This window comes from Carassius auratus, unplaced genomic scaffold, assembly GCF_003368295.1.
Source record: "Carassius auratus strain Wakin unplaced genomic scaffold, ASM336829v1 scaf_tig00217128, whole genome shotgun sequence".
Classification (NCBI taxonomy): Eukaryota; Metazoa; Chordata; class Actinopteri; order Cypriniformes; family Cyprinidae; genus Carassius; species Carassius auratus.
In genome coordinates, this window is record NW_020528908.1 from 147,610 (window position 1) to 219,698 (window position 72,089).

General features: G+C 39.8%; 3 protein-coding genes across 3 annotated transcripts; 2 read left to right on the plus strand and 1 right to left on the minus strand.

The window, feature by feature from the left end:
- The first annotated feature begins 12,105 nt into the window (after positions 1-12,105).
- LOC113100038 (uncharacterized) lies at positions 12,106-25,615 on the plus strand. Its single transcript, XM_026264908.1, has 5 exons — positions 12,106-12,188; positions 12,818-13,150; positions 13,253-13,552; positions 25,359-25,448; positions 25,529-25,615. Exons 1-5 carry the CDS (start codon positions 12,128-12,130, stop codon positions 25,546-25,548), a joined length of 804 nt encoding a protein of 267 aa, XP_026120693.1. The 5' UTR covers positions 12,106-12,127; the 3' UTR covers positions 25,549-25,615.
- A 728-nt stretch (positions 25,616-26,343) lies between these two features.
- On the minus strand, positions 26,344-40,283 carry LOC113100039 (gastrula zinc finger protein XlCGF7.1-like). Its single transcript, XM_026264910.1, has 2 exons — positions 39,930-40,283; positions 26,344-27,112 (listed from the first exon to the last, which is right to left on the minus strand). Exons 1-2 carry the CDS (start codon positions 39,985-39,987, stop codon positions 26,379-26,381), a joined length of 792 nt encoding a protein of 263 aa, XP_026120695.1. The 5' UTR covers positions 39,988-40,283; the 3' UTR covers positions 26,344-26,378.
- A 20,959-nt stretch (positions 40,284-61,242) lies between these two features.
- On the plus strand, positions 61,243-71,120 carry LOC113100036 (gastrula zinc finger protein XlCGF57.1-like). Its single transcript, XM_026264907.1, has 2 exons — positions 61,243-61,295; positions 68,437-71,120. Exon 2 carries the CDS (start codon positions 68,442-68,444, stop codon positions 69,651-69,653), a length of 1,212 nt encoding a protein of 403 aa, XP_026120692.1. The 5' UTR covers positions 61,243-61,295; positions 68,437-68,441; the 3' UTR covers positions 69,654-71,120.
- Positions 71,121-72,089: the final 969 nt, after the last annotated feature.

Genomic DNA, 72,089 nt, shown 5'->3' on the forward strand with positions numbered 1-72,089 from the left:
CACAGCAAACACTGTCCCAGCTAACCAATCACAGCACACACTGGCCCAGCTTACCAATCACAACACACACTGACTCAGCTAATCAATCACAGCACACACTGGCCCAGCTAACCAATCACAGCACACACTGTCCCAGCTAACCAATCAACAGCACACACTGTCCCAGCTAACCAATCACAGCACACACTGTCCCAGCTAACCAATCAACAGCACACACTGGCCCAGCTAACCAATCAACAGCACACACTGGCCCAGCTGACCTATCAAAGCACATGCTGGCCCTGCTAACCAGTCACAGCTCAAACTGGCCCAGCTAACCAGTCACAGCACACACTGGCCCAGCTAACCAATTACAACACACACTGGCCCAGCTAACCAATCACATCACACACTAAACCTGCTAATCAATCACATCACACACTGACCCAGCTTACCAATCACAACACACACTAGCCCTGCTAATCAATCACATCACACACTGACCCAGCTTACCAATCACAACACACACTGGCCCAGTTAACAAATCAACAGCACACACTTTCCCAGCTCACCAATCACAGCAAACACTGGCCCAGCTTATCAATCACATCACACATTGGCCCAGCTAACTAATCACAACACACACTGGCCCAGCTAACCAATCAACAGCACACACTGGCCCAGCTTACCAATCACAACACAAACTGTCCAAGTTAACCAATCACAGCATACGGTGGTCCAGCTAACCAATCACAGCACACAGTGGCCCAGTTAACCAATCACAACACACACACTGGCCCAGCTAACCAATCACAGCACACACTGGCCCAGCTAACCAATCAAAGCACACACTGGCCCTGCTAACCAGTCACAGCACACACTGGCCTAGCTAACCAATCACAACACATACTGGCCCAGCTAATCAATCACATCACACACTAGCCCTGCTAACCAATCACAGCACAAATGGCCCAGCAAACCAATCAACAGCACACACTGTCCCAGCTTACCAATCACAACACACACTGGCCCAGCTAATCAATCAACAGCACACACTGTCCCAGCTTACCAATCACAACACACACTGGCCCAGCTAACCAATCAAGGCACACACTGGCCCTGCTAACCAGTCACAGCACACACTGGCCTAGCTAACCAATCACAACACACACTGGCCCAGCTAACCAATCACATCACACACTAGCCCTGCTAACCAATCACAGCACAAATGGCCCAGCAAACCAATCAACAGCACACACTGTCCCAGCTTACCAATCACAACACACACTGGCCCAGTTAACCAATCAACAGCACACACTGTCCCAGCTTAACAATCACAACACACACTGGCCCAGCTAATCAATCACATCACACACTGGCCCAGCTAACCAATAACAACACACACTGGCCCAGCTAACCAATCAACAGCACACACTGGCCCAGCTTACCAATCACAACACACATTGGCCCAGTTAACCAATCACAGTATACACTGGTCCAGCTGACCAATCACAGCAAACACTGGCCCAGCTAACCAATCACAGCACACACTGGCCCAGCTAACCAATCAACAACACACACTGGCCCAGCTAACCAATTACAACACACACTGACTCAGCTAATCAATCACAGCACACACTGGCCCAGCTTACCAATCACAACACACACTGGCCCAGCTAACCAATCAAAGCACACACTGGCCCTGCTAACCAGTCACAGCACACACTGGCCTAGCTAACCAATCACAACACATACTGGCCCAGCTAATCAATCACATCACACACTAGCCCTGCTAACCAATCACAGCACAAATGGCCCAGCAAACCAATCAACAGCACACACTGTCCCAGCTTACCAATCACAACACACACTGGCCCAGCTAATCAATCAACAGCACACACTGTCCCAGCTTACCAATCACAACACACACTGGCCCAGCTAACCAATCAAGGCACACACTGGCCCTGCTAACCAGTCACAGCACACACTGGCCTAGCTAACCAATCACAACACACACTGGCCCAGCTAACCAATCACATCACACACTAGCCCTGCTAACCAATCACAGCACAAATGGCCCAGCAAACCAATCAACAGCACACACTGTCCCAGCTTACCAATCACAACACACACTGGCCCAGTTAACCAATCAACAGCACACACTGTCCCAGCTTAACAATCACAACACACACTGGCCCAGCTAATCAATCACATCACACACTGGCCCAGCTAACCAATAACAACACACACTGGCCCAGCTAACCAATCAACAGCACACACTGGCCCAGCTTACCAATCACAACACACATTGGCCCAGTTAACCAATCACAGTATACACTGCTCCAGCTGACCAATCACAGCAAACACTGGCCCAACTAACCAATCACAGCACACACTGGCCCAGCTAACCAATCAACAACACACACTGGTCCAGCTGACCAATCACAGCAAACACTGTCCCAGCTAACCAATCACAGCACACACTGGCCCAGCTTACCAATCACAACACACACTGACTCAGCTAATCAATCACAGCACACACTGGCCCAGCTAACCAATCACAGCACACACTGTCCCAGCTAACCAATCAACAGCACACACTGTCCCAGCTAACCAATCACAGCACACACTGTCCCAGCTAACCAATCAACAGCACACACTGGCCCAGCTAACCAATCAACAGCACACACTGGCCCAGCTGACCTATCAAAGCACATGCTGGCCCTGCTAACCAGTCACAGCTCAAACTGGCCCAGCTAACCAGTCACAGCACACACTGGCCCAGCTAACCAATTACAACACACACTGGCCCAGCTAACCAATCACATCACACACTAAACCTGCTAATCAATCACATCACACACTGACCCAGCTTACCAATCACAACACACACTAGCCCTGCTAATCAATCACATCACACACTGACCCAGCTTACCAATCACAACACACACTGGCCCAGTTAACAAATCAACAGCACACACTTTCCCAGCTCACCAATCACAGCAAACACTGGCCCAGCTTATCAATCACATCACACATTGGCCCAGCTAACTAATCACAACACACACTGGCCCAGCTAACCAATCAACAGCACACACTGGCCCAGCTTACCAATCACAACACAAACTGTCCAAGTTAACCAATCACAGCATACGGTGGTCCAGCTAACCAATCACAGCACACAGTGGCCCAGTTAACCAATCACAACACACACACTGGCCCAGCTAACCAATCACAGCACACACTGGCCCAGCTAACCAATCAAAGCACACACTGGCCCTGCTAACCAGTCACAGCACACACTGGCCTAGCTAACCAATCACAACACATACTGGCCCAGCTAATCAATCACATCACACACTAGCCCTGCTAACCAATCACAGCACAAATGGCCCAGCAAACCAATCAACAGCACACACTGTCCCAGCTTACCAATCACAACACACACTGGCCCAGCTAATCAATCAACAGCACACACTGTCCCAGCTTACCAATCACAACACACACTGGCCCAGCTAACCAATCAAGGCACACACTGGCCCTGCTAACCAGTCACAGCACACACTGGCCTAGCTAACCAATCACAACACACACTGGCCCAGCTAACCAATCACATCACACACTAGCCCTGCTAACCAATCACAGCACAAATGGCCCAGCAAACCAATCAACAGCACACACTGTCCCAGCTTACCAATCACAACACACACTGGCCCAGTTAACCAATCAACAGCACACACTGTCCCAGCTTAACAATCACAACACACACTGGCCCAGCTAATCAATCACATCACACACTGGCCCAGCTAACCAATAACAACACACACTGGCCCAGCTAACCAATCAACAGCACACACTGGCCCAGCTTACCAATCACAACACACATTGGCCCAGTTAACCAATCACAGTATACACTGGTCCAGCTGACCAATCACAGCAAACACTGGCCCAGCTAACCAATCACAGCACACACTGGCCCAGCTAACCAATCAACAACACACACTGGCCCAGCTAACCAATTACAACACACACTGACTCAGCTAATCAATCACAGCACACACTGGCCCAGCTTACCAATCACAACACACACTGGCCCAGCTAACCAATCAAAGCACACACTGGCCCTGCTAACCAGTCACAGCACACACTGGCCTAGCTAACCAATCACAACACATACTGGCCCAGCTAATCAATCACATCACACACTAGCCCTGCTAACCAATCACAGCACAAATGGCCCAGCAAACCAATCAACAGCACACACTGTCCCAGCTTACCAATCACAACACACACTGGCCCAGCTAATCAATCAACAGCACACACTGTCCCAGCTTACCAATCACAACACACACTGGCCCAGCTAACCAATCAAGGCACACACTGGCCCTGCTAACCAGTCACAGCACACACTGGCCTAGCTAACCAATCACAACACACACTGGCCCAGCTAACCAATCACATCACACACTAGCCCTGCTAACCAATCACAGCACAAATGGCCCAGCAAACCAATCAACAGCACACACTGTCCCAGCTTACCAATCACAACACACACTGGCCCAGTTAACCAATCAACAGCACACACTGTCCCAGCTTAACAATCACAACACACACTGGCCCAGCTAATCAATCACATCACACACTGGCCCAGCTAACCAATAACAACACACACTGGCCCAGCTAACCAATCAACAGCACACACTGGCCCAGCTTACCAATCACAACACACATTGGCCCAGTTAACCAATCACAGTATACACTGGTCCAGCTGACCAATCACAGCAAACACTGGCCCAGCTAACCAATCACAGCACACACTGGCCCAGCTAACCAATCAACAACACACACTGGCCCAGCTAACCAATTACAACACACACTGACTCAGCTAATCAATCACAGCACACACTGGCCCAGCTTACCAATCACAACACACACTGGCCCAGCTAACCAATCAAAGCACACACTGGCCCAGCTAACCAGTCACAGCACACACTGGCCCAGCTAACCAATCACAACACACACTGGCCCAGCTAAACAATCACATAACACACTAAACCTGCTAATCAATCACATCACACACTGACCCAGCTTACCAATCACAACACACACTAGCCCTGCTAATCAATCACATCACACACTGACCCAGCTTACCAATCACAACACACATTGGCCCAGCTAACCAATCAACAGCACACACTGGCCCAGCTAACCAATCACAACACACACTAGCCCTGCTAATCAATCACAGCACACACCGGCCCAGCATACAGATCACAGCACACACTGGCCCAGTTAACAAATCAACAGCACACACTTTCCCAGCTTACCAATCACAGCAAACACTGGCCCAGCTAATCAATCACATCACACATTGGCCCAGCTAACTAATCACAACACACACTGGCCCAGCTAACCAATCGACAGCACACACTGGCCCAGCTTACCAATCACAACACTCACTGGCCCAGTTAACCAATCACAGCATACACTGGTCCAGCTAACCAATCAAAGCACACAGTGGCCCAGTTAACCAATCACAACACACACACTGGCCCAGCTAACCAATCACAGCACACACTGCCCCAGCTAACCAATCACAGCACACACTGGCCCAGGTAACCAATCACAACACACACTAAACCTGCTAATCAATCACATCACACACTGACCCAGCTTACCAATCACAACACACATTAGCCCTGCTAATCAATCACATCACACACTGACCCAGCTTACCAATCACAACACACATTGGCCCAGCTAACCAATCAACAGCACACACTGGCCCAGCTAACCAATCACCTCACACACTAGCCCTGCTAATCAATCACAGCACACACCGGCTCAGCATACAGATCACAGCACACACTGGCCCAGTTAACTAATCAACAGCACACACTTTCCCAGCTTACCAATCACAGCAAACACTGGCCCAGCTAATCAATCACATCACACATTGGCCCAGCTAACTAATCACAACACACACTGGCCCAGCTAACCAACCGACAGCACACACTGACCCAGCTTACCAATCACAACACACACTGGCCCAGTTAACCAATCACAGCATACACTGGTCCAGCTAACCAATCACAGCACACAGTGGCCCAGTTAACCAATCACAACACACACACTGGCCCAGCTAACCAATCACAGCACACACTGTCCCAGCTAACCAATCACAGCACACACTGGCCCAGGTAACCAATCACAACACACACTGACTCAGCTAACCAATCACATCACACACTAGCCCAGTTAACCAATCAACAGCACACACTGGCCCAGCTTACCAATCACAACACACACTGGCCCAGCTAACCAATTACAACACACACTGGCCCAGCTAACCAATCACAGCACACACTGGCCCAGCTTACTAATCACAACACACACTGGCCCAGCTAACCAATCAAAGCATACACTGGCCCTTTTAACCAGTCACAGCACACACTGGCCCAGCTGACCAATCAAAGCACATGCTGGCCCTGCTAACCAGTCACAGCTCACACTGGCCCAGCTAACCAGTCACAGCACACACTGGCCCAGCTAACCAATCACAACACACACTGGCCCAGCTAACCAATCACATCACACACTAAACCTGCTAATCAATCACATCACACACTGACCCAGCTTACCAATCACAACACACACTAGCCCTGCTAATCAATCACATCACACACTAGCCCTGCTAATCAATCACATCACACACTGACCCAGCTTACCAATCACAACACACATTGGCCCAGCTAACCAATCAACAGCACACACTGGCCCAGCTAACCAATCACCTCACACACTAGCCCTGCTAATCAATCACAGCACACACCGGCCCAGCATACAGATCACAGCACACACTGGCCCAGTTAACAAATCAACAGCACACACTTTCCCAGCTTACCAATCACAGCAAACACTGGCCCAGCTAATCAATCACATCACACATTGGCCCAGCTAACTAATCACAACACACACTGGCCCAGCTAACCAATCGACAGCACACACTGGCCCAGCTTACCAATCACAACACACACTGGCCCAGTTAACCAATCACAGCATACACTGGTCCAGCTAACCAATCACAGCACACAGTGGCCCAGTTAACAAATCACAACACACACACTGGCCCAGCTAACCAATCACAGCACACACTGTCCCAGCTAACCAATCACAGCACACACTGGCCCAGGTAACCAATCACAACACACACTAAACCTGCTAATCAATCACATCACACACTGACCCAGCTTACCAATCACAACACACATTAGCCCTGCTAATCAATCACATCACACACTGACCCAGCTTACCAATCACAACACACATTGGCCCAGCTAACCAATCAACAGCACACACTGGCCCAGCTAACCAATCACCTCACACACTAGCCCTGCTAATCAATCACAGCACACACCGGCCCAGCATACAGATCACAGCACACACTGGCCTAGTTAACAAATCAACAGCACACACTTTCCCAGCTTACCAATCACAGCAAACACTGGCCCAGCTAATCAATCACATCACACATTGGCCCAGCTAACTAATCACAACACACACTGGCCCAGCTAACCAACCGACAGCACACACTGGCCCAGCTTACCAATCACAACACACACTGGCCCAGTTAACCAATCACAGCATACACTGGCCCAGCTAATAATAATAATAATAATAATAATTCATTACATTTATATAGCGCTTTTCTAGACACTCAAAGCGCTTACATAGTCAGGGGTATCTCCTCATCCACCACCAGTGTGCAGCATCCACCTGGATGATGCAACAGCAGCCATAGTGCGCCAGAATGCCCACCACACACCAGCTTACTGGTGGAGAGGAGACGGAGTGATGAAGCCAATCAGCAGATATGGGGTATGTTGGAGGCCATGATGGTCGGAGACCAATGGGCGAATTTAGCCAGAATGCCGAGGTCACACCTCTACTCTTGTCGAAAGACATCCTGGGATTTTTATTGACCACAGAGAGTCAGGACCTCGGTTTAACGTCTCATCCGAAGGACGGTGCTTGTTGACAGTATAGTGTCCCCATCACTACACTGGGGCGCTAGGACCCACACAGACCACAGGGTGAGCACCCCCTGCTGGCCTCACTAGCACCTCTTCCAGCAGCAACCTAGTTTTCTCAGGAGGTCTCCCATCCAGATACTGACCAGGCTCAGCCCTGCTTAGCTTCAGTGGGCAACCGGTCTTGGGCTCCAGGGTGATATGGCTGCCGGCTTTTTAATAATAATAATAATAATAATAATAATAATAATAATAATAATAATAATAATAATAATAATAATAATAATAATAATAATAATAATTTTACACACACACACACATTATCTGAATAAATCTTTGTAAATGATTAATATAAGTAACAAAACCATGGTTAATTTGTGGTTACTATGGCTAAAACAATTATTTTGTATATATATATATATATATATATATATATATATATATATATATATATATATATATATATATATATATATATATAAAGAATTAAAAAAAAAAACTCGAGCTCAGACCAGCTACTATGCTTTAAAACATACCCAGGTTTTTTTTTATATATATATATACCGTAATAAAAGAAAAGATTTGAAAAAAGGACTTGTGGAAGTTAAATGAATCTGCTCACATATAGTATATTGATTTAGTTTAATAGACATTAAAATCGAAATTCAGAGGAATGTCAGATATGGTCATTTGTTTGGTTGATTTTATTAGTTTTAGGGCTAAAACCAGTTTATTAAACAGTCTAAACTCATTCCATTGTTAACTGAAAGGAGTTTAGTGTCATACAGAAGCTCGCAGAAAGAAAGAAGAGAAACTGTCATCAGAATGATTCAGAGTTCACAGTATGTCTAAACTGGGTTCAGAGATGATCTCTGCTCTACTGCGGTCTAACTCGCATGTTTCCAAACCTCAACAGTGAGATCACAGATCTGAAACACTACAGCTGCTATAATTAATACTCTATTTTAGATATGAAAGTAGAACGACTGTCAACCATCTCAAGATTGTAAGTAGATCTTGACTCTGGACTAGATGCAAAATATCTCTGTAAATCTTTATATGGACTATGATGATTCCATAATCACTATTATCATAATCATCTGCAGAAATCCAGCAAATGAATGAGCTGTAGATGTTTACTGATGGAAAGTGTGGAGACGGCAGTGAGCAGATTCTCTTCTGACACTTAAAATCACGAATTCCTCGAGGAGCGTGGGACTGGTTGAGAGAGTCTTGAGTATCATGAGAAGTTTCTCATCCTCATGTCTTCATCAGATGGTCAGTTTGACAGATTTGCAGCAGCTAATTCTGTTCTCCTCCAGTGTGTGCTCAATGTTGTCATGTCATGAAATACAGTACCTCTGTCTTCTGATGATCTCTGTCACTTGGAGAGACACATTTACACCCTTGAATGTGTGGAAACTCTCAAGTTCCTCATTCATGCATCTTGTCTGACAGACAGCAGTGTGGTCAGAATCAGCACTGACTGTCTTTCTTCTGAAGAAACAGGCATAAGGCCTGAAGGGTCATCAACATCTCCACCAAAAGTGGGACGGTCGTGCCCTAATGGTTATAGAGTCAGACTCATAACCCAGGGGTCATCAGTGAGTCCATGAAGATCTGAAGATGACTCTCTGTAATATGTTGTACAGCATCATGGAGTGTAAGACCTAACTCTTGTTTCATACAGTGACTGAGGGTCAGGTTAGGGTTCATCTTCTGCTCCTCTGTATCAGTTCATCAGAGCAGCAACAGTGAGGGCCATGGTGTCTCTCTCTAATCAAACACACCTGATTCAGTCTTCAGCTGGTTAGTAGAGACTCCAGTGGTAGAGACGTTCAGTGTGTGCAGTGTTGGGGAGGCTCCTGAACAGGTCTGGGATCTGCTGGTCGTATGTGTAGATTTGTGCTTTAGCTACATCAGTCTCCTCAGTCCTGCTCCTGGAGGGACACGTTCTGCAGCTTAATTAACCACATCTGAATCAGCTAATCATGGTCTTTGAGTTCACTTGAACATCACAGCCAGGTGTGTGAATGAGGAACCCTGTTTCACATAAACCCTTTTTAGAAACACTGCACCAATGAAAGGAAGAGTAAAGTTCAGCTGTAGAAACCCAGTTAAAAAAAGAAGAGTTACAAAAGAACTGTGATCTGAATGTGTGAGAATTCACATTATGATCTGTCCAAACCGGGTTCAGAGATGATCTCAGATCTGTGTGGTTTAAACCAGTCCAAACCAGATTCAGAGATTATCTCAGATCTGTGTGGGTTAAACCAGTCCAGACTGGGTTCAGAGATGATCTCAGATCTGTTTGGGTTAAACCAGTGCGGTCAAACTAACTGCAGAAACACTCTTCAGAAAACAATAGAACACAAACCACAGTCAAGCAGCTTCACAGAAAACTAAAGGAATGAATGGAAAGGTGATGTTCTGGACTCTTAAAGACATCTCTGAGCAGCACATGTTTGTCTTAATGCTGATGTGTGTCTGTTGAAGCAGCAGGATGTTTTACAGCTTGTGTACTGGCTTGTGTTCTGTTTAGAGCTGTAATCGGGCCTTAAAAGTTAGGCCCTACTGGACCCGACAAGTACATTTTGATTGACAGCTTTTTAAAAGCCTGACCCCCTTTACAGCCTGACAATATTCAAATGTGCACACGCACAGTTCTTTTGAGTTTTGTAAAGAATGAGTCATTTATGCATGTTTTAACAATTTATTCATGACTAACTAAGGCTATAGGCCACATGGAAGTTGCATTTGCATTATGCATTTAATATTTAGTTATCATTTGAAAAACCCTTACCCACAAAGATTAGGCTAGGCCTACATGTTTTTGTGGAGGAAAATGATTGAATCCACTGTTGATTGCTTCAGTGCGTTCCTGTGCTCACTGATTGTGCGTCCAGCATTATAAACCACTGGCTCATTATTCTCATTATAAACATGGTCAAAACTTTTCCACACCTCAGACTTTGCTTAAGTTGCTGGTGCAACCAAAACGTAATCGCCAGAGCCTCTGTATCACTTACTCAGCATCCATTTCACATCTTTCTCGCACTAATCGAAACAGATCACATGACCGCTCGTTTACCGCGCAAACTGGAGCGCAAACCTGAGCGCAAGCCTGAGCCTGCGTAAGATTATATAAATTAAGCCGAAAGTGACCGAACCCGTCGGGTCCCATCGGGCAAAGATTTTCAGCTCTAGTTCTGTTCATGCTCTTTTTTTCTGCCTTGTTCAATAGTCTCTATGTAACTAACTGTTTTTAGTAATTGTGCAAGTGTGGATGTTGGGATGGGTAAAAAGTTTGGTCAAAGGTTTGGTGTCAATATACGAAAGCATAGAAGAGATAAAATCATTTTGACATTGTGCCATCATGATGTTTAACAATAACAGTTTTGTATATCAGCAAGAAATCCATAACTTTGTGCCAGCCAGGTGTGAAGATGATCTGAATAAAGTTGTTTCACAAAAATCTAACAGGAAGTAGCTTGATTTCCTTTTACAAACACAATCAGAATGACTCATGAAAGAAGAGCTTTTGAATAACTGTTTCTATGATTAATACAAAAATATAACATTATGGCAAAGGTGTTTGCAATACAAGACAAATGTTTTCTTCTGAGATGTGTTTGTGGTATTTTGATTTCAGTGTTTCATTTAGCAAGAGATGTGAGGCATTTTGCAGTTTGTGTGTGCAGTTCTTTGATTTGTGTGTAAAAAACAAAAAAAAGAGGCAAAGTTTTGAACGTGCTAATAAAAAGTGAGTCGTGGATAGTGGAAACACTTTCATTAACAACCCGATTTTATCACTAGTTACTAAATGATTGTATTTCTAGAGTTGAATGGCATGCAGGAAACGACTGAAAGAAGTGAAAGCATCAATAATGTACTTCGATTGTGTATAGATCAAATGAAGTTAACAATATTCAGTTCTGACACGTTTCACACAATGTGAAGCAGCTCTTCTCCATCACCCACCGACATTGTGTCATTAATAGCAGCTTTAGCATGATTTAAACAGATCAGAGGAAGTAAACAAACACAGGAAGAGCTGAGAGTATTTATAGAAAGAGTTGAGAGAATATAATGAAGAGGAAGACTGACAGAAAGAGAAGATGGCTGATAAGTGTCACTTGTGTCTGCTGGGACTGATCTTTCTCTCTTCACTTCTCACAGGTAAAGACATCTGTGTTTTCTCTTCAAGACAGTTAGTGAATTAATCTGAGAAAGAGTTCATCTGAACATGATCAGTTTATTATTGTGTTACAAACAGAACATACTGGATTATTCCTGAACGCACTGAAACTAGACGCTTTCACACTCAAACATCTGATGCTGAATTTTCTGTGTTGTTTGCATTAAGTGAGGAAAAGGATTTGAATCTTCTGCTTTTCATTCTGATATATTTTATATCATCATTTATTAATATATCGTATAATAATCACTCATGTGTCAAAACTGTTTATTCTGGAGAGTGTTTGCCCCTTTATCATTTATTTATGTTGTTATTCCTGTACTGCTATAGATTAGAGGATATAAATAGTTTATTCTTGATAGTGTGTTTGCATTAAAGTATAAGTTCACCCAAAAATGAAAATAAGAAAGAAGAAAGTCAAACAAACCTAGGATGCCTGGAGGGTGAGTAAAACACAGGGGCTAGTTTTCACTTTTAGGTGAACTAACCCTCGAATGAGGAAAAATAATTAATGATCTGAGTCTTCAGATTTGTATGCTGGTATGTTTCATATCATCATTTATTAATATTATATACTGTAATAATAATCACTCGTGTTCTTGTGTTTCAGGTCTCAGTGGAGTGGATGATGCTCATGTGTTCATCAGTTCTGGTGAAGATGTCCGTCTGCCCTGTAATAATGCTCTTCCTGGCTGTAAATATACTACATGGAACTATGAAAGATTCAGAGATTCAGCAGCAGTTGAACTGGTTGCTGGAGGGAGAAAGAAGACAGACATAGAGAAACATGAGAGACTGAGTCTGGAGTCTGACTGCTCTCTGAACATCAAGAGCGTCACAAAAGAAGATTGTGGATCTTACATCTGCCAACAATGGACGGGTCCGAAAGGACAACAAAAACAACAAGGAACTAATGCTCATGTTTATCTGAATGTTCTTCATGGTAATTTTATGATTATATGGTCAATTTAAAAAAGTAATTTCTTCATTTAATCTATCAGTATGTTTGTAAAGTGTGTGATGTTTGTGTTATTCTGTGTTACAGTCTCTTCATCTGAGATCAGTGCAGGCCGCTCTGTGACTCTCTATTGTCAGTTGTATTCATATCCCCAAGTCTCTTTTAATGATTTGATCTGTTCTGGGGGAATTGAGTTGTTCTGGGTGAATCAGGCTGGTGATAAACTGAAAAACTCAGACTCCAGATATCAGATATCAGCTCCAGGTCACTGTATCTTCACTCTGAATACAACAATCCAGAATGAAGATGAAAACAGAGAGTGGAGATGTGAAGTTACTCACAGAAATAAAGTCCAGACCTCAACCACATATACTGGCAAGAGTTCAGGTGAGAAAACAAGCTCATGATCAGATGTAGAAGAATCTTAGATGTGATAATATAATGATAATGTTAGTTATCTCACACCAACACCAGCAACTACTACACAAGGTACAGTAAAAAAATACACAGTTCTATTGAATCCTCTATTGTCCATGTTAACAAATGCATGTCATCACTTAAACTTAAACTGAAAGAGATGTTTAAATAAAGTGTCAAAGGAAAGACCTGTTAGTGTTTAAAGTTGAGATATTTTGGTCTTTACACAGAGTTTTGTTCTGAAGAGCCGAGCATGTGGTTAGTTTATGAGAGAGTTGTTCGATGAAAATGGTTTTATTTGGTTTTACATTATCAAACTTTTTACTGATAGAGTTTTTATCTAATTTACTTCAGTTTTTGTAGTACAAACAACTTAACTGTAAATTGTAGAAGCTACTTTAAAGGGGGGGTGAAATGCTGTTTCATGCATAGTTTTTTTCACTGTTAAAGAGTTGGATTCCCATGCTAAACATGGACAAAGTTTCAAAAATTAAGTTGTACGTTTGAAGGAGTATTTCTGTTCCAAAAATACTCCTTCCGGTTTGTCACAAGTTTCGTAAAGTTTTTTTTCGAGTATGGCTCTGTGTGACGTTAGATGGAGCGGAATTTCCTTATATGGGTCCTAAGGGCACTTCTGATCAGAGCGAGAGCGTCGCGAAATGTCACAAAAGGAGTGTGTTTTTGGTTGCCAGGGCAAGACAACCCTGCACAGATTACCAAAAGAAAAACAGTATTAAGGGACCAGTGGATGGAGTTTATTTTTACAGAGCATCAACGGAGTTGTGCCAGTGTTTGTGTTTGCTCCCTGCATTTTGAAGATGCTTGTTTTACAAACAAGGCCCAGTTTGACGCCGGATTTGCACATCGTCTATTTTTTAAGGATAATGCAGTCCCAACGAAAAAGGGTCACGATCGTGTGTTGGAACCGCATGCAGTGAGTAAAACTGCTTCAAATATCTCTGTGTTGTTAACTTAGCTATCGGCGCGTAAGCACATCAAGTAAACAACATGCGATGTTGTCATCAAACTGCACTTTCCACATGTACAGCTTAAAAAAAAACAAAAAAAAAAAGACGACAAAGTGGAACTTAGTCATTTTCCAAAACCACTAAGCAAATATATACAGTTTCAGTACATACCACATAGAGACGTTGTTGCTGATGCTGCTCTTGTTAAATTTCAGCCTCTGGATCTGATTCTGGATCATAAATATACGCTGAATCTGACTGTTGGCCATGGTTTGTTTTGGTTGGTTTTGTCCTCACGGTAAAGTCACAGCTTCCAAACGCTCTCAACGCAAAAGCCTACTGGCGCTCGTGATTCTTTAGCTCCGCCAACACGTCACGCCTCCAGCCGGTCATGTTTTTCCGGGAAAAATCGGTACAGACTATCTTTCTCTTATGAATATAATAAAACTAAAGACTTTTTGGAGTTATGAAGGATGCAGTACTACTCTATAGGTACTCAAGATTAACAGGATATTGAGTGAAAACGAGCATTTCACCCCCCCCTTTAAACACTAGAGTGGAACTATTTGACACAGTTAGTTTTTTAGTCTTGAAATGTAGAAAATGGGGTTCTTCGGTCACTTGTGACTGAAAAGTTTTACAATAAAAATTCAAAAAAATCGTAGCTTCATCAGAATGGTACAAAACTTTGTGACTTTTATGGTACTTGTTATATGAACACAAAAAAAATTGGGCACAGGATTTGACAAGGCTAAGTGGTCTTAAAAAATAGTCACCCTCGGGGCCTTCATGCTCAAAAGTGACTGCCATAGAAAATGAATGGGAAATTGGCAAAAAATACGAAAATACTGAGATTTTTTGTGCGTACAATCTACAAATACTCATGAAGTGAGTCTCAGTGCAGCTCTGGGGAGTTGTTCATGTAATCATGTGTTTACATCCTCTTTTAAAGAGACAACAGATGCTGAAACCACAGCGAGTGTTACGCGCGCTTAAGTGTGTGTAATAAATGAAGTCGAGCTTCTGCGCCATTCATTAACACTAAAACGCATAGCATGCAGGATTCATATTAAAAAAGATGTAAGTGCAATGACCTACTTTTGATTCATTGTGACGGCTGGTGAAAAGACAGTCCGGAAACAAATGCGAGTTAACAGGATTTAATGAGATGATGAGATATAATACAAAGACACACAAAGACGATGAGGCGATAACACTCCAGGGAGACGGTGGAAGGTGAGAAATCCAGCCGGTAGTGGAGTGTAGGTGAGGAGTCCGGGTCTTGACGGCGTGAGGCAGCAGGAGAGAGTGGCACAGGAACTGCGGGGAACAGAGCCAAAGGTAAGTGTCCGTGGCTGAGTGATCGTGCGGAGAGTGGATGAGGTTCTAGGGAAAACACAGACATCCATACGCAAACTAACACAGAAGCCAGACGGGGGTAACACAACGACATGAAACAACGATCTCACAAACACAAGACGTGAGACAAGCCATTATATAGGAGATGAGTAATGAGTGGCAGCTGTTGCTGATACAATTAACGGAGATGCCCACAACTAATCAGTGCAGACGCAGAACACACAGAATTCACCACAAAGTGTAAACAACCCGAGATCACGGTTTACCAACTGTGACAGTACCCCCCCCCCCTCTAAGAACTCCTCCTGGAGTTCCCAGAAGGGCCTACCTGCTGATTGAATTCATCAATAAGAGAGTGATCCAATATGTCCCTAGCAGGTACCCAACTCCTCTCCTCCGGACCGTAACCTTCCCAGTCCACCAGATACTGGAATCCTCGTCCCCTCCGTCTCAAGTCCAGAATACGATTAACCGAATATGTTGGTTCCCCATCTACGAGACGCGGCGGCGGGGGAACCGGAGTAGGCGGATTAATACGTGCATAAAACACGGGTTTAATTTTGGACACATGAAAGGCGGGGTGTATCCTCTTGTACGCAGGAGTTAGTTTGAGGCGGACTGTCACTGGACTAATGATCTTGGTGATAGTGAACGGGCCGATAAATTTGGGAGCTAATTTATTCTAAACGGATTGCAATGGAATGTTACTGGTAGAAAGCCACACTTTTTTACCCACGACGTAGACGGGGATGATAACCCGACGACAAGCTAACTGACGCTCCTAATAATTTGCAAAATTCCTTCCAAAATTTGGATATGAACTGGGATCCCCTGTCTGAGACCACGTCTACCGGGAGGCCATGGAGCCGAAAGACGTGATCTAAAACAGTAACCGCTGTCTCCTTGGCTGTAGGTAATTTGGGCAAGGGAATGAAATGTGCCGACCTTCGAGAACTGGTCCACTACAGTCAAAACGACTGTCATGCCATTAGAGGGCGGTAACAAAATCTAGAGCGATATGTGACCAGGGTCTCGAAGGGACAGACAGCGGTTGAAGGAGCCCATCAGGAGGTCGGTTAGATGACTTACCACTGGCACACACTGAGCAAGCCAAAACAAAATCGCGGACGTCGCGAGCCATACATGGCCACCAGAATCGTTGTCTAACCAACCCATTAGTTCTACTTATCCCTGGATGACAAGCCATGTTGGAACAATGACCCCACCGGACAACTTCGGACCTTAACTCCTCCGGCACAAATAAGCGGTTTGGTGGGCAACCGGACGGAGGCGTTACCCCTTCTAAGGCCGTCTTGACCTTCGACTCGACCTCCCATACGAGTGCTGAGACAACTAATCTCTCAGGCAAAATACACTCAGGAGTAACGGGACGGGCGGAGGGATCAAAAAGACGTGACAAAGAATCGGGTTTAACGTTCTTGGAACCCGGGCGGTACGATAGGGTAAAATCAAAACGACCGAAAAAAAGTGCCCACCGAGCCTGCCTGGAATTGAGTCTTTTAGCAGTTCTAATGTATTCTAAATTCTTATGATCAGTCCAAACAATAAAGGGAACCCCTGAACCCTCTAACCAGTGGTGCCACTCCTCCAACGCTAATTTGACCGCCAACAACTCTCTATTGCCAATGTCATAATTACGTTCGGCAGGAGATAATCGATGAAGGAAAAAGGCGCAAGGGTGGACCTTAACGTCTGAAGCAGCACGTTGGGACAACACTGCTCCTACCCCCACCTCTGATGGGTCGACCTCCACCACGAACTGCCGTGTGGGATCAGGGGCGACAAGGATGGGAGCCGAAACAAAGCGGCTCTTCAGGTTAGAGAACACAGTTTCAGCTGCGTCCGACCACCTGAACGGAGTACTGGGGGAGGTCAAGGCTGTCAGAGGTGAGGCTAGTTGGCTGTAATTATGAATAAAACGCCAATAGAAATTGGCGAACCCCAGAAACCGCTGTAGGGCCTTACGGGAATCTGGAGATGGCCAATCTATCACAGCCTTTACCTTGTCAGGGTCCATTCGTATTCCCTCAGACGACACGATAAACCCTAGGAAGGGGACCGACTGTGCATGGAATACGCACTTCTCCGCCTTGACAAAAAGCCCATTCTCTAGTAACCTCTGGAGCACTCGTCTGACATGTTGGACTTGTTCCTGGAGAGATGAAGAAAAAATCAGTATGTCATCCAGGTAAACATATATAAACTGATCTACCATATCTCTCAACACGTCATTCACGAGTGCTTGGAAAACCCCAGGCGAGTTGGAGAGCCCGAACGGCATAACCAAATATTCAAAGTGCCCTCTAGGGGTATTAAAGGCAGTTTTCCATTCATCCCCCTTCCAGATGCGGACCAAATGATAAGCGTTACGTAAATCCAATTTTGTGAATACCGATGCTCCCTGCAACCTCTCGAAAGCTGAAGACATGAGTGGTAATGGATAAGTATTCTTAATAGTAATGTTGTTCAGCTCTCGGTAATCAATACAAGGTCGCAGAGAACCATCCTTCTTACCCACAAAAAATAACCCCGCCCCCGCCGGAGATGAGGAAGGACGGATGAACCCAGAGTCTAGGGAATCAGAAATGTATTTCTCCATGGCCTCCCTCTCAGGAATAGAAAGAGAGTATAACTTGCCTTTAGGCGGAGATTTACCTGACACTAAGTCTATGGCACAGTCATAGGGACGATGCGGAGGAAGAGAAGCAGCCCGGGACTTACTGAACACTTCCTTCAGGTCCAGATACTCTACGGGCACGTTTGGCAACTCCATGGTCTCCTTCTGAAAGACAGACACAGGAACAACAGGACAGGCAGAAACCAAACAAGACTCATGACAACTTTCACTCCACAATGTGATAGTGTTTGAACCCCATTCCACTCGTGGATTATGTTTGGACAACCAGGGGTGACCTAAAACAATGGGAGCAACAGGGGAGTCCATGAGAAAAAAGGACATGGTTTCTTGATGATTGCCGGATGTGATGAGTGTGATGGGTTCAGTATGGTGGGTGACGGGAGGCAGTTCCTGGCCGTTGAGTGCGGTGACATGGATGGGGAGAGACACAGGAAGGACAGGAATGTTCAGGTGATGTGCAAGTGAAGAATCAATGAAATTACCTTCGGCTCCGAAGTCCAGAAGAGCTTGGCATTCATGATGTTGATTCCTCCACCGCAGTTTCACCGGAAGGAGGGTCGATGATGTGGGTGAGGACTTCTCGGCGGAGAGCCCACCCGATAGTAGCCTCAGGTTTACTTTCGGGCTGACTCTTTTACCGGGCAAGAGTAGTTGTTATGATCAGCGCCTCCACAGTACAAACATAGTCCTTGGGACCTCCGCCGTTCCCTCTCCCTCCGGGATAGCCGAGCTCAACCCACCTGCGACCGTGTTCTCTCGACTCAAGCGCCCCCTACCGGAAGAGAAGGGTAGTCTGGAAGGACTGTGTTGACGGCCCAGGCGATTAAACCTGGCCTCCACCCGCAACGCCAGGTCAATAAGTTCGTTGAGGGTAGGAGGCAGCTCGAGGAGGTAGATTTCCTGCTGAACACGGTCGGATAACCCATGCAGGAATCTATCCCACTGCGCCGCCTCGTTCCACTGGCACGCGGCCGCCAGGGTCCGGAACTCGATGGAGTATTCGGTGACAGATGAATGTCCCTGTTGGAGTTCCGAGAGGCGATGGGCCGCCCTGCCGGTCGTGGCCCGGTCCAAAACTCTCTTCATCTCTTCTGATAGGAGGTGGAACGAGGCACAGCACGGATGTTGATTCTCCCACACCGCCGTTCCCCATAAGCCAGCCTTGCCTGATAGTAGTGTGAGCGTGAACGCTACCTTGGATTCTTCTGCGGTGAAAGTGCGGGGCTGCAGGGCAAAATGCATAGAGCACTTGTTAAGAAATGTTCTGCAATAAGTTGGCTCACCAGCGTAACTCTCCGGTGCCGGAAGTCGCGGCTCAGGCCAGAAGTGGTCCTGGGGAATCCCCGGGGGAACGGTCGGCGCAGGCGGGGCGATGGGCGCAGTGGGAGACGTGAGCTGATGGATCTGCTGGGTGAGCTCGGACACCTGTGCCACCAGCGCGTCCGGTGTTCGAGATGCTCTCCTGCTGCTGATCCATTCTCTTGACGCTATGGTGCATGAAATCGGTGAGGGTGTTGGTGCTCGCTGCTTCCATGTTGGGTGAAATCGTTCTGTGAAGGCTGGTGAAAAGACTGTCCGGAAACAAATGCGAGTAAACAGGATTTAATGAGATGATGAGATATAATACAAAGACACACAAAGACGATGAGGCGATAACACTCCAGGGAGACGGTGGAAGGTGAGAAATCCAGCCGGTAGTGGAGTGTAGGTGAGGAGTCCGGGTCTTGACGGCGTGAGGCAGCAGGAGAGAGTGGCACAGGAACTGCGGGGAACAGAGCCAAAGGTAAGTGTCTGTGGCTGAGTGATCATGTGGAGAGTGGATGAGGTTCTAGGGAAAACACAGACATCCAAACGCAAACTAACACAGAAGCCAGACGGGGGTAACACAACGACATGAAACAACGATCTCACAAACACAAGACGTGAGACAAGCCATTATATAGGATATGAGTAATGAGTGGCAGCTGTTGCTGATACAATTAACGGAGACGCCCACAACTAATCAGTGCAGACGCAGAACACACAGAATTCACCACAAAGTGTAAACAACCCGAGATCACGGTTTACCAACCATGACATTCATTCATTCAAAATTGGACAAATTCTGTGACATTCCACGTTAAACTGTAAATTCCGTTTTTATGACTGGATTCCGTGTTTCCGTCCGCAATTTCTGCATCGCGGAAATCATAGGATCCTACAATCATATATCAATTTAAAGAAATATGAACATACAGTAATACTCATGAAATATTTTGATTCTGACTCGAGTGGACTCTGATAAAAATAAAAAAAAAGTGAAGTGAAAAAAAAAGAGGTCTAAGAAAAGAATAAGTCTGATTCCTAATAATAGAGTAATGTGACACTGCAACAGAGAAAATTGAGAATATGTGAAATAAAATCAATGGATCAAATAAAGGGGAGACATTGGATCCAAAATACACACATGCGAATAGCATGTTTCTAGCATGTTTAGCATGTTGCTAGCATGTTTCTAGCATGTTTCTAGCATGTTTGTAGCATGATTAGCATGTTGCTAGCATATTTCTAGCATGACTAGCATGCGACTAGCATTTTGCTAACATGATTTTAGTATGATTAGCATGTTGCTAGCATGATTTTAGCATGATTGACATGTTTTTACCATGTTTCTAGCATGACTAGCATGCGACTAGCATGTTGTTAGCATGATTTTAGTATGATTAGCATGTTGCTAGCATGTTTCTAGCATGACTAACATTCGACTAACATGTTTCTAGCATGATTAGCATGTTGCTAACATGTTTCTAGCATGACTAGCATGCGACTAGCATGACTAGCATGCAACTAGCATGTTGCTAGCATGATATTAGCATGATTAGCATATTATTAGGACAGATAGATAGACAGATAGATAGATTTACCATAGTTTACCATGATTTACTATAGTATACCATGATTTACCATGTTCAAGTATGATTTACTGATTCTAGCATGATTTAGCATAGTTTACCATGATTTACCATAGTTTACTATGATTTACCGCAATTTACTATAGTTTACCATGATTTACTATAGTATACCACGATTTACCATGTTCAAGTATGATTTACTGATTCTAGCATGACTTAGCATAGTTTAACACGAATTACCAAAGTTTACCATTATTTACCACGATTTACCATAGTTTACCATGATTTACCATAGTTTACCATGATTTACCATAGTTTACCATTATTTACTATAGTATACCATGATTTACCATGTTCAAGTATGATTTACTATGATTCTAGCATGATTTACCATAGTTTACCACAATTTACCAGTTTACCATTATTTACCACGATTTACCATAGTTTACCATGATTTACCATAGTTTACCATTATTTACCATAGTTTACCATGATTTACTATAGTATACCACGATTTACCATGTTCAAGTATGATTTACTGATTCTAGCATGATTTATCATAGTTTACCATGATTTATGATCTATGATAGATAGATAGATAGATAGATAGATAGATAGATAGATAGATAGATAGATAGATAGATAGATAGATACATAGATAGATTAGATGAGTTTGAATGAGTTTAAATTGATAAGCATCAAAGCTTGATTGAGTCTAATAGGATTTGGAGCTTGGGTCATCTGAACATCCTGTCAATGAAAGTCTATGGGCGTTTTTAGGATTTTTAATATTAATTTTTAAGAAAACCGTAACTCAAACCAGTCTGAAAAGATATAGCACACCGAGTCAGAACAGTATGAAGGTTTGACCCGAGTTTGGAGTATGAAGCTTGAACGATCTAGGAGGAGTAGGTGTCCAAAAATTTTCCGGCCAGAAAAATAAGAAGAAGAAGAAGAAGAAGAAGAAGAAGTTTAAATAGGATTTCAATAAGTTGGCTTGAGAAAATATAGCTAGGACGATATTTAGAACACTTATTTATTCATTTATATTTTTCATTTACTAATTAAAAATTATTATACTTTTGCTTATATATATATATATATATATATATATATATATATATATATATATATATATATATATATTACAATGGGGAAAATATATCATAATTATTGCATAAATATTAATTATAACCATAAAATTATCTCAAAATTCAAAATGTCAAAATTCAAATTAATATAATGATAACTGACTGAGATAATGAATAACGGTTCGAGACCTCAGATACATCAGCTCAGATAGATAGATCATATAGATGCTTTATTTAACTCCTGATCCCCTAAGATAACAGCTTTACAGAAAAAAAAGACTTCTTTAAATGTTAAAGGCCTTGACATTATCATTGGACACATGGCCTGTTCTGGGAAAACAATCTTTTCAAACAAATGAAGATTAGAGAAAACTTTCAGAGATCAGTTTGACTCTTTGACGGTTCATACATATTGACATTGTGAAATAGTAGTGATCTAAACCATAAAATGTATTAAAAGATGTATTACTTCATATCCCATTCACCATGAGAAAACATCTGTTACAAAGAGCATGATATTACAATAATAACACTTCCATTCTCGTTGGGTCTGCAATATCATAATGAAGTGATGACGAATCATGTCTGTGTGTATGGGGTGTGTAGAGGTATGAAAATACATATTTTCCTTGGACAGAGGAATATGATTGAACACCTTCAACAGACGATATAAATACATTTTGAACACTTAACTTAGTGACTACTATCAGGATGTGATATATATTTTTTTACAGACACACAGGACAGCCTATCATCATCCTTGGACCGAGTAATATGATTAGAAACCAGGGTTACAGGCTTCAGCAGCACATTATCATTCAACACGCAGGGTTTGATGGGAGTTAAACACTCTTTCAGACAGATCTATGAAAACTTTTTAATTTACAGAGTAATTAAGTTCATTTTAACCTAGAAGACATTAAATTAACAGTTGTCTGATTCTCGAATACAGTATAACTCTCAACATAATAAAAACACCCAATGATACAGTGTACAGATGATCAGTGAACAAACTTCAGCCGAGAAACATGATCCATTTCTAGATTTCCAGAAACTGATCACTGATCAGACTGTCTGAGAGTGATCTTCATTTGATAACAAGAACTTAAGATAAATGTTTATTACTTCAATGCTTTTTTCCCAAAATGTGGTGTATATGAACTAAAAATGTTCTGTATTATAATCCCCGTATAAAAGCTGATGTAAACATATTCTTTCATTGTATGTCAATGATAGAATTGAAGATTAGTGCTTAAATGTTTAAACTCATAAAGTGAGCATTTATTAAACATACAAAAGCCATTCCATGTCAGTGTGGACAGCTTTCAGCAGCATAATTGATATAAACTTCTGGACTACAGCACTGTGTTAAAGAAATTAATGCTCTCTAAATGCTGTCTTCATGCACTAATGTGTGATATTTCTATTTCCATCATGTTTTAATGGTTGTAGAGTACACTACAGAAACAACACTGAATCCAGACACTGCACCAATCTCTCTGAATCAGGGTGTGTTTGTATATCCTCCTCATTTCAGACACTGAACTCACACTAGAATCACAATCTTCATTTCAGATACTGAACTCACACTAGAATCACAATCTTCATTTATAAACACGGAATTCACACTAGAATCACAATCTTCATTTCAGACACTGAATTCACACTAGAATCACTATCTTCATTTCAGACACTGAATTCACACTAGAATCACAATCTTCATTTCAGACACCGAATTCACACTAGAATCACAATCTTTATTTCAGACAGCGAATTCACTCTAGAATCACAATCTTCATTTCAGACACCGAATTCACACTAGAATCACAATCTTCATTTAAGACACCGAATTCACACTAGAATCACAATCTTCATTTCAGACACCGAATTCACTCTAGAATCACAATCACAATCTTCATTTCAGACACTGAATTCACGCTAGACTCACAATCTTCATTTCAGACACTGAATTCCCTCTAGAATCACAATCACAATCTTCATTTCAGACACTGAATTCACACTAGACTCACAATCTTCATTTCAGACACTGAATTCACAATCACTCTAGAATTGCAATAGAATAACATTGAAATCACACTAGAGTCACATTAGATTCACACTTGAATTACAATCTTCATTTCAGACACTGAATTCACAATATAATCACTATCTTCATTTCAGACACTGAATTCACATTATAATCACTATCTTCATTTGAGACCGAATTCACTCTAGAATCACAATCACAATCTTCATTTCAGACACTGAATTCACACTAGAATCACAATCTTCATTTATAGCTACTGAATTCACACTAGAATCACAATCTTCATTTCAGACACTGAATTCACACTAGAATCACAATCTTCATATCAGACACTGAATTCACACTAGAATCACAATCTTCATATCAGACACTGAATTCACACTAGAATCACACTAGAATCACGATCTTCATTTCAGACACTGAACTCACACTAGAATCACACTAGAATCTAAATGTAGTCCTCTCTGGAGTTATTAGAGCAGCTGAACACAAACTTTAACTCAAGCCATGATTAATTTGTAATTTATATATTAAGTTTCTCATTTAATTCTCTCGTACTTCATCTACAATCCTTAAACATGAAAACTAATACTGTTATGTGAAAAGTAACTTTATTAAATATCAAAGAGATGTCACTCTCACCCAGATGATCTTACACAATCATGTCTATAAACAATTATCTGGAAAGCAAATAAAATACTGTTTATCATTTCATTCCCAGTTTCACAGATTGAGTCTGTTTTTTCTCGTCTTTCCCGCAGTGATTGAGATTATTGTTAAGTTTGCAGTGTTTGCAGTGTTTGCTGCTCCTACTGTGATTCTTCTTCAGATCATCTGTGACAGAAGAGCTGGTGAGTTTTTATCTGAAACAATATTTAAAACAGCAAACATTATCCATTGTTTTATTTATGTTTTTTTTTATATATCCCAGAAAACAAAGAAAAACCCTGACCATTTTGAGGAAATGATGCCATCCATTTTCTTTTTATTTATTTTTTTTTACAAATAACTGGCAAGCTGTATTTTGATTAATATGGAGTTAATGGATATTTGCATGCAGTGTTTACAATCATTGTCTTGTGTTTGGTATATAATCTGCTTTAAATATAATACTAAATAGCAAAATGAGCAAATTGATTGTATAATAATCTCTGTTATGTGTGATGGGGCTGCTTTTGTGAATCTTTTATCTGTTTGTTGTTTAGCATTTATTTTTATTAATTTATTTATATTTTGGGTGATACTAATTTCCTTAATAAAACATCTGCAATTGCGCTTAAATTTTTTCCTGTGCTAAAATATTTCTTACGAGCTCGTAATGTGAGGATGTGTTCAACTGTGGAGGAAAGCATCAAAGATGTACAGATAATGAAGTGATTAATTAATGTTTATAATAATTGATATAACTCTATTGTGGTTAGTTCAGAAATCCATTTTGATAAACTAATGACTTCCACACACTTCACCTGTGCTACAAGAGCAAATTTGGAAGGTTAGGATTTATTATTTCCCCAGAAATAATTTAAATGTAAAAATGTAAAACTTAAAGTTTGTTTGAGAATAAAGATATTTGATTCTGTGCTTTTATGTTTTGCAGAGTCAAAAAAAAGTCTTTCCACACATGAATGGAGAGTGACTGTGTTATTGCTGTTTTTCTTTTTTTTTCATTGGTCTGACCAGACAAATCCCATGTGAAAATCCGGACAGTCGTGATGGTGTGAACAGGAGTTAATAGATACCATTCAACCAACATCCTGTTGCTCATCATGACTGTTAGGAAACTAACTGGTTTCTTCACTAAGTGTTTTTTCCACTACATGGATCTTCATGTGTCTCTTTAGGTGACTTTTATAAACAAAACTCTTCCCGCAATGATCACATGTGTGTTGCTTCTCTCCAGTGTGGATCCACTCATGTGATTTCATACTTACTAACGCTCTGAATCTCTTGTCACAGTGTGAACACTTGTATGGTGTCTCTCCAGTGTGAATCCTCTCATGCTGTTTTAAATTGCTCGCTGAAATAAAAGTCTTGTCACACTCAAAGCACATGTACTCTCTCACACCAGTATGTTTTTTCTGATGTACATTTAAACTTTGCGGAAGTGAATAACTCTTTCCACATTCAGAACATGAATGTGGCTTCTCCTTCATATGAACTTTCAAGTGTTTCTTCAGGTATGAAGCACACAAAAATGTTTTTCCGCACTGATCACATGTGAACGGCTTCTCTTCGGTGTGGATGTTCATGTGTCTCTTAAGGTGTGCTGATTGTGTGAAGTTCTTCCCACACTGATCACATGTGTATGGTTTCTCTCCAGTATGAACTCTCATGTGAAGCACAAGACTGTCTTTCCATGAGAAAATCTTTCCACACTGAGTGCAGGTGAAAGATTTCTTGGCTCTTCTTTTCTTTAAAAATATTGTATTAGTATTTAAGCGACTGAAAGGCTTTTCTCCAGGTTTGTCATTGTGTTTCTCCTCCACCTCACTCTCCTCGTTCCCTTCCATCCGCTCTGAAATTAATGAATAAAATTTCATTTTCAGCACATTATCAAAATGAAAACACAGAAATACAAAGTGATCAATCATGTTGATGCATTTTTATAAATGAATTGAAACGTTGCATGAACAAGCTCATCTTCAGGTTATTATTTTTTTAAACATTGCTTCCACTAATATGGATGTAAGGATATTTATGGTGTGTGATATTTATCATACCATAATATCTTAATTGTTGTTTGTTGCAAAATTACATTATCAATTGTAACTTGGCCAAAAAATCTTGAGTCCATTCATAATGACAGTCACTTGCTCAGTTTCTAAATGAATCGACTGTTTTAAACAAATCTATTGAGTCAATGATCCACCTATTCATTTGATTATAAAGAGTCAATCAGTCAGTGAGTTGAATGAACAATTCAATGCATCAGTCATTAAGACAGAGACTTAAAGCCACTTACTGGTGGTTTCAGTGTAATATTTATTTATCCATGACAGGCCTAAATCACCTTAAATCGGCAGCCATATCACCCTGGAGGCCAAGACCGGTTGCCCACTGAAGCTAAGCAGGGCTGAGCCTGGTCAGTACCTGGATGGGAGACCTCCTGGGAAAACTAGGTTGCTGCTGGAAGAGGTGCAAATGAGGCCAGCAGGGGGTGCTCACCCTGTGGTCTGTGTGGGTCCTAGCGCCCCAGTGTAGTGATTGGGACATTATACTGTCAACAAGCACTGTCCTTCGGATGAGACGTTAAACCGAGGTCCTGACTCCCTGTGGTCAATAAAAATCCCAGGATGTCTTTTGAAAAAGAGTAGAGGTGTGACCTCGGCATCCTGGCTAAATTTGCCCATTGGCCTCTGACCAACATGGCCTCCTAACAATCCCCATATCCGCTGATTGGCTTCATCTCTCTGTCTCCTCTCCACCAGTAAGCTGGTGTGTGGTGGGCATTCTGGCGCACTATGGCTGCCGTCACATCATCCAGGTGGATGCTGCACACTGGTGGTGAATGAGGAGATACCCCTGACTATGTAAGCGCTTTGAGTGTCTAGAAAAGCGCTATATAAATGTAAGGAATTATTATTATTTATTATTAATTAAATCAGTCAAGACCAGCACAAAAGCACAATCAGCAAAATATAGAGTGAAGTTGTTTGCTTAATATTCATTGTGTATTCAAATCAATACTACTAGAGATAAAATTGAAACCATTCAGCCGTCAGCTACATTATCACATCAGACAGTGCACTATAGATCCCCTGAGGAACAGTTCCACTCATTCTCTACTATAGGAGAGGAAGAATTGTATAAACTTGTTAAATCATCTAAACCAACAACATGTATGTTAGACCCTATACCATCTAAGCTCCTTAAAGAGGTGCTTCCAGAAGTCATAGGTCCTCTTCTGACTATTATTAATTCTTCATTGTCATTAGGATATGTCCCCAAAACCTTCAAACTGGCTGTTATTAAGCCTCTCATAAAAAAAAAAAAAAACACAACTTGACCCCAAAGAACTAGTTAATTATAGACCAATCTCGAATCTCCCTTTTCTGTCCAAGATACCACAAAAGGTGGTATCCTCAAAATTATATTCCTTCTTAGAGAAAAATGGTATATGTGAGGATTTCCAGTCAGGATTTAGACCGTATCATAGTACTGAGACTGCTCTCCTTAGAGTTACAAATGATCTGCTCTTATCATCTGATCGTGGGTGTATCTCTCTATTTTGTTTATTGGATCTTAGTGCTGCGTTTGACACAATTGACCACAGCATTCTTTTGCATTGACTTGAACACTTTGTTGGCATCAGTGGAAGTGCATTAGCATGGTTTAAATCGTACTTATATGACCGCCATCAGTTCGTAGCAGTGAATGAAGATGTATCATATCGATCACAAGTGCAGTATGGAGTACCTCAAGGCTCAGTACTAGTACAAGGCTCAGTACTACTCTTCAAGCTTTATATGTTACCCTTGGGAGATATCATCAGGAAACATGGTGTTAGCTTTCACTGTTATGCTGATGATACTCAGCTCTATATTTCTTCGCGGCCCGGTGAAACACACCAATTTGAAAAACTAATCGAATGCATAGTCGATATAAAAAATTTAATGACGAGTAATTTCTTACTGCTAAATTCAGAAAAAAACAGGTGTTAATTATAGGACCTAAAACTCAGCTTGTAATAACCTAGAACACTGTCTAGACTTGATGGTTGCTCTGTCAATTCTTCGTCATCAGTTAGGAACCTAGGTGTGCTATTTGATCCCAATCTTTCCTTAGAAAGCCACGTTTCTAGCATTTGTAAAACTGCATTTTTCCATCTCAAAAAATATATCTAAATTTCGGCCTATGCTCTCAATGTCAAATGCAGAAATGTTAATCCATGCATTTATGACCTCAAGGTTAGATTATTGTAATGCTTTATTGGGTGGTTGTTCTGCACGCTTAGTAAACAAACTACAGCTAGTCCAAAATGCTGCAGCAAGAGTTCTTATTAGAACCAGGAAGTATGACCATATTAGCCCGGTTCTGTCATCGCTGCACTGGCTCCCTATCAAACATCGTATAGATTTTAAAATATTGCTTATTACTTCTAAAGCCCTGAATGGTTTAGCACCTCAGTATTTGAATGAGCTCCTTTTACATTATACTCCTCTACGTTCGCTACGTTCTCAAAACTCCTAGAATATCAAAATCAACTGCGGGCGGCAGGTCCTTTTCCTATTTGGCGCCTAAACTCTGGAATAACCTACCTAACATTGTTCGGGAGGCAGACACACTCTTGCAGTTTAAATCTAGATTAAAGACCCATCTCTTTAACCTGGCATACACATAACATACTAATATGCTTTTAATATCCAAATCCGTTAAAGGATTTTTAGGCTGCATTAATTAGGTAAACCGGAACCGGAAACCGGAAACACTTCACATAACACCCTATGTACCTTCTACATCATTAGCAGAATGGCATCTACGCTAATATTTGTCTGTTTCTCTCTTGTTCCGAGGTCACCGTGGCCACCAGATCCAGTCTGTATCCAGATCAGAGGGTCACTGCAGTCACCCGGATCCAGTACGTATCCAGACCAGATGGTGGATCAGCACCTAGAAAGGACCTCTACTGCCCTGAAAGACAGCGGAGACCAGGCCAACTAGAGCCCCAGATACAGATCCCCTGTAAAGACCTTGTCTCAGAGGAGCACCAGGACAAGACCACAGGAAACAGATGATTCTTCTGCACAATCTGATTTTGATGCAGCCTGGAATTGAACTACTGGTTTCGTCTGGTCAGAGGAGAACTGGCCCCCCAACTGAGCCTGGTTTCTCCCAAGGTTTTTTTCTCCATTCTGTCACCGATGGAGTTTCGGTTCCTTGCCGCTGTTGCCTCTGGCTTGCTTAGTTGGGGTCACTTCATCTACAGCGATATCATTGACTGATATTTATAACTTTAGAGCAGTTTTGTTGTTTTCACCATCGTGTGAGTTTTCATTCCATGTTCAGTTATATGTTTCTTACATTTTTTTTATGTCGGAGAAAGAGGGGGGAAAATAGGTAAAAGCAGACGAATGCAACGGGACTATTAGAAGTTGGCTTATTGCCAGGATTTAATAGCGCTCTCTTTTTTCACTACTTTCAGTACATTAAGTGTAATCTGCAAACCATCTTTATCTATAAAAGACTTTGCTGGATTGAACTAATACAACACTGCATTGACTTCACTCTTTCCAAACATGGCAGAGGACAATGTAACAAACCCGCAAGTGCACTTCAGAGCTGTTTTACCTCCAGACTTCACTGAAGATGGCAACGAAAGCTTTTCTCAGTGGGCTCGTTGTTTTCAAGTATGCTGTGAGACCTCAGGTATGGACAAACCTCGGCTTGCCATAGTACTTCCTTCAAGATTGGCCGGTGCTGCATTTAGTTACTGGGATAGTTTTTCAGATAATATAAAAGCTAATTATAACACCACTTGTAGCAAATTAGCTGCAGTTTTCAATCAAAATTAAGAATATTTCAAACTTACTTGAATGCCAGTCCACGTCTGAGTAACGAGCCATTGGAAGTCTATGCTGCCGAATTGACTTGCCTTGTTCACCAAGCTTTTCCAGACTATGGAGAATCAGCCATCAAAGGTGAAATTTTGTGATGTTTTATAGCTGGACTTGAACCTGCATTGCAAACTATGCTGTATGAGTTTGTTGTTACTACACTTGAAGATGCGATTAAATTAGCTGGTTGGTGTGAGAGAGCACATTCTGCAGCCACTGAGTCTTTTCCTCTGCTGGGCCTGCTGCACCTCAACCTGCCGTGGTACACAGCCTCACGACAGAGTCGACCAATATGCTTGCAGCACAGCTCAATGACCTTCATCTGAAAGCAAACAAACTTCAGTCTGTTGTTACAATTACAAAGTCTCATTATACCAGTTCCATTTCATCCCCAGAACATCACTTTGCTTATCGTCCACGATCACCCTCACTAGACAGAGTTAAAGACAATCATAATTTGTCATCTTCTCGCTATCAACATTTCATTGCATCCGATGAGCCCTACTTCAGAGGTAGATCTCCTGTACGTTCCAGTAACAGCCATCGCAGACCACAAGGAAGCCCCAGGCAAAGTTATCCTCTGCAGCAAGGCTATGAAAGATCCTTACACTATGACAGTCGAGATATTCACTTTAGTCCTCAGCGGGGATTTGCTGCATACGATGCTCAGCCCAACTATAGGCATCAATCAAACGACGACAGCAGTCCAGGCAAGAACTGAGATCGACAGAGGGGTGAGCAGTATTACAGACATAGCTCTCCAAGTCCACAACGACCATATTCACACCATGTATGCTTCACCGAACAGCAGCAGTCGGGAAACGAATGGTAGCTGGAGATTAGGGCCAATCTTCAGTTCAACTGTCAGCGGCCCATAGCGACAACACAGTGAAATCTTCAGACTCTGCAATCTGGACACTGTACATAAAAGGACTCATTGAGGACCAAGAAGTCAGTGTTTTTCTTGACACTGGTGCTGGTTTGTCACTCATTAGTGAGGCCTTACATCAACGCATCCCTGCACTGAAACACCGCCCCTTACTGAAGTTTCCAGTTGGCACACACACTGACAGGACAACAATTAGACATTGTAGGCTCATTACCTGTCACATTACGTCTTGGGTTACACACATTCAGTATGAACATGTATGTTGTAAGGGACTCTAGACAGGATGCCCTTCTTGGGTGGGACTTTTTCAAAACACATGGTGCCTCAAATGACACAGCCTCTGGTACTTTTATGTTCAATAATGAGAAAATTTCCCTTCTCAGTTCCTCACATGCATTACCCTTTTGCTGTAATGTGTTCTTGCTTTCACAGGTGTCAGTCGCCCCCCTTGACAGAGATTGTTCCTGCTTCAGTAGCATGCAACTCAGAAACAAAAATTCAGCTTCTTGGTTTTCAAGGTATTCTAGAACCGAATGTGACATTTGACAAAGACTTGACTGTTGAAATGTTGAAAATGTTGAAAATGGGCTCACTGTAGTTCATTTACTTAATCCTACACACCAGGATATTGAGCTGCCCAAACAGACCCATTTAGGTCAATTCTACACTGTGCGTAGTGTCCCTTCTGATTTTTATAGGCCTATGGATAGTCTTTTGGCTCAGGTTAGCCTACAGAGCCTTTCATGACAAACACCTGATGTTCACATTGGTACTGACACTCTTACTCCAAGTGAGGTAGAGTAGTTAACTCCCTCCTACAAGAGAACTGTGATGTCTTTAGCACTACCTCTGCGGATCTAGGTAGAACTGATTTGACATCCTCTACATCCCCTGTACGTCAGAGAGCATACCGTATATCTCCTGTCCTACGAAAGGAAATCGACAACCAAGTACAGAAACTTCTTGATTCTGACTTAATTGAGCCTAGTCATAGTCCATGGGCTTACCCGGAGATTGAACTCAATTACTATCAACGATGCACACCCACTTCCACGTGTGTGTGTGTGACAGTTTAGACGCCTTTTCTGGAGCCACCTTGTTTAGTACTCTAGATTTGTCCAGTGGCTATTGACAAATTCAAATGGATGATGCTAGTAAGGAGAAAACTGCCTTTACTACAGGTGATTCCCTCTATCAATTTAAAGCTGCAGTAGGGAACTTTTGTAAAAATATATTTTTTACATATTTGTTAAACCTGTCATTATGTCCTGACAGTAGAATATGAGACAGATAATCTGTGAAAAAAAATCAAGCTCCTCTGGCTCCTCCCAGTGTCCTATTGCCATTTGCAGAAACTCCATCGCTCCCGGTAAAAAACAACCAATCAGAGCTGCGGTCCGTAACTTTGTTTGTGTTCAAAATGTAGAAAAATTTACATAATAAGCGAGTACACCATGAATAAATTTTCCAAACCGTGTTTTTAGCTTGTCCTGAATCACTAGGGTACACCTATAATAAGTGTTTATATTCTGACTATTTTAGATTGCTTCGGGGGTACCGCGGCAGAGTAACCCAGTACCTTTGTGATTCTTCATAGACATAAACAGAGAGAAGTAGTTCCGGCTACAATGTTCTTCCAGAAGATGCAAGCAGTTCTGTTTATTAACCGCTAGAGCGTCAAAAGTTCCCTACTGCATAAGGTCATGCCAATGGGTCTTACTAATGCCCCCCCAACATTTCAGAGATTGATGGAGCTTGTTCTCCGTGGCCTCCACTGGTCCAAGACTTTAGTATATCTTGACGACATAATAGTCTTCAGTAAGACTTTTAACTCCTTTACGTGCAAGCATCGCCGATGGCCCCGGTTTATTATTGTTTCACTTTCACAGCATGTTAAACATCACTCTCTTACTTGATCTGGACAAACTGTGCATCAATTGAAAGTTTAAAGACTCTAGCTTCGATATTTGACGAATATTTTGATAAAACATTGTTGCAGTGACAATTATTTAGTAATTTATGTCAGGAGTGCAAAATAATAAATCCGTATTATGCCACATTTTGAATAGAAATTCATCCCTCATTCATATTCAGTCACGTCGCAGCGGTTTATTTGTGTTCACATAAACTCACTGAACAGCGTCAATAAGGATTTATAGACCAAAGATGCATATCTGCGGAGATATATGGATATATTTACTGATGTTTACTTCATATTTCTTCAGACAGAATCGTCATTTCTATTCATTTTCCACTGATTTACGCGATCTGATGATAAATAGCCTCTGCCAGAGCCATCTCTGTTTGTTTGCTTCCGTTTGCTCGAGCTGTGACCCAGACAGACTCTGATTGGACCTTTGGGTTGTCAATCTGACAGTCCCAAAACCGGACAGCGTCAGATCGTGTCACATGGTTCGTGAACAGTTCCTGGTTCATATCTGCTCACAACAACACTGAAACACCTCTGTATACACAAAATATCCGAATAATAAACCCGCGATTACGATAGAAAAGCTTGGTATGAGATTTTCTTGAGATCTGGGGCATTTTATAAAAAATGTAAAAAATTTACATAAAGTAAAGTTACATTTGTAAAGGCTACAAATGGCAAATTTTTACAATAGTAAACGACCAAATTCCACCTGTGATCACAAAATGATGTTATTACAAACACTCGATCGGGGTTTAAGGTGAGTTTTGAGTAAAAGTGTACTAATAATTTAATAAATTGTCTGATGTAGCTTGATGCTAACCGTAGCTCTAATGCTACTAATAGCAGGTGCATTTCTTTTTCATAGTGCATTTCTGTCACAATAATTCATGTAAGGCCGTAAAATGTTTTGTTGTATTTTTACAGAAAGACTTTTGATGAATAAGGGCTAAATGCATACAGAGACTGAAGTGAGATCGCTGCTTTGTTGCTTTGTAAACATTGAAATTCCACAAACAAGACTGATAAAGGTGGAATATAAAACAAAATAATAATGATAAAAGAATAATGCGGATAATGTGTCATACCTGGCGGAAGTGTGAAAGACTCGTTTGGTGAGAACAATAGAACCATGAAAACGGGGAGTTTTCAAAGCCAACACACATACAGAGAGCACAGGATTGTTTACATGTGAGATCTTACAGAGATGACAAGTGCCATAAATCAATCAGGGGTGCATTTCCCAAAAGCATAGTTGCTAACTAAGTTACCAAATTTGTTGGTTGCAATACAATTTCCCATTGCCAACCAACTAAGTTGCTAACAGGTTAGCAACTATTGCTTTTGGGAAACGCACCCCAGATTAGCCTTCTCTAAAAACACACATGACATGGCCTTAGAAAATATTCCATAAAATTCACAGTTTTACAGATTAGATTTTGATATTTCTAATGAAGTTTTGAAATACTTGTGACTTTAGCTACACTGTATCTCTAAACTAATTTCTTAAATCAAAAATGTTTTTATTACATTTAAAAATATGTTTTTAATATTTTTATTTTTGTTTTTATGTTTGAACTTATATATCTCTATTATCATAACAGTCTGCATGATTCTGATTCCTGAACAGTAAACTTTGAAGTGTCAGCTTTGTGAAAAAATATTGATTATGTATCTAGTCAGAAGGAATCATGAAAAAAAGAGTGTAATTTCTTACATAATATAAAGTGAGACTTCGATGATAACGTCCAATGCAGTGATTGGGTAACAGCTTGCATTTTAACATTTTTGATGTCCTGCCATTGCAAATCTCTCATTACACAGCTGAAACATCTGCTAACAATGTGAAACATGTGTATGTTAGTTAGGGCTGCACTATAAATCACACGGCTGGTTCTGTAATCAGTGGTAAATCTCCATCACTTTCGTGCTTTCACATGGAGTAGCATTAACTACACAGAGCCATTGTTCACTAACAAGCTGCTGCGTTATCATGGAATACTGGGACAATGTTTATAGTACAAATAATGTAAATAAGGCTTATGAATTCTTTCTTGAAAAGTATCAATGGTTATATAATAAAAATTGCCCAATAAAAATATTGAATGATGAAGCAAGAAATAATAATAAGCTTTGGTTAACGAAGGGTATATTGAAATCTTGTAAAAAGAAGAATAAGCTTTATCGGGATTTTGTAAAATATCGGACCGTAAACACAGAAAAAGAATATAAAGCTTATAAAAATAAGCTGACTTCTATAATGAGATGTGCAAAAAAAGATTATTATACAAACGTTGTATTATTAGACCATTAAACTATATAATTAATTTGTCTTTTGATACAGGTTTCTTCCCAGATAAAATGAAGGTGGCTAAAATTATTCCCCTTTTTAAATCTGGTGATAGACATAGTCTCACAAATTATAGGCCTATATCTTTGCTTTCTCAATTTTCAAATATTCTGGAGAAGCTTTTTGTTAAAAAATTTGATTGTTTTCTTGAAAAACATTCTTTGATACATGATAATCAGTTTGGGTTTCGAAGTACCTGCTCAACAGCTATGGCTTTGATGAAAATCACAGAAGACATTACTACAGAATTGGAGAATAAAAATCACACAGTTGGAGTTTTTATTGACCTTAAAAAGGCCTTTGACACTCTTGATCATGCTATATTGATATCTAAATTACAGACATATGGAATTAGAGGTGTAGTATTAAATTGGATTATTAGTTACTTAGAAAATAGACAACAATATGTAGAGCAGGGGTGCCCAACCCTGTTCCTGGCAATCGACTGTCCTGCAAAGTTTGGCTCCAACCCTAATCAAACACACCTGCCTTTAATTTTTAAGTGAGCCTGAAGACCTTAATTAGTTGCTTCAGGTGTGTTTGATTAGGATTGGAGCTAAACTTTGTAGGACAGTTGATCGCCAGGAGCAGGGTTGAGCACCCCTGATGTAGAGTATATAGGCCATGAATCTAAGTTGGTAACAATACAGTCGGGAGTCCCTCAAGGCTCTGTGCTGGGGCCTAAATTATTTATTTTACATATTAATGACCTCTGTGACTATTCACAGATTTTGCGTTTTGTTCTTTTTGCGGACGATACAAATTTTTTTTGTATCGGGGAAGAATTTAAACATATTAATGAAAACTATTGAACAAGAATTGGTTCTACTTCAGAAATGGTTTAATAAAAATAAACTGTCGTTAAACTTAAGTAAAACAAAATTTATGTTGTTTACAAATCAAAAATGTCCTGATAATGTTAGTCTGACTTTAAATGGAATAATTATTGAGAGAGTGTCAGAATTTAGGTTTTTAGGAGTACTCATTGATGAAAAATTTAAATGGAAGTCACACATAGCTTATATAAGAAATAAAATTTGTAGAAACATTGCTGTTTTGAGCAAAGTAAAGTTTATGTTAAATTATAAGGCAATGAGAATCTTATATTGTTCCTTTAATTTGCCATATTTGATGTATTGTTTGGAGGTATGGGGAAACTCTTATTTTACTAATTTAATGCCCTTATTTATTTTGCAAAAAAGGGTTATAAGAATAATTAATGTAGTTGCTCCAAGAGAACATACTACAGGACTGTTTCTGAGGTCAGGACTACTCAAATTGAAGGATTTGGTTTCTTTACAAACTTTATTAGTTGTTCATAAAGCGAAACACTGCCTGTTACCACATGGATTGCAAACCCTTTTTACTGTAAATATTGAGACAAGCAGAAGAAATAATGATTTTAAACAACCTTTTGCTGGAAATACCCTCAAACAAATGTGTGTTTCAGTTTCTGGTGTGAAAAAAATGGAATTTTTAGAAAATTATTTAAAATGTTGTTCAAATATTCTTCAATTCAAATATAAGTATAAACAGAAGATATTTAATTTGTACGAAGATGAATGTGAAAATCATTAAAACTATAACAACAATGATGGTTTCGTCATTGTTTTTGTTGCTGGAGTCGTCATTATTGCATCGTTGTTGTTTATTTGTTTTTTGTTTTTTTGTTTTTTTATATATGTCATGTCAGTGAGGCCATCTAATTTCTAATTTGTAATTTTCTTAATATAAGAATGGGGTAGGAGTTTGTAAGATTTTTTTTCTTCATCTTACTCCTGTTCTTCTTGTCATGGAAAGTATTTTTGTGTGTTTGTTGGTTTGTTGTTGTGGTATTTTGTGTTGCATTACCATGAAAAGAGAATAAATAAATGAAATGAAATGAAATGAAATGAAAAACCACAATCATATATTGTGCAGCATGTCAGTGAACAACGGCTCTTTGTAGTTTGACTGCAACATATAATCATTGCTGTTAATAGTGTTCATCGTCTGTTTGATTACGTCATCAACTGAATTTTACCGTACATTTCTGCCATATGTACATTAATTTGACAGTTACCACTGATAAGCTACTACTAAATATATTGTCTAAATTTAATTTTCTGTAAAACTGCTTTGCTATGATTTGTATTGTGAAAAGTGCTATACAAATAAACCTGAAATGTAAATGAAATTGCAGCAGCAACACTTCATATCGATTCCTATCAATTCCCATCACAGATCTTAAACTTGACTTTTGACCTGACATTCAATACCAGTTTTTTTTTTAAACTAAACATTGATCACACAAACAGTCAGGAGGCAGTCGTGGCCTAATGGTTAGAGAGGCGGGCTTGTAACCTAAAGGTAGCGGGCTCGAGTCTCAGATTCAGCAGGAATTGTAGGTGGGTCAACCAGTGCTCTCTCCACCCTCTATACCAAGTGTGCGTACGTGCGTGCGTGTGTGTGTGTACACTCAAATGGGTTAAATGCAGAGAATGAATTCTGAGTATGGGTTAACATACTTGGTCACATGCCACACTTTGAAATCGCCCAGATCTGAATGTGTTAAGCTCTATTTTTACCACATTCTCACTGCCGGTGTTATGATTTCTTCTGGCTCTGTGAAAACCACTCTCAAAGTCTTGAGGTGCTGAGTCGGTCTGCAGAGCAGCTGTGGAGTCTGGCCTCATGTTCCTATATATATATAATATACATACATACCACCCACACACTCCAACAGCAGTCCATACATGTCACTGTTTGCAGTCTTTTATTTTAAGAAGTGAACAGGTGACGAGGAGCTTCACGCACTCCATTCCTTCACAGTCCTCTGCATTCAGACAAATACATTATGAGTGTAATAGAAAAATAACTTGTTCACATGAAAGGCTAGAATCCCATTGATTATACTTCATTTATATTCTGATCACACTGATAACACTTTTGTAGGGGACCAATTCTCATGTTAACTATATGCTTACTATATGCATATTAATAAAATACTGGCTGTTTATTAGTACTTATAAAGCAAATATTCAGCATGACCATATTCTATATATCTAATCCTAACCAATATCTGATTTTAACAACTACCTTACTAACAATTAATAAACAGCAAATTAGGAGTTTATTGAAGCAAAAGTCATAGATAATGGTTTGTTAATGGCAAGAATCAAACCTGAAAATAAAACTGAATGAAGAAAGTGACGTCATCTGAGCAGGTGGGAGGACAAGAAAATCACCTCAATCCTTTGTTTCAGTTTTCACACAAGCTGCAGTGTTACACATTATAATGAGAAACGTCCAAAATATTTGGTAAAATGTTTGTGAACTAGATCTAAAATTAATAAATCAAACAGTTAAAGTAATATTTCATCTGACCTGACACTGACGATCAATATGAAAGTTTCCCAAACCTCCCTTTACTGAACATGTTGTAGATGATTTGTGTGGCTTCATACTCGCATTGTTTTATTTCAAAGCTCTGAACGGTTCATTAATCCGAGATCATCAAAATTAACTTACAATCTGTATAAAATGTATTTATTTTTTGTAATCAAGTTATTCTACTATTATGAACATGTGTTTCTCGTGTGTAAGGAGGCCTTCAGAATAAACACCAACCTGTTTGTTCTTGAGTATCTTCAGTGTGTTTGATTCTGCAGGGCTCTGGATCGCTCATCTTCTCTCTGTCCTCTTTAATAAACTCAGTAGTTACAGATTTCAGCTCTTCTGATGATTTGATGCTTGTCTTCACTTGTAAACTGATGAAGATAGTCCTACATTTATTGCTGTCAATACATCCCAACTACTGTGAGGGAAGAGTAAAGTATCTGCCAAAAAAAAAAAAAAACTATATTATATATATCTTTCTGTAGAAAGAAGCAAGAAAAGATGCACAAGTAGCCCTGAACCTGATGAAAACAATAAACTTTCACTAAAGTAAAGAAGAGAAATACGGTGAGCTGCTCATCTCTCCTCAGAAGACACAACACTCGCTGAATGAATGAGGAATGAGTGTTGCCAGATCCCAGGAAAAATTCCAGCCAAAGGCTACTAGTGATCAGGGTTGCCAGATTTTCATTTCTCAATATGCGGTCTTGTTTGTACTTGTGTTCTTGTGGACTATGGCTGGGTGATATATCTAATGATATGATCATGCACATCTCGTCAGTAAATCTGGTTCCGTGTTTACCCCTAAATCACCATCACTTCAAATGAAACGGCATTTAATAGACAGAGCCATAGATCACTGACAATGAATTCTTTTGTTTTTTACAGTTAAGTACAGTATAGTTATGTAACTTTTGTTATAACATATTTTAACTTCATCTTTATTTAAGTTTTTCATTTACCTGTATGTAAGCACAGTGCAGTGTTAATGTTCAACACAATGTTAAAGTGACTGACAACAATAAATATTCATTTGGGGGAAAAATCTGTCAGTGACTTGCTGGCTTGTAAATTAACATGAACTAACAATGAACAACTGCATTAAAATATAAATATCTAGGCAACTTGCTTACATGTAGTTAAGTAAAAACACTTATACCTATAATTAAAACTGAAAAAAATTTCCATACCCCACAAGATATTAATGCAACATTTCAGACGTTTTACACAATGATAAAGAGACGGATCAATTTTCTAAAGTTAACTCAGAAAGAAGAACCATTTCACCACAGTTTTTAGAAATGAAAAGCTTGTTCATCGCTCAGCAGATTAATACAACGTTTACTTTAGTTTAATTATTATTATTATTTTTTTTTATATATATTTGCATCCCCCAGGATACATAGCTGCTTTGGAGTTATAAATTAATTACATTTACATTTAATCATTTAGCAGACGCTTGTATTCAAAGTGACTTACAAATTAAATTAATAAAAAAATGAATGCTTGTTTGCTAATGCGTGTTGCAGCATTTTAGCCAGATATTTAAAAGCATTTTATACTGGACAGTTTGTACTCAAACACATTGTTATTTTTTATTGAACTTGCAGGTTCATGCAGCACATAAATAAATGTAATAAATTAAATGTGAATGGAGTGAGTGGCTCAGGTCTGGTCTAAATGGAGAAAAACATGTCTCTGTCATTTAACATGTGTTTGCTTTTAGTAAACTTCACAGACAAGACAACATTCCTCCACATGATGGCATCGGAATCAGAATTCAAAGTTCTGTCCTGGAATATTCATGGTCTGAAAACAAGACTGAATGAAAAAGAAGCTCTACTGGCAATCTTTGGACAATACGATGTTGTGCTTCTGCAAGAGACTCATATTGGTGAGAAAGACATTCGTTAAATCACTGAGGCCTTTGGAGGGGAATATGACATAGAAACACTGAAGGATAAGGAATTCAAAGAGCAAATGAAAAGGGAGAGGAAGACGATGTATTTGACTCTCTTCAGTTCAAGAAGCAGAGGTGTTCAACAAAGCACACACACGTCTAGAAGCAAACTGTGAGGGTGGAGATTACGCTTGGGTTCATGCTGAGATTGACAATCAGAAGTACACCTTTGTGAGTGTCTATTACCATTCTGATGACGACCATCTAATCTGTGATCTCATGGTAAAGATTTTCTCCAGTTTCTTAAGAAGTGGCTCAGAAGCTTTTAAATGCAGGCCTGTATTTGGTGGAGACTTTAACACAACACTTGATGACCAGGATGTGAAGAAAGCACATGAGCCACGGAGAAAAAGACTGACTAGGTTCATGAGTATATTGCAGCTGTCAGATGTCTGGAAAGAAAAGCATGAAGCAGAATCAGAAAGATACACGTATCAGCGCAGCAATCACAAGTCCAGATTATACTATTTTTTCATGTTAAAACAGGATCTGAAATATGTGCAAAGTTGTGAAATATGCAATGATATATTTCTGTCTGATCATTTCCCCTTGAGCCTTAGTCTGAAAATGAGTGAAACTGATGTTGAAGAGCTGAATCCCAAACTTTTATCGTTGAAGTAGAAGATTGAAGATCTAGGGATACTCCATACATAGTGTAGCACCTGGACCAATCATACACACAATTATTAATCCAGAAAGTTCTGTGGAGCATCTCTGAAATATCAATTTACATCTCAACTAGTCTCAATACTAGTCTAATGAACTAGTTTGACCAACTCGCAGTTAACCAAGGGCTTAATCTGTATTGCTTTTCCCTTTCCATTTAGTCCAAATACAATTTTTATATTTATATATATTAATTATTATATAACTGATTTTAGATATAAATATAGATATAAACTAATATATTTTTAATATCTAAATCCGTTAAAGGATTTTTAGGCTGCATTAATTAGGTAAACTGGAACCGGAAACACTTCACATAACATGTACCTTCTACATCATTAGAAGAATGGCATCTACGCTAATATTTGTCTGTTTCTCTCTTGTTCCGAGGTCACCGTGGCCACGAGATCCAGTCTGTGTCCAGATCAGAGGGTCACTGCAGTCACCCAGATCCAGTACGTATCCAGACCAGATGGTGGATCAGCACCTAGAAAGGACCTCTACATCCCTGAAAGACAGCGGAGACCAGGACAACTAGAGCCCCAGATACAGATCCCCTGTAAAGACCTGGTCTCAGAGGAGCACCAGGACAAGACCACAGGAAACAGATGATTCTTCTGCACAATCTGACTTTGCTGCAGCCTGGAATTGAACTACTGGCCCCAACTGCAGCCTGGAATTGAACAACTGGCCCCAACTGAGCCTGGTTTCTCCCAAGGTTTTTTTCTCCATTCTGTCACCGATGGAGTTTCGGTTCCTTGCCGCTGTCGCCTCTGGCTTGCTTAGTTGGGGTCACTTCATCTACAGCGATATCGTTGACTTGATTACAAATAAATGCACAGACACTATTTAAACTGAACAGAGATGACATCACTGAATTCAATGATGAACTGCCTTTAACTATCATTTTGCATTATTGAGACACTGTTTTCCAAATGAATGTTGTTCAGTGCTTTGACGCAATGTATTTTGTTTAAAGCACTATATAAATAAAGGTGATTGATAAAATTAGCTGACTTTAAATCTAGTCTGTAACACTTTAGTATAGGGACCTAGTATATCTGTTTGCTTACTACATGTCTATTATTAGCATATTGGCTGATTATTAAAGCACATATTCAGTATGACCTTATTCTACATCCCTAATCATAACAACACCACTTCTGGGGAAGTCGTGGCCTAATGGTTAGAGAGTCGGACTCCCAATCGAAGGGTTGTGAGTTTGAGTCTCGGGCCGGCAGGAACTGTAGGTGGGGGAAGTGTATGTACAATACCACGACTTAGGTTCCCTTGAGCAAGGCACTGAACCCACAACTGCTCCCCGGGCGCCGCAGCATAAATGGCTGCCCACTGCTCCAGGTGTGATGTTTGATGCAAACAAAGACTGTAATGTTACCTATGCTAATCGGCATGCTTAACATGCTAAACATTAGGGTGGAGAAAACTAAATGAGATGTGTCACAGTGGTTTAAGTGGAACAGAAGAGTATAGTTGTACAATGTCAACTGAAAGTTATGTGTAATGAAGTTCATTTTTTTTGTGTGTATTTCATAATGAGTTCAATGCTTTATAATACACTGTTGAAATAGTGTTTCTTCAAGATTTGGACTCTGAATAGTTATCTCTCTCATGGAAAGTGGAAAATGTTACTGAAGAACAAATTGATGTTAAACACAAAATAACTGTATTGTCATCACGAGGAAATAACTCATTTTGCAATTGCAAGAGGACACAGATGGAAGGGTGTTACGTTATGAATGTTATAGAAGAAGTGATGTATTTGTATTATTGTTTTCAGACGCATATTGATGTGATTTAATGTACAGATGTATTCATTTATTCAAAGTTCTGTTATTTATAAGTAATATCTGTTGATGAAAGAGACATCACAAAGCCCATACAGACTGACGCAGAGACAACATCACGAGTTTGTGTCTTCATTTATTAATTCCTATTTTCCCCCTTTATCAGGGTGTAACACTTACAGCTCTCGGTTCTTTCATACTGTTGGAATTTGTCGCTTCATTGCTGGATGGATGGTTTCCCGTACGAAGTGCAGCTGCTGATTTATCCATTCAGTGAGCGTCTCTGAGTCGGGCCTCAGTGAGAGCGCTTTACAGAGAGGGCATTTTTGAAGGATTCTCAGGGTGTATTTTACCAAAGGTATTCCTAATGGTCTCCCATCTCTGTGAGTTGCTGTGTGAGATCTATTTCTGTAGTATACTCCACATAAGATGGTTATAATTTAGTCCAGTGACATGGGTTAATTCCAGTGAATTGTATTGTTTGTCTGTCATTAATTAGTTTAACATCTAGGGTTTTCCTGAACTCTCTCTCCTGTGCCTGAAAGCACATCCATTCTTGGTCAGAAAGTGGGCAATTGTACTGTTCAAAGTTTTCCCAGGTGAGGTACAGATGGTTACTTTCAGTACAAACATTTGTCGGGTCATAGATTCGCCATCCGAAGTTACGGATTTTACCGCTTTTTAAAACAGATCTGGATGCAAACTTCAAGGTTGAAACCAAGCACATTTGTTTTTGTGAAAAGGGGTTTCATCCCATAGGTGTAATGGTTTTTATACTGTACAAACTGTATATTCTGTGGCCCTACACCAACCCTACACCTAACCCTCACAGGAAACTTTGTGCATTTTTACTTTCTCAAAAAAACTCATTCTGTATGATTTATAAGCGTTTTGAAAAATGGGGACATGGGTTATGTCCTCATAAGTCACCCTCTCCTTGTAATACCTGTGTCATACCCATGTCATTATACAGAGTTGTGTCCTGATATGACACGAAAACAAGAGCACACACACACACACACACACACACACACATTTTATCTGAATAAATCTTTGTAAATGATAAATAGAAGTAACAAAACCAGGGGCCCGTTCTTCGTACGTCGCTTATTACATCCGAGATCAAATGACACATTCAAGATGATATCATCGTGCTAATCATGATCCGGCTAATTGGGTTTTTCGAACACACCTGTTGTGGATGATTAGTATCGCTGGATTGAGTTATCTGAGATAATTGCGCATTCATGTGTTGTCTTAAAAGGGGATTTGTATCGATACTCGAAATCAGCAGTGCAGCGATTGGCTGGTGGCAAGACGGCAATGTAAAGACGTCAACAAATTTCTGGACTTTTATAAGGAAACAGCCAAGCAAACAAAACTACATAAATGTTATAATCGATACAGGAAACAGATAATAGATAAATGTTTTTATTTTATTATAATTTTTTTCTTGATTCAGAATTATTTAGATTCGCAATTTATAATAGTTGTGCAGTCTTTACATTTTTATTTCAATGTAAAAAATAATCTATTCATTTCATTTTATATTTGAACAGATTTGTTAAGTGACAGCATTAATGAAAGTTTCTTAAGGGTCAATATCATGATATCTACATCTCCTGCGCTCCATCAAGCCACTCTTATAATAGCAGTCATCACTCAAAATAATGCACGACTCTATTATCTGTATAGCATGTGTGTAAGACTCTAATACAATTTTGAAGTAATAATTTTATGACAAATAAATATTTCAGTGAGTAAAACTGGCTGTGCCTATAGTAGGCTGTTATGGACTACACAACATTTTTATATTATTTTTTAATATTTTTTTTAATGATTATTATTTTAAATTATTGTCGCTGGATCAGTATGTTACTCTTGTAATAAAGTAGCGGTGGTAGCAGACATATTTTGAGTTCTGGTTGAAAAGAAGCGATCTAATCCTGTGTACATGAAATAAGCTGCTCCCGAGCAGGTTTAAGCTTACGGACCTGTTGCTATGACAGAAGCTCCGGGATGAGCTTCAAAGAACCAAATGATCCAAGATCCCGCCAAATCGTCAACATTCAAATCCAGCTAACTGAGTTAGCAACGTACGAAGAACAGGCCCTTGGTTACTATGTGGTTACTATGCTTAAAAGAAGAATGATTATTATTTTAAAGGGGGGTGAAATGTTCGTTTTCACTCAATATCCTGTTAATCTTGAGTACCTATAGAGTAGTACTGCATCCTTCATAGCTCCAAAAAGTCTTTAGTTTTATTATATTCATAAGAGAAATATAGTCTGTACCGATTTTTCCCGGAAAAACACGAGTGGCTGGAGGCGTGACGTGTGGGCGGAGCTAAAGAATCACGAGCGCGAGTAGGCTTTTGCGTTGAGAGCATGTGGAAGTCGTGACATTACCGTGAGGAAAAAAAAAAAAACATCCAAAACAAACCATGCCTAACAGTCAGATTCAGCGTATATTTATGATCCAGAATCAGATCCTGAGGCTGAAATTTAACAAGAGCAGCATCAGCAACAACGTCTCTATGTGGTATGTACTGAAACTGTATATATTTGCTTAGCGGTTTTGGAAAATGACTAAGTTCCACTTTATGTCATCTTTTTTTTTTTTTTTTAAGCTGTACATTCGGAAAGTGCAGTTTGATGACAACATCGCATGTTGTTTACTTGATGTGCTTGACTGCATCATCCTTAAGAAATAAACGATGTGCAAATCCGGCAGAAGAGCGCGCACTTAGTTAGGACCCATATAAGGAAATTCCGCTCCATCTAACGTCACACAGAGCCATACTCGAAAAAAAACTTTCCGAAACTTGTGACAAACCGGAAGGAGTATTTTTGGAACAGAAATACTCCTTCAAACGTACAACTTAATTTTTGAAACTTTGTCCATGTTTAGTATGGGAATCCAACTCTTGTACCAGTGTAAAAAACTCAGTATGCATGAAATAGTATTTCACCCCCCATTTAAATAAAAAACCTTGAGCACAGACCAGCTACTATACTTCAAATCATACCCAGTTATTTTATTTTATTTATTTATTTATTTTTTCAACAAGGCAGCCCTCAGATATTTGGTTCTGGATTAATATAAAAGTAATATATAAATAAATGTAATAAATGTAAATGTAAACTTGGTCTTTGAGTTCACTTGAACATTACAGCCAGGTGTGTGAATGAGGAACCCTGCTTCACATAAAATCACTCAAATAAACACTTTAGAAACACTGCACCAATTAAACTAACAGTGAATTTGTAAATGGACTACAGCAAACATGTCTACCAAGGAGAAGTTCTTCTGTATAAACCTAGCTAAAGAAAGAAGAGGAACTGTGATATTAATGTTCATAGATGATCTCAGATCTGTGTGGTTTAAACCGGTCCAAACTGGGTTTAGAGATGATCTCAGATCTGTGTGGTTTAAACCGGTCCAAACCGGGTTCAGAGATGATCTCAGATCTGTGTGGTTTAAACCGGTCCAAACTGGGTTTAGAGATGATCTCAGATCTGTGTGGTTTAAACCGGTCCAAACCGGGTTCATAGATGATCTCAGATCTGTGTGGTTTAAACCGGTCCAAACCGGGTTCAGAGATGATCTCAGATCTGTGTGGTTTAAACCGGTCCAAACCGGGTTCAGAGATGATCTCAGATCTGTGTGGTTTAAACCGGTCCAGACCGGGTTCAGAGGTGATCTCAGATCTGTGTGGTTTAAACCGGTCCAGACTGGGTTCAGAGATGATCTCAGATCTGTGTGGTTTAAACCGGTCCAAACCGGGTTCAGAGATGATCTCAGATCTGTGTGGTTTAAACCGGTCCAAACCGGGTTCAGAGATGATCTCAGATCTGTGTGGGTTAAACCGGTCCAGACTGGGTTCAGAGATGATCTCAGATCTGTGTGGTTTAAACCGGTCCAGACTGGGTTCAGAGATGATCTCAGATCTGTGTGGGTTAAACCAGTGTGGTCAAACTAACTGCAGGAACACTCTTCAGAACACACTAGACACAAACCACAGTGAAGCAGCTTCACAGAAAACTAAAGGAATGAATGGAAAAGTGATGTTCTGGACTCTTAAAGACGTCTCTGAGCAGCAAGTGTTTGTCTTAATACTGAAATGTGTCTGTTGAAGCAGCAGCATGTTTTACAGCATGTGTTTTTATGGCTTGTGTTCTGTTCATGCTCTCTTGTTTTCTGACTTGTTCAATAGTCTCTATGTAACTGTGTTTAGTAATTGTGCAAGTGTGGATGTTGAGATGGGTCTTAAGTTTGGTCAAAGTGTTGGTGTCAATATGCGAAAGCATTGAAGAGATAAAATCGTTTTGTTATTGTGCCATAATGTGTTTAACAGTTTGGTATATCAGCAATAATCTTTGTGCCAGCATGGTCTGAAGATGATCTGAATCGAGTTTGGTGAAATGTTTTGTCTGAAAATGTTTTAAAACAACAAGTTTGATCGACTGTGGCATCATTGGTATCATTGATATCATTATGACTCAGGGAATCTATCATTACAATTGAAACAATGAATCCAAAAACTACCCTCATTTTAACTTCAGTATTTTGCCCCTGAATATTTTGAGTATCTACTGGGCATGGTGCCCATGACACCTACAAACTTTCATAATGACATGCTTGGACGTTCATCAAATATAGCATTTTAGCTCCAAATTCAAATTAGTTGTATTTCCTAGCATCTCTGAAGTGATTTCAACCCTCTACATTGTGAGTAAATTACTCGCATATGCGACTAAATCTTCACTCTGGCGCCTAAATGATGTTTAATATTAGCCAATGGCTAATAAATTATCAGATTTTACTTGCCAGTGTGTGAGTTAGAGGTTAAGTATAAGTTTAGCACAGACATTTTTTCACTCGTGAACACTCTGACTGAGGGCTATAAATATTTGATGTACCGTAAACTCTAGTGTGAAGGCGCATGGCTTTAGTTGTATTTTCATGTCAATATAATGGCGTTCTTTTGGAATTTTTCGCATTTTAAGAACTGCTTTGTTTGTCAGCTTATTGGCTGGTGCTTACTTATTATTGTCCCTGTCTTGATTTCAGCAAATCAGTTGGACCAAACGCACAAAACCTGATTAATATTCTGTAATAATGAAAACTCCATAATCATCGGGAAGGAGGTGGCGGGAACCGGCAGACAATCAAACAGAAACTTTAATAATTCAGTATAAACACAAAACAGTGCATCAGCCCCTCACGGACGACTGATGCACACAAATAAAAACCAAAACATAAAATAAAAGCCTAGGCCTGGTCCTCTCTCGTCCTTTACTGTCGTTGCTCCTGTTTTATATCCCTCCATCTCCTCCGTGGGACTCGAGACCGGCGAGCGTCGCAGGTGTCGCTCATCTCCAATCACTCCACCAGCTTCGCCCGTTCCCACATCTCTTGGCCCCGCCCCACTCGTCACATATTCATGAATCCAGCAGCTCATTAATCTTTAGTAATTCTTAATGCGTTTTATCTTATCAGTATTTTTGCCAGTTTTTTTCCCCATTTTTGTTTTTGCAGAAATACTGATACCAAAAAAAGCACATGCTTATCAAGTTTATTTCTAATTACTTAAGTTATATTATTAAATAATACTTGATAATAATACTTTCAAAATTTCGGACATGTCAGAGACAGTGTTGAGTACTCGAGACTCGGACTCGGTCTTGGACCGTATTTTAATGGTCTCGGTCTTGTCATGGACTCATTTTGACTCGGTATTGACTCGGACTCGAACATATTAGGAATCGGACTTATGCCCGAGTCCACTCGAGTCCCAATCAAAATATTTCATGATTATTACTGTATGTTAATGTTTATTTAAATTGATGTATGATTGACACATCCAATGACTGATGATTTTCTTTTGACGTGAGACGTTAGGCCAGCGACACACTGGATGTGTGGCGCAAGCGCCTCAGCTGCGTGGCGTGTCTGTTTTTAATTCGGCTCCCATGTTAACAGGTTAGATCTTGCAGACTGCCTGCGTGAGACGCGTGGAAAACCCGTGCATGCTAGAAATAGAACCGACGCCTATTTTTCACGCGACACGCGTGCCTGTCGGAAGCGTTTCCAGGCAAAATATACTAGGAAAATATGTTTATATGTAATTTTGTACACAAATACATATTAATTCATGACATTTTGATATTTGAAAGTCTAAAGGTTGACATAAATTCAGATATAAATGTAATTTTAAAAATAAATTAATAATGATCGATTTTCAAATATTGCACCTGTCAAACATACTCTATTTTGCCGTCAATACTGTTGATGGTGTCTTATCAGTAGGTGTGTAAAAAAATACAAAAATAAATTTGATATTGTTGTCATGAAGACAAGAGCCTGGTTTTTTGGCGGCCTCCCTCTATGTCACCTACAGCCGCAGCAGCGCGCCAAGCGTCGCGTGCAGGCACGCTTCTGGTGTGTAAAGACACAGAAAACGCGAAGCAGCCACCACGTTTCTGGCACGCAGTAGAGACGCCACGCAGCCAGTGTGTCACCGGCCTTAAGTTACCCTCCTGCCATCCGCCTGTAGTGATCCCGCTTTCCAGAAAGCCACATTGCTACATTATTTCTCTCAACTGTGTTATTTTTACAAAGTAGGACAAAATGGTCACAGAAAAAAAACAAATATTGTTTAATTAAATTATATAATGAATACAGACACAGACTGACTGTCTCAACACTAAACATCTCCCACTCAAAAACAATGTCTGACAGAAGGCATTGAACTTATATGGCATTTGATCCAGCTTTCTTCCCCTGGCACATACACACTTTTGCATGAAATGTTCCTGGACAGTCACTCGGCTCTTGTGTGTATGCCCTCCGTAACTAAAAAAAATAGTGTGTATTTTACCCTGCATTAAAACGCACCATCCAGGGAAATTAGCATTAGATTATCTGTTGCTGTTACAGAAAGTGATAAAATGGTGACTTTTGTCAGTCCCCGCTTCCTCTGCGCCAGTAGAGAGAGTTTTTAGTTGGGGTGGATTGATCATGAGACCACATCGTGCTTGGTTGGGCTAGATGGTCTCCTCACTTATTTTTTTGAAAAGTAATTATGCCCATCTCTAATCTTCACAACATCTAAAGTGCACATAATCCAATACATTGTAAGGATATTAGCAGTCATTAGTTAAGCTTCAATGTTAAAAGTTATGTAAAAGCTGTTACAGTTGAACATTTACAGGTATAGTGGTACAGTAATGTTACTTGTACTAGAAGTGTTATGTAGAATTACAATATAGAGTCGTACAGTAATATTATGTGTACTAGAAAGGTTATATGGATGTGTATAGTGGTACAACGATGTTATGTGAAAATGAGCACTTAATATTGACAAGTAACACTTCATAATACTAATAAAATCACCTTTACACCACATACTATGTGGCCCTTTTAACCTTTATTGTTTCCACCAAACATTTGACATACTCTTGAAGATTTCTTTAGGTCTTGTCTCAGACCCAATCTCTCTGGTCTTGGTCTTGACTCGGACTCGACCCTTTCTGAACTCGGTCTTGACTCGGACTCGACCCTTTCTGAACTCGGTCTTGACTCGGACTCGACCCTCTCTGGACTCGATCTGGACTCGGACTCGATTGAGCTGGTCTCGACTACAACACTGGTCAGAGATCCATCCGACCAACCGATTACCTGTCGGGAGAAATTAATCGCCTCTCGTTTCCCCTTGTACACTGTACAAATACTGCATGACAAACGATACACAATAATGTTGAAAATCGGCCCGACCCGAAAAAAGAGTCGCACAAGTCAGAATTCGGCTCAAAATCAGATGACAATCGCACAGTGTATGCCTGACCTTATGCCAACTCACTGCAAAGTCTTAGTTCTTAGTTCTGTCTGGTATTTCCAAGCGGTTTCCCTGTGTTTGTTCCTTCCGTGTTTGACTTTGGATTGTTTATACCGACTGTGATTCTCTGCTGCCTGCCCCGACCTCTGCTTGTTTCTGTTTTCAATTACGGATATACCTTGACATACCTGACAATGTTCTCTGATCTCTACCTGTTTAGCCATTCTCTTTAATAAACTACTGCATATGGATCCGACAGTCTCTGACTCCATGTTACAGTAAGCAGTTAAACAAACTAACTTTCTACAAGTGAGTTGTGTATAGTGGAAACACAACCTGGTTTTATCACTAATAAGTAAATAATTGTATTTCTAGAATTGAAAGACATGCAGGAAACTACTGAAAGAAGTGAAAGCATCAGTAATGTATTTAGATTGTGTATAGATCTAAAGTTGTTAACAATATTCAGTTCTGACACATTTCACACAATGTGAAGAAGCTCTTCTCCATCACACACTGACATCGTGTCATTAATAGCAGCTTTAGCATGATTTAAACAGATCAGAGGAAGTGAACAAACACAGGAAGAGCTGAGAGTATTTATAGAAAGAGTTGAGAGAATATAATGAAGAGGAAGACTGACAGAAAGAGAAGATGGCTGATAAGTGTCACTTGTGTCTGCTGGGACTGATCTTTCTCTCTTCACTTCTCACAGGTAAAGACATCTGTGTTTTCTCTTCAAGACAGTTAGTGAATTAATCTGAGAAAGAGTCATTTTTTATATTAAGAGTGTGTTTGTGATTTGAACAGCTCTCTGATCAAGACAAATAGATTATTTTGGAGAGTGTGATTGCATTAGTTCACCCTAAAATGAAAATTAGAAAGAAGAAAGTCAAAGATACCTAGGATGTCTTGAGGGAGAGGCTTATTTTCATTTTTGTGTGAACTAACCCTTGAACAAGGAAACAGACTGCATGATCTGAATCTTTAAATGCTGGTGTGTTTTATTTTTTTAATTTATTAATATATAGTATAATAATCACTCATATGTTCTTGTGTTTCAGGTCTCAGTGGAGTGGATGATGCTCATGTGTTCATCAGTTCTGGTGAAGATGTCCGTCTGCCCTGTAATAAAGATCTTCCTGGCTGTAACTCAACTACATGGATCTATAACAGATTCAGTTATTCACCAGCAGTTGAACTGATCACTGGAGGGAGAAAGAAGACAGACATAGAGAAACATGAGAGACTGAGTCTGGAGTCTGACTGCTCTCTGAACATCAAGAGCGTCACAAAAGAAGATTGTGGATCTTACATCTGCCAACAATATGTGAATGGACACAAACTGAGAACTGATGCTCGTGTTTTTCTGCATGTTCTTCATGGTAATTTTATGATTATGTGTTCAAGTGTAATCTCTACATTTAAACTCCCATGATGATTGTAATTTATGTGATGTGTGTGTTATTTTGTGTTTCAGTCTCTTCATCTGAGATCAGTGCAGGCCGATCTATGAATCTTTCCTGTCAGTTATATTCATATCCTCAAGTCTCTTGTGGTGATTTGATCCGTTCTGAACGAATTGATCTGTTCTGGGTGAATCAGGCTGGTGTTAAACTGACAAACTCAGACTCCAGATATCAGATATCAGCTCCAGATCACTGTATCATCTCTCTGACGACAACAATCCTGAATGAAGATCACAACAGAGAGTGGAGATGTGAAGTTACTCAAGTCAAGACTTCAGTCACATTTACTGTTAGGTATTCAGGTGAGAAACAAACTTTCATAACTTACTTTCAGAAGACCATCTGATACAGAGACATTAATAATTTCATTCATTCAGGATAAACTAAAGAGTTGCATATAAATGAGGCATTAATTGCTTCAATTAGTCTCATGGTAACCAGTGCCTTTATCAGTGGTGTATAAAGTACCCGAAAGTCATACTCAAGTAAAAGTACAGATATCTTACCAGAAAATGACTTTGGTAGAAGCTGAAGTCACCGTTTTGAATATTACTTGAATAAAAGTCTTAAAGTATGTGATACGTATTTTAGCCTAATTACGTACGAAAAGTCTGTTCTTTTTTAACCTAAATAAGTATTGAAAGTAAAAGTACTAGTAAATGTGAAATGGAAAAGAAGCATATTTTATATATATATATATATATATATATATATATACATATATATATATATATATATATATATATATATATATATATATTCATACACATCTTCAGTAGCAAGATTGTGTTCAGTTGAAGGCATTTCTTCCATTTTGTGTTTGTGTTATTGGGTAAGATTAAGAATCCTTCGTTGTTGTGCATGCACATGTCATGTCTCTCATTCCAACATAAGAAAACATGTCTGGAATCTGCATCTGAAATAGTATGTATTTACTCAGTTTATGTATCTCAGAGGGGACATGGATGCATTTAAACTGCAGATACAGATGCAGAAATAGGATTAATGATTTGTTTTTAACATAAAACGTTGAATATATTTGAAATAATTTAAAACATGAAAAAAAAGGTTAATTGTGAATTTAAACCCGCTAATAGGTGACAGGAAGTGAATGTTAATAAGTGAGTCATTGAGTCATTCAAACGGCTGATTCTGTCACAGTGTCTGGGTTGTGTTCCCTGGGTTTCCACTAGGTGTCCTCCTTTTCCACGGTGTCTGTCACCTTATCACTTCCTGTTCCCTTATTTGGTCACCTTCCTCCTTGTTGAGTTAATTGATTGTTCCCCACCTGTCTCCAGTTCCCTCATCATCCTTCTGTGTATTTATACCCAGTCTGTCTGAGTCTGTGTCACGGAGTCCTTGTCTTATGTGTGATATATTCCATAGTCTGCTCTTGCCGTGTGTTCTTGTTTTGTCCTTCATGTTTATTGGATATTCTGGTTTTGACCCTGCCTGGACTGTTTACCCTTTTGGATTGCCCCTCAATAAACCTCTTACCTGCACTTGGATCTGTCCTGTGTTTCCTGTATCACCGAACGTGACAGAAGGACTCCGTCACCCTGAGATCCAGCGGTATGTCGGTTGACGCTTCTTCCCCAGCCACCGAGCGGGAGAGAAGCAATCAGTTTTTTCTGTTTCCCGGGACCAGGGGAGGTTGCCGAGGAGGAGGTGGGTGAGAGGAAGCTCAGCATCGCTCTTTACATTGGCCCCCCTTCGACTCGGGGCTCATGTGGGAGGGACCCGAGCCGCCGTCTCACCATGGCAGAAGGAGAAAGCCAGCGCAACTGCCCATGATGGCCACAGGTCCAGTGCCACAGCACAAGGTGGCCGCCACCCAAGCACCGCTGCAGTGCTTGGCCACCAACCCCGCACCACGAGGCAAGATGGAAGCCAGCCTCACACCACAGTACATGATGGCAGCCAGCTCAGTGCCACGAGGCAACATGGCCGCCAACCCAGTACCACGAAGCAAGACTGCCGCCAGCCCAGCACCACAGCACAAGATGGCCATCAACCCAGCGCCACAAGGGACGCCAGCACAACGCCACAGCACAAAGTGGTCACCAGTGCAGCGCCACAGTGCAAGATGGCTGCCAGCTCAGCGCCAACGCCCAAGATGGCCGCTGACACATTTTTCAATTATTTCGATATGCTGTCAAAGATCCTAGAGATTCCCAAGATGGTTCACGTCATGGCTGCTGAGCCAGCGCCACAGCCCAAGATGACCACAGCACCGGGTGCCAAGATGGCCACTGGTCCAGAGCCACAGCACAAGATGGCCGCCAGTCCAGCGCCACAGCACAAGATGGCCGTCTGCCCAGCGTACAAGATGGCGTCTGCCCACAGTACAAGATGGCGGCTAACCCAGCGCCAATGCCCAAATTGGCCACCGGTCCAGCGCCACAGCACAAGATGCTCACCGGCCCAGCACCACAACCCAAGAGGGCTCCTTGTCCAGAGTCATGGCCCAAGATGGCTGCTTGCCCAGCGCCGCTGCACAGGATGACAGTCACAGCTGACCCTCCAGGGGTCGAGTCAGGTTCCAGTGAACTCTCCAGAGTCGAGTCAGGTTCCAGTGAACTCTCCAGAGTCGAGTCAGGTTCCAGTGAACTCTCCAGAGTCGAGTCAGGTTCCAGTGAACTCTCCAGAGTCGAGTCAGGTTCCAGTGAACTCTCCAGAGTCGAGTCAGGTTCCAGTGAACTCTCCAGAGTCGAGTCAGGTTCCAGTGAACTCTCCAGAGTCGAGTCAGGTTCCAGTGAACTCTCCAGAGTCGAGTCAGGTTCCAGTTGACCCTCCAGAGTCGAGTCAGGTGTTCGTGGACCCTTCAGAGTCAGGGCTAGTCACCGTTGACCTTTCAGAGTCAGGGCTAGTCACCGGTGATCTTCAAGGACAGAGTCAAGTCACCGGTGATCTTCAAGGACAGAGTCAAGTCACTGGTGATCTTCAAGGACTGAGTCAAGTCACCGGTGATCTTCATGAACAAGTGCCAGTCACCAATGATCTTCGCGAGCAGAGTCAGGCCAGCGCCGATCTTCTGGAGTCGAGTAAGAACACCAGGGGATTACCAGAGCTTCATCGTTCCGCTGGTCCGGCCGCACGGAGGTCTGATCCGCCCTGGAGGGCTTCCGCCTTGACCACACGGCTGTGGTGGTCTTATGCTCCGCCCTGGGGGACTCCGACATCGACCACAAGTATGTGGTGGTCTTCCGCTCCGCCCTGGGGATGCACAGACCTCATTTTTACCTACGTGATTTACAATCTATTTTAATAAATATTACAAATGTATAAGGTGTGCATTATAGCTGACACCTAAATGAACACATTACAGTTGTTGTTGTTTTTTTTTTTTTTTTTTTTTTTTCTAATAGCTAGGAATTGGTGCACTACGCTGACTGCGGCGGTACTGCTATGAGAAATGTATCGGAGTAAAAGTATACATTTTATTTAGGAAATGTAGTGGAGTAAAAGTTGCCTGAAATAGAAAAACTCAAGTAAAGTACAGATACTGTACTGTACTCCCAAAATATATTTAATTACTGTAACGAAGAATCTTTACTTCATTTCATTACACCACCGGCATTTCTGAGCATAAAAGGGTCCTACGTGTAATCCTAAATAATAATAGATGATAAACTCATGAAGCAGTGAAAGTTCATTCATTTGATGTGATGTGAAGCTCAAGTATGTTGTGATGTTGATGTTTGGTTTCGATGTTCATTATGTTTGAGCTGAACTAACAAACATGATCATATATCCAACAGAAACTGAAGTCAGTTTGACAGCTGGTTCAATATTCAGAGGTACCACACGTCTTTATATTGTTCATTGTTTTACATCTTTGATTTGATTCCACGTTACACAGATTAAGTCTGTGTTTAATCTTGACTGTGCCTCTCATCTTTCCTGCAGTGATTGTGATTATCGTTGAGTTTGCAGTGTTTGCTGCTCCTACTGTGATTCTTCTTCAGATCATCTGTGCAAGAAGAGCTGGTGAGTTTTAGAAATTATCTGGAAAACTGTGCAATCATGAGAGCTCAAAAAAAATGTTTTGTTGAATTATTTTGCAGGGAGGAAGAACTCACAGCACCGAGAGGAAATAGTGATGCATACAGTATTAGAATAAAATACTCTCAACAAACAACAGGCCAGAATATACTGTAAAATAATAACAATAATAATCTAATTATAAATTAAGTAAAATATCTTAATTCAAATATAGTGAAATATCTTTTTACAGATATTTTCATTAAAGGTTTTAGTGAAAATGTTATTTTACAGATAGATCCATTTTCTAAATGTGTAAAGATAATTACATTTGACTGTTTTTGATTGGCAGCGATAGCTGGCAGTCATAGGAAGGACTGTTTTTTTTTTTTTTTTTTTTTTTTATACAGGACTAATTTTTTTTTTTTTTTACAAATTTTTCCTTGATTATGACAATGAAAGAACAAAGTGTTCTACAGAAAAACACTGTTAATTTACAAATCATTACAATCTAAATCTTCTCTTTGTCAGTTTTATTTGGGAGACAAAATACAATGTCTGTACAAATGCCATTGAAATATATTTTTTAAGAAATACAGCACAATTACATTTACAAACCCAATACCTAAAAAGTTGGGACACTGTACAAATTGTGAGTAAAAAAGGAATGGAATAATTTACAAATCTCAAAGTGATGGCTAAGGCCACACTTGTATTAATGAATTGGCTAGTTTATTTCAATTGTTCTAGACTTTTAATTTTAATGTTTATATTAAATGTTTAATTAAATGTTTATAAAGTTTATTTGTGTATATATTATACTTTTCTTTTTTATTTAGGTTTGATGTACGGACTTGAGTCCTCCTGTAATTATAAAATGGTTTGATCTGTTTTGTTAAAAAGGTGTGATTTGTCTAGGGCTGAGTCAGTTCTGGTGAGGGATCCCTGGAGAAACATGTAAGGCCCAGAACTCAGTAGCATTTTGATTTTATTCACCAGTTAGTTTATTTCCCCCCTTTTCTTTTGTTTTCCCATGTTTTCTTGCACTATTGTGAACAGTATATGAGGGTGCCAGTTAATAAAATTTAATTTTGAAGATTCTATGAATGCCTCCTGAGATTTTATGGAAGAACCCTGACACTCATAAACTCATTATATTTTATTCACAATAGAATATAGATAACATATAAAATGTTGAAAGTGAGAGATTTGTAAGTCGCTTTGGATAAAACCGTCTGCTAAATGAATAAATGTAAATGTAAAGTTACGTTTACATATAAAGAACAGCTGGAATACCAATTTGCAACTTATTAGGTCAATTGACAACATGATTGGGTATAAAAAGAGCCTCTTAGAGTGGCATTGTCTCTCAGAAGTCAAGATGGGCAGAGGATCACCAATTCCCCCAATGTTGCGGTCAAAAATAGTTGAGCAATATCAGAAAGGAGTTTCTCAGAGAGAAATTACAAAGATTTTGAAGTTATCATCATCTAGAGCAGTAGCGGCTTGCCAATAGAGGGCGCTGGGGTGCCGTCCCCATAAAAATGTCAGAATTATACATAAATATAATAAAAAATTATACAAAAATTATATAAAAATGAAATAATAATAAAATACAACCGGCTGGTAGCAAGAGCCTCAGCATTTAATAATAACGGACTTTTATTGGTAAACTTTTTTCTTTATTATGTTTTTCAATAAGTTTAATGTGGTTTCATGGGAGAGGGACACCGGACAAATGGATGTCTATCTGAGTCCTTCAATTTTCAGGGAGCATGTGACCTGAAACTGGTCTCTAATTGGTTTCTTAAAGATTCTCCTCCGGATGCAGGTTGCTGCATCCCTGGCGAAGCAGAATCGGATACATGTTATTTTATCCAATCTGATTACTCTCACTACATCCACTGCTATGCACATCAGCTAAACCTGATAATGCAAAAGGCCACCTCTCACATTTCAAAGGCGAGAATTTCTTTTTCTAACATTGGTGGATTTGACAGCTTTTTTCCAAGTCACCCAAGTGGACGTGTTTCCTGGATAAAGTGAGACAGCAGTAGAACATTGTTTCAGTTCATATCAAAGTGAGCATCCAACAGTTTAAACAGGAAATACAAATGATCAGGTAACTGTATTATTTGCTTTCTCTTTCATTATTAACTCTCTTTCTCCTTTGCCAATATTATTATAAATTATCTTTGTCCTTTGCAGAAACTCTCTCCATTACATTGGTGAGCAAAGCAGTGGTTCTTTGCCAACAAAGAGGTGCCGGTTGCTCAGTCCAGAAGACCAAAATCCTTGTCCTCTTTAGTTCGGATGACCTGGCGTCCCAGTTTTCCTAAAACAACAATGTTTTCTGGAAGTATTCCTGAGCCCATGTTGTGATTTCTATTACAGTATCATTCCTGAATGTGATGCAGTGCCGTCTAAGCTCTGAAGATCACTGGCATCCAGTATGGTTTTCGGCCATTACCCACGGATATTGTTCCAGATTCTCTGAATCTTTGGATGATATTATGCACTGTAGATGGTGATAACTTCAAACTCTTTGCAATTTTTCTCTGATAAATTATTTTCTGACATTGCTCCACTATTTTAGTGCCACAGCATTGGGGAAATTGGTGATCCTCTGCCCATCTTTAATGAAATTTGTTGTGCACTTTGTTTTCAACCCCATTGTTACTGAACTGTAAAGTGAAAATATTGTGTGATTTGTTTTCAGTTTAAAATATTTCACAATATCAAAGCTGATATTTTATGAGTATTTATTGTTGGTGTTTTCGTTTATACATGACAGTACAGAAAATGCACAAGTGGGAAAGAGTGGAGGGGACGGTGTCAGAAAGGACCTAGAGCTGGAATACTTTCAAGGATCACCCCAAGCACAACCACACTATGCTCAAGTCTGTTTAGGGACCCCTTCGGTAGAAATCACATTCCACTTACCTCAGAAACCACCAAAATAAAAGATCAACTGGTTTCAGTCATGGGTGTCTCTTTACAAAAGGCTTTAAATATTACTGTATTTGGATTGTTCTTCTACAGGTTTTTTAACAATAAATCCCATGCACACTGCAAACTAAATATTGGGATAATTTTCATTTGTTTTATACAGTATGTTTCCGAAATAAAACTGCTGTTTTACAATTTTGAGCATTAGGTAGCTTATTGAAGTTGATTTTAAAGACGTTGCTGCCAGTAGAATATATATTTTATTTATCATTTATTTGTGCAGATCAGGTTGTTCCCCAAGGGAAAAGTATCCCCGTATTATTTTCCTCCTTTAGCCGCTTAACTCGTGGCAATGCATTCAGAATCCACGATAAGCGAAAACGAACGAGTCTTTGAAAAATATTAACAAAGAATCCCGTTTTATTTTCGCTTCACTCTCCAGTCCAGCGGGTGGCGCTAAACACGTTCGTTTGTTTACCAAACACCATTAAACCGCAGAGGAAGAAGATTAGTTCCACCGCGCTCACTGTTGGTCTGTCGTGATGCTGGCTTAATACAAACTGTTAGAAATGTTGTTACTGTAAATAGAAAAATACAGTTTTTGAACCAGGTCAGTAAATACCTGTAATATTCTCATCCCCACAGTAGTGACTAGGTTTTGAAGCAAGCAGGTGTGCTGGTGTCTTGCTGCTGTGAAGATGGTGTTTGTTAAAAAGGAGAGTGAAGAGAACACGATTGAACCAGAAACACTGAAAATAAAACACGAGGAAACAGAAACATGGAGAATAAAACACGACCCAGAAACCAGGAGAATAAAACAAGAGGAACCAGAAACCAGGATAACAAAACAAGAGGAACCAGAAACCTGGGGAATAAAACAAGATGAACCAGAAACCTGGAGAATAAAACACGAGGAACAAGGAGGTTGGTATTTATTCTTCGAACACTAAAGACAAATGTGGTATATCGGTCGATCTCTAGTATTTATTAGGGGTGCTCAGATCAGGATTTTTTTAGGCCAATTACAGAGAGCAGTATCTGCTGATCTGATCAATGATACCGATCTTTTTAAAGCCTTCTTTTTATCATGTAGATTTATTTATAGTGATGATCCAATTAAGATTTTTAGACAGTTATTCAGGGCCTGAATTTCATATTTGAAATTAGGTGACTTTTGTGAGAAGATTTTTTCTTTTTTTTTCCATTTAAGGGGTGGAGAGGGTCATATATATATATATATATATATATATACAAAAACAAAGAGGGTGTTGTCAAACCGATCTCAACTTTAAAAAACTTGGCTCATCATCTTATCCATTTCAAAGTCATTCATAGGGCATAAATAACTCCCTAAAAAGGTTTCAAATGATACTGCAATCGACCTATAACTGCCATATCTCTAACACTGTATTGTCTTTAACGCTGTATCATCAGGTACTTTTCTCCACATGTTTTGGGAATGTCCAATTGTTGTCAACCTATGGACATGTGAATTCAGTTTTATCATTTTTCCTACAATTTGATTACATGTCTAATGTTTTTGTGTTGTCAATGTTGACTCTAACTCTCGTATAAGTTCATTAAAGAAGAGAATCCTTACTGGTTTTATAGCTGCAAAAAAGACAATAACACAAAACTCACGTGTTCAAAAGATTTTGTGTTCACATCCTCCTTAAAATAGTGACTTGTGATTATACAACAGCACCAATGAACAGGGCTAAACCTAGTACCATTTAGTGCATGGAAATGATTTTCTACCCAAACTTTGGTTTATAGACATGAATGACTTTTTGAATGATTTGTTATTTATTTAAAAATGTCTCTTGTTCCCCCTTCCCAGTTTTTTTATTGATGTTGTTTTGTTGAACCAAAAACAAACAAGGAAAAAAAAGAAATGGCTTAATACTGTTACTAAAGAGCTTACACAAATTGGAGGACTAACTAGAGATCGACCGATATGGGTTTTTCTATAGCCGATGCCGATGTTTAGAGGTCAGGGTCAGCCGATGGCCGATATGTGCTGCCGATTTTTAGGGCTGATATCTTGGAGTTTTCCCCTTGATTTGCATGCTAAAATGTCACACTAATAATAAGTGGATGCACAACACATTTTTTCTAAACCTATCATAATTTATTGAGCACTGACTTGAACCATCTCTTCATTCATCTTAATTTAGTGCACTAAAATTAATAAACTGACCAAGTATTAAATATATAAAACAGGTAATATATATATATATATATATATATATATGTCAATCATTTACATAAAAGTTTTAGAGCATTTACATTTATCAAGTAGAATTTTTCAAGTTTGTTGGAACATAAATGTAAACTTAAATATACATTTAAATAAATACAATTTTAGAAATAAAAATCAATTAAACTGAAAAATATAAAAAAATAAATATAAAAAATAAATAACAGTAGTGCTGCAAAGACACTAGCAACCAGCAACATTTGTGTTTGGTATAAATGACACAGAACATCTAAAGTGCATTCTAAGTTCAAACTTACATCGCAGTCTGTTCATTATTAAAATAAAGTACAGTCAACCAAACATTTAAAAAGTTACACTGGTCAGTTTAAATACACCATATACCGGTCCTCTCTGCTGTTATGCAAAGGACGTTTTTGCTCATGTGAAGAAGATTATTTTTCCGTCTAGTTTACATTAAAAAAAATATTATAGTTTAACATTCAGATACATTGCGAATATGGAAACATTTGGATATGTGCAGAACGAGACGTGAGCAATAACCTCCAAATACATCTAGTCAAACCCGCGCTCGCTCGTCCTCGTATGGACTTAGTGCACATGGCATAATATCTTCTTTTTAACATAATAATAAGGACTTCTCATCTCCCAGTCTGCTGTGATGAAGTGAGCAGTTTTCGTCACATAGCTCTCTGTCCCCGTCTGTCGTAAGCGCAACATGGGATGCTCGGGATAGTTCATCCACAACTTTTTTCTTCTCCTGTTCATAAAGATCTGGCACAATCTTTTCACTCTAACCTCTTTCCTTCATCATTATATCTGACAGGGAAGCCAAAATGCGCGGGGCGTTCAAGCTCCTCCGCTCGGCATTATCACTGAGTGTGGACTGAACATGCGCCACTTTTTTTTTTTTCATAAATCAATCCGCGGGTCACGCGTATGCCGAACTGAAGTTATTGATCTGAACGGATCACGGATCAATGATGATCCGTTGCACCACTACTATAGTGTCATTTGAAAACATTGCAGTTGCGTTTCAAAATACAACAACGAGCACCACGAAACCATTTAAAGAGGCGCATTCAGCGGTCTCCTTGACAGAAAACATTCAGCAAAGTAAAATGATCTCAAACGTATGGCGCGCTCTCTTCATTTTATCAAACGATCATAATCACATTTATTCATTTTACAGTCCTGCTACTAGCATTTTATTAATACTAAAACCCCTTTAATTCAGGTGAGAAAGCTTTTTTTCCAAGTGGCTTTTGCACATAATAATAATACCGCTGCAGACGCATTTTGCAGCATTAAGGTTATTACTTGATCGTTAATTTAAACGACGATCGATCATGGAAATTATCAAATATTGACATCCCTAAATACAAATGAGTTGGATGGAAAACTGGTTATTGTCTGCATGAAACCATGCTTCCGAACACATGTGATTCACCGTTCTGGGCAGCTCCAGGACGTCTGTCTCTCAGAGCGCGGTGCTGTCTGTGAGCGGGGCGGAGTAACGGAGCCCTCAATCACGCTGCAGTGTTTGTAAGAGCTGACAACTTCTCCACCCCATTTACAGAGTGAAATTCTCTGACTACATTTATCTCGCAGGTCTGTTGTTGAATATTCCAAAAGCTTCACATGCAGTGGCTGCAGCAGCACTTTCCACCGCGCCAATAACACGGGGCTGCCCGCCGACGTGCCTGACTTTAAATCGGCGCTACTAAACACGGATATCGGCCGATGCCGATATATTAAAAAATGACAAATATCGGCCGAGCGATATATCGGTCGACCTCTAGGACTAACCAATGCAGAAAGCTAAAATATGATTTTTAGTTTAGAGCAACATTAGCATGAACTCTACATAATTTGTTTAAAACCATGCATAAATTTGTTTTAATAAAGCACTATTAAAAATAACGTTTTAATAGTGAATATAGTTGAAATCACTGCATTAAAATGTTAAAAAATGTTGATGAAGTTAATGATAAAGACGAATAAAATCACTAACTCAGTTTTAACCAACAGGTGAGAGAAATGTTCTGCAAGAACACCTTTACTTTGACCAGAGTCACATCTTTATCCTGTAAAAGGCAGTTATGAAGTGTCTAACGTTATCCCCTTTACAGTTCCTACTGATAAAATATGTGCACTGTATGTTGACAAACTTTAATTTAATGTTCAACAACAGATATTTGTGTTGAGTATTGTCTCTCTCTGTCCGTGTTTAGTTTGTCCGTCGCCCCAGTGCTCATTCAGGCCATCCTCAGAAATATTCTTGTTTGCCATAATCCAACCGACACTGTGAATTTAGGACCGACTCAAATTAATTTTTTTTTTTTTTGCTTTTAGTCCGACCGACTTACCTGTTGTACATTTGCGTTAAAGGGTTGGTTCACCCAATAATCAAAATTATGTCATTAATAACTCGCCCTCATGTCGTTCCAAACCCGTGAGACCTCCGTTTATCTTCGAAACACAGTTTAAGATATTTTAGATTTAGTCAGAGAGCTCTCAGTCCCTCCATTGAAACTGTGTGTATGGTATACTGTCCATGTACAGAAAGGTAAGAAAAACATCCTCAAAGTAGTCCATGTGACATCAGAGTGTCAGTTAGAATTTGTTGAAGCATCGAAAATACATTTTGGTCCAAAAATAGCAAAAACTATGACTTTAGTCAGTATTGTCTTCTCTTCTGTGCAGTTTGTGATATCTGGTTCGCGAACAAATCATTTGATGTAACCGCATCCTTTTGAACCAGTTCACCAAATCAAACTGAATCGTTTGAAACTGTTCGGGTTTCCAATATGCATTAATCCACAAATGACTTAAGATGTTCACTTTTTTTTAATGTGGCTGACACTCCCTCTGAGTTCAAACAAACCAATATCCTGGAGTAATGCATGCACTCTAACAGTACACTGACTGAACTGCTGTGAAGAGAGGACTGAAGATGAACACAGAGCCGAGCCAGATAATGACTCGTTCACGAGTCAAGAACCGGTTGCATCGGTTTTCGGATCACCAGTAGTTCTTTCAGACAGTTTAATTCAGTAAACCGGTTGAAGAAAACGGTTCACCGGTTCTTTTGCGCTCGACGTAATGGCGTCATTGTCAATGATTGCACTTGATTCAACCCTTTGTTTTACCCGCGCTCATAACACTAGCACAGAATCAGAAACCTTGGTGTTGACTGTCACTTTATGTTCAAAAATCTATTGCACGGATCAACCAACACAAGTTTCGAAAATAGGAAAATTGATTTTAACAACCTTCTCTTGGAGCGCGTCCAGGTTTTTTTTTTTTTTTTTGGACATACGTCACACAGCAACTGCAGCTTCGGACACGCATGCATAACAGCAAATAATATTTCTGCACAATGTTTCTCTTTTTACAACAGAAATGTGAATTCTGCCGGTATTCAGACAGTCTCATGCATGCAGATACAGATTCGGGCTAGAATCGCCTACGTATGCGATTTGTTGTTGTTGGCATTTCTAATCGTAAACACAGCCATGTTGAAGCCTGAAGTAAATGTTTTGCGTTATGGCAGTCCACTATGTTAATTGTTTTTCGAGAATGTTACACTCCTGTTTGTCATTGTTGCACGTAACTTCACGCCAATAAATCCTCAGAAATATTGGTCTTTACCAATATATTGAATCTTGACAATCGTCCTGCCTGTTGTCCGTGGATTTACCTATATTTGGTGTTGTTTGCGGTTTTAAATTCATCTAGACATGCAAAATAGATTTTACAATCGATTCAATGAACACTTGTCACTCAAATCAAACAGGATTTTTTTTTTTTTCACAAAAGTGACAACCCAAGAAAGCAAAGTAAACAGTCTCTCATTTGTAGGTTGCAAAACAGTATAACAATACCTAATTTTTTTCTTCTCACCTGAAATTCCTGCAATAAACATGTTTTTGACAAAGATTTAAAGTGGTCTATATAGCCTCTATCAAAATGAGGTTTGCAATGATGCGCCCGAAGGCACAGGTTGAAGACCCAGCCAGTGACGTCACGATATACTAACTTGTTTAAAGGGGGGGTGAAATGCTCGTTTTCACTCAATATCCTGTTAATCTTGAGTACATACAGAGTACTACTGCATCCTTCATAAATCCAAAAAGTCTTTAGTTTTATTATATCCATAAGAGAAAGATAGTCTGTACCGATTTTTCCCGGAAAAACACGACCGGCTGGAGGCGTGACGTGTGGGTGGAGCTAAAGAATTACGAACGCGAGTAGGCTTTTGCGTTGAGAGCATGTGGAAGCTGTGACATTACCGTGAGGGAAAACCCATCATCCAAAACAAACCATGGCTTACATTTAGATTCAGCCGTACATTTATGATCCAGAATCAGATCCCGAGGCTGAAACTGAACGAGAGCAGCAGCAGCAACGACTCGCTCCGAGCGGGGCTCGAACCCGGGTCTCCGATGGGAGGCGGACGCACTAACAAGGAGGCAGAGATATTTGAAGCAGTTTTACTCACCGCCTGCGGTTCCAACACACGATCGTGACCCTTTTTCCTTGGGATTGCATCATCCTTAAGAAATAAACGATACGCAAATCCGTCGTCAAACTGGGCCTTGTGAACAAGCATCTTCGAAATGCAGGGAACAAACACAAACACTTGCACAACTCCGTTGATGCTCTGTAAAAATAAACTCCGTCCACTGGTCCCTTAATGCTGTTTCTCTTTTGGTAATCTGTGCAGGGTTGTCTTGCCCTGGCAACCAAAAACACACTTCTTTTGTGACATTTCTCGACGCTCTCGCTCTGATCAGTGAAGTCTGTTGTGCTCTCAGTGCTCTGCTATACGGGAGCGCGCTCTTCCGGCAGAAGTGCCTGAGGACCCATATTAGGAAATTCCGCTCCATCTAATGTCACACAGAGCCATACTCGAAAAAAACTTTCCGAAACTTGTGACAAACCGGAAGGAGTATTTTGGGAACAAAAATACTCCTTCAAACGTACAACTTAATTTTTGAAACTTTGTCCCTGTTTAGCATGGGAATCCAACTCTTTAACAGTGTAAAAAACTCAGTATGCATGAAATAGCATTTCACCCCCCCCCCCCCCCCCCTTAAATTCATAATTACGTAATCACCATCACCAAAATTGTACTTTTTTTTTTTTTACATTGAAACTTGAAAAAAAAAAATATATATAGATCTACCTACCGACCCTTTTTTACATTTTTATTTACTGTTACTGCAAACCAAAATATTTTTAAGGATGGCCTCAGTAAAATTTTAAACTATAAACAATAAAAACTGAACACAAATTGTCGGGGCGAGACTTTATGCAAAGGTGCAAATTTGCATTAGCTTAAAGCTTAAAATAAAAATTCTCATGTTTTGGGAAGCTTGGATCACGTAAATCTCCCGCAGCATGTCATCCTGTTTTCTCCATTATTTTTAGATGCATTTTGTCCATAGAAATGCATAATTTAGTGATGTAATTTATCGGCACAGGATGAAGTTGAACGTGCACTGTGGGCAGACCGGGCTAATCGATAATGAGAATCGTTGTTGATGATTTTCATTATTGATGATTATCAATTGTATCGATTAGTTGTTGCAGTCCAACTAAAATGACAGAAAATGATCCAAGAACATACCCCCCCCCCCAAATCTGTTGTTTCTTTACAAAATTATATCGCCACCTAATGGCTCGACAACATAATGCTGTGTTTTGAGATATTTTCATGGCTCGGTGTTAAAAAGGAAGTTTTTGTCTGTACACAAATATTATTATATTATTATCCTTTTTTATCTTTTTATTTTTCAAATGCTTCAATTAATTTTCATTTTTGTAATGATTTAATTTTAGGCCTGATGAAAATGAAAGAAGAAAGACAAGATCTGATTGAGGTGGATGAGAAATATCCGGATCAGAAAGATCATGATGTCAATGAAGAAAAATCTGTGAGTTGCAGCATTAAAACAACAGAAGTCAAGAGGCCTTTCAGCTGCTCTCAGTGTGGAAAGAGTTTCACATTGAAAACAAGCCTTACTAGGCACATGTTAACTCATGCTGGGATGAACTCTTTCAGCTGCTCTCAGTGTGGAAAGAGTTTTAGACTGAAATCATACCTTAAGAAACATTTGGTAACACACTCATCAGAAAAACCTTTCACCTGCTCTGAGTGCGGAAACACTTTCACGTGTAAAGCAAGCCTTAGGAAGCACATGTTAATTCATGCTGAGACAGAGCCTTTCAGCTGCTCTCAGTGTGGAACGAGTTTTACAAACAAATCAAGACTTAAGAAGCATATGTTGATTCATGCTGGGATAAAGCCGTTCTCCTGCTCTGAGTGTGGAAAGGGTTTAACAAAGAAATCAGGCCTTATTAAGCATATGTTAATTCATACTGGGATAAAGCCTTTTAACTGCTCTCAGTGTCGAAAGAGTTTTACGTGTAAAGCAAGTCTTAAGATGCACATGTTAATTCATGCTGGGATAAAGCCTTTCAGCTGCTCTCAGTGTGAAAACACTTTCAGACATAAAGCAAGCCTTGAGAAGCACATGTTTATTCATACTGGGATAAAGCCTTTTACCTGCTCTCAGTGTGGAAAGAGTTTTACGTGTAACGCAAGCCTTAAGATGCACATGTTAATTCATGCTGGGAAAAAGCCTTTCTCCTGCTCTCAGTGTGGAAAGAGCTTTAGATCTAAATCACAGCTTAAGCTGCACATGTTAATTCATACTGGGAAAAAGCCTTACACCTGCACTCAGTGTGGAAATGGTTTTACACAGAAATCCAGCCTTAAGGATCACATGTTAATTCATGCTGGGGAAAAGCCTTTCTCCTGTTCTCAGTGTGGAAAGAGTTTTAGATGTAAATCACACCTTAAGCAGCACATGTTAATTCATACTGGGGAAAAGCCTTACACCTGCACTCAGTGTGGAAAGAGTTATAAACAGAAAACATGCCTTAAGGATCACATGTTAATTCATGCTGGGGAAAAGCCTTTCTCCTGCTCTCAATGTGGAAAGAGTTTTACGTCGAAGCGACAACTTAAGGTTCATTTGGTAACTCACACTTAATAAAAGCCTTTCACCTGCTCTCAGGCATGTTAAAGGGGTCATCGAATACCCATTTTCCACAAGCTTATATAATTCTTTAGGGTCTTAAAGGGGTCATATGATGCGATTTCAATTTTTCCTTACTCTTTGGAGTGTTACAAGCTCTTGGTGCATAAAGAAGATCAGTAAAGTTGCAAAGACTAAAGTCTTAAATCCAAAGACTTAACTTAATAAAAGTTAAGGGTTAACCACAACCCTTTAAATGGCTCATTCTACCATGCCCCCACATTTCAATGTCTCTTTGTGGGAAGAATTGCATAACACCGCTCAAAAGACAGTCTGGCTCTTCTGACTCACAGCCTGTAGGTACGTTTTTTATATTTAAATATTTTGCAGTAGAGTAGGCTTGTTGTTTCTCAGATCACAAATGCAGACAGTTTTATGTTTACATAGCGTGATACGCAATGCAAAAAAGACATAAGTCATTATAATTAGTAATTATATCCCGCTGGATGCAACATATCCCTCGTTTGTAATGGGTTTTATTTGTTTTGTCTTGTCTATCACGAACAAATGTTTCTATTTGACCGGATCTTCTTAGTCAAACCAGACTAAGAATCTGAATCCTTTGAAATGGTTTGCGTCTCCAGTATGCACTAATCCACGAATAGCTTAAGTTATTTGGTTTATAAATGTGACTTAAGGGGGTCACACACTGGACGAGAAGTGCAGGGCCGCTCCGGTCCACGTCTAGGACAACTCGAGATATTGCACACCGGACGCTCACATTCTGTACACTGGAGCTCAATATCGAATCAAGTTCTGAGCAGCAAGAGGAATGAGTCATAATTCATTTATTATTATTTTAAATATTTGGGACAAATAACAAAGATTAATGGTCAAAGAGACACACAGCATGACCATCACATGCAAATCCATGAAAAAAAAGCAAGGGAAGACAAGAACCAGACAGATTCTTTCTAGACCCTTTTTTTTACCTTTTGGTTCTCACATTCACAGAACTACACAGAGACTATATTTTAAATGAATAAATGCATCAGAGATAAATCAAAATAATGCTAAACTGACAAATTAACAGATATCCTTCCAATGCATAACTCCTTGTGATGAATGTAACCAACACATTCTAATCACCACTGTTGGGGAAGGTTACTTTTAAAATTAATGGAAATGTAAATTCACGTTTGTACACTAGAATAAAGAGGAAGAAAGTTCAACACCATTCAGCAATTAATAAAGAAGAAATGTTTATCTTTTCAAATTTTTGCTTATTAGTATGGTTGAATTGGATAATCGAAGATCAGTGGCAAATTGGTGAATGAAATTGGATTCAATTCATGAAGGATATTTGTATTATTTGACATGTTTATTTAATACATGTTTAATTGAGGGACTGCAGATGAAAATTAGACCGAATGACTAAACCTGACACATTTACATGGTGTACTTGTTTGCTCATGTTGATTAATGTGCATTGTCCTTTTTTAATAAATAAATAAATAAATACAAAATGCAGCTTTGAGTCATAATCTGAGTTCCTTTTAAGTTCTATTTTTTTTTGCTGGTCATAAAATTAGAGTATCATCAAAAAGTAGATTTATTTGACTAATTCCATTCAAAAAGTGAAACTTGTATATTATATTCATTCATTACACAACGACTGATATATTTCAAATGTTAATTTCTTTTAATTTTGATGATTATAACGGACAACTAAGGAAAATCCCAAATTCAGTATCTCAGAAAATTAGAATATTATTTAAGACCAATACAAAGAAACCATTTTTAGAAATCTTGGCCAACTGAAAGTATTTAACATGAAAAGTATGAGCTTGTACAGCACTCAATACTTAGTTGGGGCTCATTTTGTCTGAATTACTACAGCAATGCGGTGTGGCATGGAGTGGATCAGTATGTGGCACTGCTCAGGTGTTATGAGAGACCAGGTTACTCTGATAGTGGCCTTCAGCTCTTCTGCATTCCTGGGTCTGGCATATTCACATCTTCCTCTTCACGATACCCCATAGATTTTCTATGGGGTTAAGGTCAGGCGAGTTTGCTGGCTTTCCTTAAACCAGGTACTGGTAGCTTTAGCAATTTGTACAGGTCCTGTTGGAGAATGAAATCTGCATCTCCATAAAGTTGGTCAGCAGCAGGAAGCATGAAGTGCTCTAAAACTTCCTGGTATACAGCTTTGTTGACCTTGGACCTCAGAAAACACAGTGGACCAACACCAGCAGATGACATGGCACCCCAAACCATCACTGACTGTGTAAACTTTACACTGGACCTTAAGCAATGTGGATTGTGTGCCTCTCCTCTCTTCCTCCAGACTCTGGGACCCTGATTTCCAAAATGCAAAATTTACTTTTATCAGAGAACAATACTTTGGACCATTCAGCAGCAGTCCAGTCCTTTTTGAAGCATGACACTTCT

Bases quoted from the DNA above. Each gene is read 5' to 3' on its own strand.
- LOC113100038 (XM_026264908.1), top strand. From the start codon at position 12,128: ATGGCTGATAAGTGTCACTTGTGTCTGCTGGGACTGATCTTTCTCTCT. The intron at 12,189-12,817 runs GTAAAGACATCT...CTTGTGTTTCAG, and splicing joins TCTCTCTTCACTTCTCACAG to GTCTCAGTGGAGTGGATGAT. The intron at 13,553-25,358 runs GTGAGAAAACAA...TCTTTCCCGCAG, and splicing joins ATATACTGGCAAGAGTTCAG to TGATTGAGATTATTGTTAAG.
- LOC113100039 (XM_026264910.1), bottom strand. From the start codon at position 39,987: ATGAGCGATCCAGAGCCCTGCAGAATCAAACACACTGAAGATACTCAA. The intron at 27,113-39,929 runs GTTGGTGTTTAT...CATTAATTTCAG, and splicing joins AGATACTCAAGAACAAACAG to AGCGGATGGAAGGGAACGAG.
- LOC113100036 (XM_026264907.1), top strand. From the start codon at position 68,442: ATGAAAATGAAAGAAGAAAGACAAGATCTGATTGAGGTGGATGAGAAA.